The sequence below is a fragment of the Botrytis fragariae genome (genome assembly GCF_013461495.1).
Source record: "Botrytis fragariae strain BVB16 chromosome Unknown tig00000322, whole genome shotgun sequence".
Lineage (NCBI taxonomy): Eukaryota > Fungi > Ascomycota > Leotiomycetes > Helotiales > Sclerotiniaceae > Botrytis > Botrytis fragariae.
Window position 1 is genome coordinate 33490 of NW_023501008.1, and position 70491 is coordinate 103980.

Here is a 70491-nt window from a genome sequence, read left to right on the forward strand (position 1 = left end):
TGAAATATTAAATACATAGGCATAACTTATTTGAAAACCCTACTTCTGAGCCCTCACTAAAAAAAAATATATATCTATATTTTTAGTAAGGGGAAAAGTAGAAAAAAATATAAAAGCATATAATTTTTATGTTGTTTAATATATAATATGGGTGGATACCCTGATTTGAACAGGGAACAAATTGTGCCACATACAATCACTCTACCATTGAGTTATATCCACTAAAAAGTAAAATCTTTTTATTATAAACATTATTCATTTATTTATCTAATATAAATTTTGTTAATATAATAATACTTTAAAAATACGGCTTGACTTCGCTAGCTGTAATTACGTAGGAGTGATTCGAACACTCCCTAATAAATATCTTTCCCTCACTAAAAATATATATACCTTTTCCCTCATTAAAAATATATCTTTAATGAGGGAAAAGTAAAAGTGAAATTTATGACTTACCGATTATTTCCAGGAGGGCGACTCGAACACCCAAATGAGAATACCAAAAATTCTTGACTTTACCGTTTCGTCTACCCTGGATTTTTATTTATTCCGTATATATTAAAAGAGAATTAATATAAAAACAATAAAATAAAAAGAATAAAATTTTATATTTTTCCCTCCCTTATCCCCCAGCAAAGCAGGGGGAACAGTAAACATGCAGGAGGGCTACCAGAATTTAAATTCTACACCGATTATCGCTTAATTAAGTAACCCTTTTTTTTTCTTTGCTCCTTTGCTTCTTTGCTACGCACAACAACACGGGGGGCACGAAAAAAAAAAATCCGTAAGAATGACTCACTAAAAATATATATATATATTTTTAGTGAGGGAGAAAAAGCATGGTCATGTGATTTAATAGTTGCTAGGCTAGTACTGATCCATTTTTATCTTAAATACTATATAACACTACTCGTTTAGTAATCACATCGCGCGAAGATAAACCTTAAATGCTTATAGCTTCACTACCCTTTTTCCCCCTATTTTTTTTCCCTTTTTTTTATTATTATATGATACTATTCACGTAATAAGATAATATTTATAACTAAAAAAAAGGGAAAAAATAAAGCAAGCGTGAGATTTATCTTTAAAACTAAATTTATCTTTTTATCTAATCTTCTACCCCCTCCGAGTGAGGGGGCGATAAATATTGGTTTTCTGTTTCAGGTAGTAAGTTGTAACTTAACTTAAACCAATAACAGTGCTATTAGCATCTATATAATTTAGGGTACTATCACCTTTATTAACATTTATACCTAGGTTTACTTAGTTCATTAACAGAGTTAGCTTTAAAAGATAAGTAATTTAAATTTCTGTCATAAATAAATACTCTTCCCCCAGCAAAGCAGCCCCCTGGCAGGGGGGGTAGAATATTCGAAGTAACCTGGTGTTCTTTCTTAAAATCAATTAAGGCTTTTAATTGTTTTAATTCAGTGTTGGGTATTTTACGCCTTTTATGTTCTACTATTAAAAAGCGAAAAAAAAAACTAATACAATCCTCATTATATTATTTTTTCCCTTTTTTTTATTATTATATGATACTATTCACGTAATAAGATAATATTTATAACTAAAAAAAAGGGAAAAAAATAGAACAAGTGACATGTCCTCTTTGTAAGTCTATTAATTATCTAATTGATGTAGGATTAAGTCACGAATCATTTGCGCCTAATAATAATTCAGCCCCTTGATCCTTGCAAAGCAGGGGAAAAGGTAAAAGAGATATAAGAACCATATAAATATTTTTATTTAAATGATTGTTTATAACCTCGTGATTAATACCAGTGTCTGTCTTAAACACTATTTTACTAGAACTTTATAGTAAAAGACTCCTATTCGGGTTATAAATACACACTTTACCTGGATTAGCCATAAAATTTTAGAATAAGTTGAATATTTAAATTAAATCCTTTATCTTATAACATATAGTACTGTTCCTTTCCTTCACACCTTAAAATATATATATATTTTAAGGTGTCGGGACAAAAGCAGGCTATAAAATAAAGCTCGTGTTGTAAATCATAAGTATAAGTAATTTAAGGTAAATCCGACTTGAACGGATAAGATTAAAAAAATCAAATAGGCCTAAGCTATTCATGTCTGCCAATTCCATCACTACCTTTATATACTATATACATAGTACAACTGCTCGGTATAAGATTTTAATTTATATTTATATATTTTTTTTTATTTATAAACTTCTTTTTTTTTCTTTTTCATATAATCTAAACTATAAACATATAAATATAGAGATAAAGGTAAACACAAAAATAAATATATTTATGTTATATCTAATTGCTCGAGGTAAGACTTGAACTTACAACCAAAATAGCTTCAATATTTCGCTCGACCAATTGAGCTTCTCGGGCTTATTTATAAACAATAAAAATAATATGCTTATATATTACCAGTAAAAACATAGTAGTAGTAGTAGTAGTAGTAGTAGTAGTAGTAGCTATTTTGGAGACATCAGGACTCGATCCTGAAATAACGATATGCAAAATCGTAGTTTTACCAGTTAAACTATGTCCCCTTTTGCAAAAAAAAAATATTTTAGCCTTTATTTACTTTGCTTTCTGTCTCCCACGATCGCAGGAGACAGAAAGCAAAATTAGCTAGCGACTCAGAGTAGTATAACCTTTTCCTTTATAAACTTTCTGGGTTTTATCCTCCTCTTTTTTTATCAGCAAGCATACACTTAGCTAAAAAAAAAGATGCATTATAATAAACTCCTACACGCAAGATAGCTTTTCTTATAGAGAAAAATTCTTTAGTTTTACCTCTTATCTCATTTATAACTAAAGATTCTGCTATAGCACTAGTAACAGCTATGCTTAATTTAGCCCCCTTAAATCCGATTACGACTTAATTTAGCCTCTTGCATAAGTTCAAGAGTAGCTTCAATACATCTAAATATCACCCCCTTTGGCTTTGCCCCCATTCCCTACTGGAAAGAGACCCTACAACTTTTAAAATATATAGCTCTAAGCTAAAATAACCATATTTAAGCAACGCTTTATAAACCATGTTGTTATTTGTCATTTCTCTTTCTAAAAAAAAAAAAAATAAAAAAAAAAAAAAAGAAAACGACATTAGATAATATTATAGTATTTTTTTTTTTTTTCCGTATATCCGAAAAAGGACTTGAACCTTTATGACTTGCATCAGCAAAGCTTAAGTTTGCCCTGTCTACCAATTCCAGCACTCGGATTTTAATATACTAAAACATTAGATAAGGCCAGAGTGATTTGAACACTCATCTCAGCTGTCATGAGCAGCTTGCTTTACCAATTAAGCTATAGCCTTATTTACTAAAAATAGCAAATTAACTCTTATTTTTAAAGAAAATGCGGACAAAGGACTTGCACCTTCATAGATTGGTCATGAGCCAATTATGTTACTATTACATTAATCCGCTCTGAATATATATTTATATATAACTATATTAGCCTCAGAGGGATTCGAACCCTCGTATGTAATGATGAAAACATTATGTCTTAACCACTTGACTATGAGGCCTTATATTATCATATTAATTTTTCCCCTTTTTTTATTATAATATAATACTATTTACGTAATAAAAAAATATTTATAATAAAAAAAAGGGGAAAAAAAGGTAAAGCATAAGTCACGCTTTGCTTTTAATCTCTTACCCTTATCCTCTGATCCTAAGCCCCTGTAGGGTAATGGGTTAGGGGATAAGGAAATAGGGATAAAGTAAAAGCCCAATGCAAGTATCGCACTTGCTTCAGCTGGTTACAAAACAGCTACATTACTTTTATGCTAATCAGGCTAAATATTTTTTTAATAATTTAAATTTAATGTGAGATATACTACAATGTTTAGTTATATATATAATTAGTACTTTATACCTAAAAACATTTAAATCCTTTCAGCTAAAGCCTATTAATTGCACTTAATACTAATTAAAAATAATAAAATCTAAAACTAACATTAACTACAAAATCGTAGTGTTCAACTACGTATATTTAAGAATATCTTAAGGTAAGCTTCGTGCCTAGATGCATTCAGCACTTATCTCTAACTAACTTAGCGTTCCTGCCGTGCCTATGCTATGATACAAAATATTTACTTAAGTGAAAGTAACATCCCTATTCGCTCATCTATATTAGTTTATTGAGAATATATTGGGCACATAAACAACAGGTAAACCATAGGTTAATATACCCAGCTCCTTTCGTACGAGGGGGCTATCCTTATTTTATTCTAATTTCCTCTAGAAGATAGAAACCATACTGTCTCACGACGTATTTAACCCAGCTCGTGTAACTTTTTAATCGACGAACAGTCGAACCCTTCATGATTCCTGCATTCATGTGGATAAGTTAAGCCGACATCGAGGTGCCAAACTGCGCACTCAATTTGTACTCTCTGGCGCAATTAGCCTGTTCAATATTTGTTAATAAAAGAAGTTTATTTACTTCTTTATTTCCATTTTTTACAAAATGGTTCAGACTATTTCTTCATATTTATTTTCTGTATATAATGCAACGCTAAATTATAAAAACCCCACATTAAAAATAACGCTTGCTGTTTTCTTACTAGGGATAAGTATTAAAAAAAAATTTTTTTAAGGTTTAGTTATAGTCTTTACTACTTACTCAACCTTTAACTCCAAATGCTCCATTCCGATTTTTGGAATGAAGCATTGAATATTGTACATTAGATTTAATATGGCCTCTTAGTATTACTGCTGATAATCCTCTAAAGGAAGAATCTACGTTTTTTAAACCACCTTTTCATTTCATCTTAAAGACAGATCTAGAAGCAGTAAACCGTCTGGTTAATCTACCTTTAGCTTCTATTCTAATACCACGCATTTTCATGTGCTTTAAAGATCTAAGTATATAATTCCTTAATGAAACAGGACGCTCATTTCTTTCTTCGAAAACAGAAGCAAGCGATCTTCTACTTTTAATTTCTTTTTTTAAATTACCTGCTTCTGGTGTAGCCAAAATTTGCTGGTCCAGAGTGTAAGGAAAAATATTTAAGAGTAATTTATTTAAAGGATCTCTCTGGGCAAAGGCGGAGTCAAAAGTAAACAATGAATTAATTTTAAGGTTTCTCATTTTATTTAAGAGCTGTTCATTATTATTTTGGTTACCGGAGCCCTGAGCAAGAGATTTTTCTTTTATTATACTTATGTTCGGTAATTTAACTTTATTTAAGGATTTTTTTAACACTCTATATAATCTATTCTCTCTGTTCTTTAATTTTAAAGAAACAGCTTGTGTAAAAATATCACTATTTAAATGCATTTTTTTCAAATTAACGAGATTAAATACTACATTTTTATTATAAATTTGGCTAACCAAATATCTTAGTTTTAATAAAAAGGCATGCTTAAACTTAATTTGGTTAAGTGTAAGTAATTTTATACATATAGTTAATTTATTAAGATAATGTAATTTAACTTTACGCATATAATCCGTATAATCCGGATATTTAATACGAATAAGACTATTAAGTTTACGCTTAAAAATTAAAAGTTTTTCATCCTCACTTAATACTTTACTTTCAACTAAATTAGATATTAAATAAATATGTTTATTTGTTAGATCAAAATATTTACATAATTTTTCCACAAATGACTTCTTAAATAATGTAACATAATCTGTGTAATGATTAGGTATTCTCAGATATTCTTTAAGACTAAAAGGTCTGTTATAAGTTATGATCTCTTTATTATTTCTATCCATGTTAATAAACCGTTTTAAACGTTTATTGGGTCTATACAAATCAAAAATTTGTTTTTTAATCTTTCTAATTAAAAATTTTTTTTCTGTATTATAAAAGTATAAAGTAATAACAGCTTTAGAACTAGTATGTTTTAAATCTCCTTTAGCTACAAATATTTTCTTGGCAGATAGTCCTCTAGATCTACTACGTTTACGTCTAGATATATTTTGTTTACCTTTTTTACTACTTTTTTGAGCTTTTTTGTTACTTTTTTTATTTTTAAAATAAAAATTAAAATAACTTTTTACTAAGCTCATAAAATTATTATCAGCTACAGGTAATAATTTAATATAGTTTTTATTATAAGCATAAATACTATTTCTTCATTCCTGAGCTGCAGGTGTAAAATGTCTTATCTGCCCTGTATCACTTGTTTTTACCTTTAAAGGTATAACTTTAACATCCTTTTGTTTTTTCTTAAAAATAAGTGGTTTTGCGTCTTGCTTCTGGCCCCCTGTAAGGCCCACCGGATTAGGATAAGGGTAAAAGAAATCCTTTAACTTACTTCCATTTGTTTTTTTTGCTTGCTTGTGTGAAGCAAGCAGTACGGCATGGTAAGCAGAAGCGGGTTTTATTGAAGATATTTTATGGTTTTGCTTGTCCATTTTTATAAAAAAATATTTTTTTTTGCTTTATAATGTTTGCTCATGCTCAATATTTAATTGAGTCTATTTCATTAATATTAATATTAATATTAATTATTGTATAATTATTTTTCAGAGAAAATTAAAAATTATACTTAAGTACTGCAGTCCCCCAGCAAAGCAGGGGGACAGACTATGTCCTCACTCTTATTTAGGTTTAATTTAAATCAGATGTCAGGCGTGTAGTCCTTGGTCTCTGAAAATACTCTTCGTAATTTTTAATCCTTGCTATGAATAAAATAGTTTATATATACAGGATAAATAAATATGTTGGGTTTAAAAGAAGGATTATTGTTAGCATACTCACCTTCTAGTCGTTGAACGGTTTTACTTTTTTATCTCTTTTTTTCTTTTTTTTGATATAAATTAAAGATAATGCTTAAGTAAATTTCGCTTCAAGTGAACTTTAGAAGTTATTCTTGAAATTGACCCAATAATTAACCAATAGATTTATTATTTAAAATTTTTATAAATAAAACATTGGAGGACTAACATCCCTAGCGTAGCTTTTTCAAAAATCCAAGACCTTTCCTTTCTGCATCTTGTGATCATATGCCCCGCTTACGCGACTGATAGACGTGTAAGTCAAACAGTAAAGCAAGATTAAGCCATTAAACTTGACAAGTAATAAACATAATTATATAAAAAGTGTAATTTAAACTAATTATATAACTAAAAACATTAGAAAAGTGTTTTCAAATTAATGTTTTAATTACATCTATTTTCCATATAGTTAAAATCTTACTTAAATTAAAATATTAATTCTAACTTAATAGATATATAGTTGGATTAGTTATAGCTTAAGCTAAACCAATAACAAACTAAAAATAAAAACATACAATTTGTATATTTAATTGTCATAAGTACGTCATGACAATTTTACAAAATTAACTTTGGATACACCCAGGTACTTTTTATGGGATCTGTGCCCCGCATAAACTGCCTCCTAGCCATTGTTCCCATTTGATGGGTTAATTATAATACTTAATAGCGTAACAACTACGCACCTTATATTATGACGTAGACTCTATAGCCTACGAATATGATAAACAAAATAAAGGTGTTTCAATTTTGCCTGAACGAGGTTTAAAAAATTGCCTCCAACTACCTTATACACTAATATTGGTTCAATCATATTCAATAACTAGCAACAGTAAAGCTGCATAGGGTCTTCTCGTCTATCTAGAGGTAAACTGTATCTGCACAGTTATTCCAATTTCACTGAGCCAATCATTGAGACAGCTGTTGTATCGTTAAATCATTCATGCAAGACCGCATTTAACGGCCAGGGTATTCCGCTACCTTAGGACCCTCATAGGTAAGGCCGCCATTGATCGGGGTTTCCTTCAAATCCAAGCTTATATTAGTCAACCTAGAAAATCCGTTAACCAGCCGACATTGGGCAGAAATCACACTCAATACTTTGATTTATTATCTTATTGCAAAGTGCTTTGTTTTAATTAAACAGTCGTACAACACTATTCCATGCTTCCTATTCTTTACCTTATACTAATAAGTAAGAATGGCTCTCCTTATCCCGAAGTTACGGTAGTTAGTTTGCCGAGTTCCTTAATGATTGTTCACTCAAACGCCTTCGTATTCTCTACTTGCTTACTTGTGGTAGTATTTAGGTACGGTTTATTTAGCCTTATTTCGTCATTCTTCATATATTTTAATATATTTAAAATAATAAAATAAACATTACTTGTTACAAGTTTTTCCAGAACCTTCTTCACTTTTCTTACAGAGTATAAATATTATCACTCTCCCTTTGCAAAGCAGGGGGCGAGTATAAATATTATCACAGGGTAAGAAGATGTTGTTACTTTGTAGGTAAGGTTTACTCATCGTTTAATCCTTTAGGTTAGTAAACTTAGAGGCCGTTACTTTAATAAATCCATAAGCTTTAGGCGAGGGCTATGGTATCTTTTGTTAGATACCCCCCATATTATTTGCAACGTTCCTAAGAACGGATGTAAAGGACCCTTTTTCGTTACTCATGTCAGCATTCTCACTTGGGTTACCTAATAATTTAAGCATGCCTAAATTATTTATATACTCTTAAAAAGAATATGTCCAAGATTTACCCAACGTTCTGCTACCCCATAGTTAAATATTAAATCATATTTAACAATATGGACAAGGTGTCGGTATATTGTTTAGATCCGTTAAATTTTCGGTGCAACTATCAATGTAAAGTTTTGTTTACTAAACCAGTGCTCTGTTACGAGGTCTTCAAAAAATAGCCGCTTCTAAGCCTATTTCCTAGTTGTATTAGATAGAAACTTCCTTAGTTTCACTTAACAATAATTTTGGAACCTTAACTCTTGTTCTGGGCTGTTTCCCTTTAGACATACAACCTTATCGTACTATGTCCGATTATTCAATACATTTTAATCTTCATCATTGCCCTTCCGAGTGCGAATACTCACCGATAAAATCCTCACGATTCCCCGATATATGCAAAATTATTTCTTATCTAGGCAATACCTAGATAAGAAATTATAAGTTGCCTGAGATCACAGTTCTGTACCTGCTATGATGTAACTTGAATTACCTACTTATATAGGTTTCGCAGAAAACCAGCTATCCTAGTCAGTTTTGTCTTTCACTAACTTACCACAGTTCATCGGATATCTTTACAACGATAAACCGTTCGGGCTTTTATAACCCTGACCATGGTAAGATCACTAGGCTTCGGGTCTAATTTTAGATACTAATTCATTATTTCATAATTGGTTTATCTAGGCATTACTGCTCGCATCTAATATTAACTTGCTGACCCATTATGCAAAAGGTACGCTCTTACTATTTATTTAAACTTGAGCTGCTTATAAAACTACTATTTCAACCTTTCCTTCACAGTACTTTACGCTATCGCTTATGTATTATATTTAGCCTTAGAGGAAGGTTCCCCTTATATTCAAACAGGTTATTGCCCGTTTTACTTATTTAATATATCAGTGGTTAGAGCTTTGTTTTCCCTAGCTTTTTTTTTTTATCTCCAATATGGAGTAAAAAAAAAAATAAAGAAGCAAACATGTCATTATCCTAGTAATGCTAATAATTTTTTTTACAATATATAAATATATATATTCTGATATTTTATAGGCTGTTCTACTTTCATTCACACTAATCATAGAATCTCGTTTGATTTCTTTTCCTGAAGTTACTAAGATATTTCAATTCACTTCGTTTATTATTGAATTTCTCTAAGAGTACATGTGCTACAATTAATATTAATTAAATACACAAATTAAAAAAAAACTCTCTTTAATACATAGCAAGATATTCCTAATAGTTTCTTTATATACTTGCCTATACAAAAAATATTCCCTTGTATAGAAACATTGTTTGATATCTATCACATTACTAATAATAATCCATATTATTAGCAATATATTTCGGGTTATTATGATTCGAACATAACAATTCCTCAACCCAAATGAGGCGCCTAACCAACCTGGCTCTAACCCGTATTTTTTTTTTTTTTAGTACAGAGAATATCCGATTTGAACGGATGTGATTTATTAAATCTAATAAGTTTCAAGCTTACCGCCTTAAACCACTCGGCCAATTCTCTTTATAACGGCATATAGTTATATATTAGCTACTAACTAGTTAACAATAATAAGTTAAAGATTAAATTTAAGATATTATTCAGCATAATATAATTAAGCGTAATGCACTTAAAATGATTCCTCAGAGACTTGAACTCCGAACATATCCTTATCAAGAATACGCTTTACCAATTAAGCTAAGGAACCTATTACCTTAAAATTATATAAATAAGGTTAATTAACCTTATTTATATAACCTGTTATATTAAGGGCTTTAATTTATATTATATAACATCAATCTCCTCCTTATAATAGTAAGAGGTAATATTTAGAATATTTATACAACAACTAATTAAAGAATATGTTAGGATAAACAAAAACTTAAACAACCTGTTTGGCAAAGAATGAAATTAAAGATCATATATTTACAATTATAGATATTACAAGTTTTTGTCCCAAAAACTTGTTTTGGGGGCACAAACATGTTTGCACCCCTGCAAACAAGTAAAAATAAAGAGCTAATTAATAAACATATAGTTCAAATATATTAAGAATAAAACATAATAATCTTAAATTTAAAGTTAAAACTAAATATATGTAAAAATAACTTTGCAATTGGCTCATTAATTAATAAGGAAATTAATTTATATCGTAAAATATACTTGGCATTTCATTTGTAAATTGATAGTTAAAGTAAAAGAAGGCGAAATAGAAGCAGATATAGTAGAAGTAGGAAGAGTATAAGCAGCAGATGTAGTAGAAGTAGATTTAGTTTATGCAGTACAAAAAGTAGACGCAGTATAGTATCATGGTCTCTATAAGTGCTTGCTTCTGCATCCACAATTTATCCTAATCTTGCTATAAGTCTTCTTTTTATTACTTCAATACAACATAGTGAAATATTTACAACACGCATGTATCAAGAGCACTCAGATTTGAACTGAGAAGGTGAAGTTTGAAGCTTCAAATTTTACCATTAAACTATGCTCTTTATATTTTAATATTAAAGTATACTGTTTATAACTTATATTATATCGGAAAAGAGATGATTCGAACATCCAGGTGTAGAACACAATATTTAGCAAATATCTCGTTTTACCAATAACAACTTTTCCTAAATACTTTTAATTATTCTAAAGTATACGGGTTAAACCGGTCTCGATCCGATATACACTTCTATGACAAAGAAGGTTCTTACCAATTAGAATATTAACCCTTACGGCCAGCCGAAATCGAATCGACACAAATCGTTTGGAAGACGAAAGGTCTACCATTAACCTATGGCCGTTTATATTTAATTCTAAAAATAACCCAAAAAATAGTTTTTAAATTTAAGACCTATGGGATTCGAACCCATATAACAAAGATTAAAAGTCTCGTATTTTACCCTTAAATTAATATATTGTTTATTATTTTTTTTAGTATATTATCCTAAATTATCCTAAACGAAAAAAAAAAAAAAATATATTACTTAGAATAAGCTTAGTAATATATTATTCTTATCCAAGACTCGAACTTAGATCTAGATATTAGAAGTATCCTGCTCTACCATTGAGCTAATAAGAGTTAATAAACATTACACAAATGCAATGTTTATTAAAACAGTATTTAATACTTAATCAGGTTATAAGAAAAATTGACCTCAAGTAATTAAAAATAAAAATTAATATTAAATATTTTTTTAAGCTACGTATAATAATAAAAATGCCATCATAAGGGTAAATAAATTATTTTAGCTAAAGAAATGTATAATGACATATTTATCTGATGGCATTTTTATTATTTACTATATATTACTAATAAACATTAGAACTAATATTATATAAATTTAGTAATAAATTTAAAAATTAGCGCTGCTTACTATATAGGTAAGATAGAATTGAGAGTTGAAAATAAATTTAACACAGCTTCAGAATTAAACTTATAAAGTAGTCATAGCCGCGTGGCATTCTTATCAGCTCTACCGTAAAAAAACGCCCTTCCCCCCTATTTTTTTTCCCTTTTTTTATTATTATATGATACTATTCACGTAATAAGATAATATTTATAACTAAAAAAAAGGGAAAAAATAAAGCAATCTTGCTTCGCACAGGGGACAGGATAAACTACCATCAATTTTTACTGCTATGACAATATTACTGAGCAGGATTAATAAAAAAAAAAGGCGCTTAAGAAAAAAAAAAATTTTTTTTTTACAATCTTAAGTCTTCAAGGTATCCTTCAAGACCAGGGTACTTCAATCTCCCAAGTATTTATAATACTGAAGGTATTTAAATAGGTGGTATTTATATTAAGGAATTTAATATATGAGGATTATAATTATTATAAATAATTTTTATTATTGCAATATAAGATAAAAATGCCACCATAAGGACAAATAAACCAGTTGATTCGGCAAAAACAAATAATTAAATTTATTAAAATTTATAGATAACATATGTTATCTATAAACAGAGATATGGAGGAATTGAACCCCTAATTTAAGATCTGCAATCAAAACATAGAACCATCTACAGCATATCCCTTAACATGTACTTTATTATTTTGGCTGTAAAAGAAATCTTCTCCCCCATATTTTTTTTTTGTCATGATCAAATGGTAAGCTAGCGGCTAACCTCCAGTAATTATTAATTCGAAAATATATTAAAAATTATTAAAGATCTGCTTATTAATAAATATGTAGAACGTACATAGAAGAAATTATAGGTATAAAGTAGTTTAGGAGAAAAAGAAACGGAACATTATCCAATAATATAGTTAGAATAGGAATACTTAATGATACTATTAGAATAAAAACGCTTGAATAGACAATTAATTGGCCAAAAATAGGTTTTATATCTGAAACATTAAAAGGTATAAGGACATGAGGAAAAAGAAAACAAGTACCGATTAGGATCCGAAAGATTTTCAATTAATAATTATCAATATTTACGATTAATATACCTGCCCATCCCCCCTGCTTTGCTGGGGGAAGGGGAAAGGAAGTTGGTTAGAGTATCCGGAAACAGGGTAGGTCTAGTAAGTAGTCTAAATAGGTGGGCGTACAAAAATAAAAAAAAAAAAAATATCTTCCCCCTACCCCCTACCCCCTGTTCTCCCTTCGGGAGATGAGGGGGGGTTGGAGGGGGATATCCCTCTCCGGGGAAGATTTAATCTTGCTATTAAGTCTTATTCATATATATATATGAATAAGACTTAAGCCATATTAGATCATATTACTAATAAAACCACTCTTCCCCCGCGCGCGGGGTGAATAATAATATTATTCTATAATAATATTATTCTATAATATTAAAAAAGTGTATTTGTTATAAATTAATAATTATAATTATATAATAAAAGTATACTATTATTTATACTTAGACTCCTTACTAGGCAAATTGGATAAGAGATAAGCAAAAAGTATATGCTTTTTATAACCAAATAATAAAGATAAAAAGTTTATTTTTATATTAATTATTAGTATTAAATATAACATTCTTGCTTATTCAATAAAACATATATGTTTATTTTGGCGTACATATTTACTAAGCTAGCTAGTTAAAGAAGTAAGAGGGCTTTATCACAAATTAGTACCTACACGTATATAGAGCCAGTCTTAATTTATGCTTTCTCCCGGGTTTTCCTTATAGTTAGCGGGTTTAACCCCAAAATACTTCTAAGGGATAAGCTACGTAGCTATAACTAATTAGTAGTTTACTGAACTCTGGGGCTCCGCCCAAAAGAAAAAGGAATAAAGGTAAATATTATTTAAGAGAGTATCATCTTTTCTATATACCTGCTCTTTGTCTGAGTCTCCTTTTTATATAAAACATTATACACCCTCTAAGTATAAGTCTCTGGCATCTTCTCTAATTTTCTGCCATATATCTTCCTCTTCACTTGGACATATAATAAGCTAAGTAAGAACTTCGTAGAAACATACAGCTATTAAAATAATACCGTAAATATTAATGAAATAATATAAATAAGGATATTTATTTTAATATTCTTTATATACTATGAACCCCAGTAGTATATAGAAATATATAAGAAAAGTCATACTACATCCACAAAATGTCAATATAGTATACTTGCCTCCATTCCCAGATGATGGTTATCTGTGGAATGGTAAGCCAAAACACGTCATAAACCCACAGCTATGAAAGCTGTACCGATCATAACATGTACAAATGTTTCAATAACCCACGTTATTGTTTAGACTATGTATTCATATTAATTTAATTAAACTTATATATTGTCGAAGTTTAACATTTCATATGTAGAGTTTAATGCCATTCTTTCACTTTAAAATTTAAAGTAACATAATATTTGTTAGCTAGTCGTTGAACCTGTATATATTGCCTAACAATATACACTTGGCAGCAAATTATCTTAATATCTAATAAGACTTTCTTGCTATTGACTCTATTTTCAAAAATAAGTCTATATATTAACTTAAAACAAACTTATAACCTTTATATGATTCACCTGAACTTAAACATTGTTTAATTTTATTCCTTCCTATCTTTAGATTTTTAGCACAATCAGATAAACTAGAATAAATAGTATTATTACCACTAGTATCTATAACAATAAGATTTATACCTTCACTTACTAATTTATCAGTATTTCTATAATATCTAACTCCCTGTTTAATTTCATAGGGACTGTCTATTAAATAAAGTTTAGATAATAGATTTTCTATTTCATAAATGGAAATACGTTGCACATTATCAAGTAAAGAAATATTAGTTGTCATTCTATACTTGTTAATATGTAATTTAATTGCATCAAATACATGTTTACCTTCAGGTATAGTATGATAACCTTTATAATAAATATTAATTAAATTTAATCATAAGGAGAAATCTTCAGACTTTAAAGTTTTTAAAAGAATAGTATTATTATCATATATTAATGGTATTAACACTTCTTTAAGTTCTTTTATTTTATTAACTTCTAATACTATAGTAGGGTTATTATTAAATCTGTCTATTCTCTGAGAAATTAACATATTACCTACATTAAGGAACTCCTTAATTTTATTAAATAATTCTAACTCCTTAATATGATTTTCTAATTTAAATCTAGGTACAAACTTATTAGTTGAAAATGACCCTTCTCCATCAATAAAACCTGCTAATCAAAATTTAGTAATTTTAATTTTACTGTTAATAGAACTTGGTACTCATTGACCAGACATATTACTCATTTGGTTTTTACATTTAATTATTTCTAATTTACCTTTATCAGATAAATGACTTTTATCTTTTAGTAAAGTAACTGCCTTTTTAAATATTACAAAATGATGATACTTTGAACTATTAAGATTCACGAAGTCAAATATAGGTAATATTACATGTAATAAAGAATTCTGATCATTTATAAAAAAATTTATTCTATCTTTTGATTTTGAAATATGTCCACATTTTAAATTATTCATAATATAGTTTAATACTGGTTCATCATCCTTATGTAAACCTATTTGAAATGTAAATTGTACATTCTTAAAAGTACTTTCAGTTAGCCCTGTAATTTTAATATTAAAATTAGCTTCTGCATCTGTAAATCCTGCAAATCATTCTAAAAAACTAGTTTGTAAATAATATGAATTAGCTTCTTTATCTCTATAAGAAGGAATAGTGATTAATAATTTATTGGTTCTTCCAACATTAGTGTGAAACTGAGAATTTTTAAGGTTATAAATTTCTTTTGTTTTAAGTAAAACACAAACAAGTATAAATGGGGCTACACATATGATTAACCCGTGGAATCCTGTTCCGAAATAAAAACATGACCCAAATGCACCATCACTTATAGTGAATGAAGAAACAGTGTATTCTACACCTTGGACAATATTGTTATCATAAGGCGTTTAATCCTTATTTCAATAATTTTCATTATTGTTCAGACTATATAATGCATACAATAATATCGCTATGTGTACACCAAAGTTTTAAAATAAACAAAATAAAAAAAAGCATCCTGTCTAAAGGTCAGTCTCCAGAGTTAAATAAAAACCTGCGGTCCCTTGATAAAACAGAAGTGCTAAATTGTTTTATCCTATTTACGAGTCGTTGAACCTACTTCTTAAATATTATCTGTAATATTTAATAAAAGTTGGCTGCATATTGTCTTGTTATTAGATTAATTAACACTTTACGCTTAAAGTGTATTAGCAACAATTTCAGCGCTCAGAGCTAAAGGTTGCAAGATTTTCATGCAATTTACTTTGTGCATTTGCCTAACTTCGTGCATAAATTTAAGAGCTTACTAACTTATTTATGCATAACTTTAAGCAAAGGCCTATATATATGCTTTTTTCGCGCTGGCTTAGCCAAATACCTACTCATAATTAATTATATATTCTAGAGCTATTCATACCAGATTTTAAAGAATTTATCTTATTAATACCTTCGGGAGTTAAATGACCTTTAACTTCTACAATCTTAGCTACCTCAACAAAATCTAAGTAATCCATATGCTTTATTCCATGTAAGGAACAACTTTGGAAAAAAGGTATCACCTTTTCTTTAATATTACTAAATTTACTTACAGAAAAATTAACTAGATCTGGTCTGGTTGAGGCCCTCTCAATCCTACCACATCCTAAGTAGTCAATGAATTTAGTTAATAAAGCCTCATCTCTTACATGTTGAGATATAGAGAAAACCATAGTAACGTTAAAGCCTGATGAATATCTTTTATTCTTTAATGATTTAACATAAAAAAAACCCTCTCCATCTACAAAACCTGCTAATCAATCTGAATCAGGGATGCCTTGCTCACTTACTACTGGACGAGGAAGAGGCAGGATAGTAGGGAAGTTAATTTTTAATGTGTCAGATAATCCTTTATTCATAGAACCCTTAATACTTAGAATCTCGCGGATTCCCTCAACACTAGATCGTGCTTGGCCTTGTAATAATAAGTTTACAGCTTGTTTAAATAAAAGGTAATCTGCCCTCTTTTGAGTTATTAAAGGATATTTATCAAAATGAGGTATGATGACGTTAGCTAAAGCACGTGCAGATTGAACGCTATAATATGCCTGATCTCTATCTCTACGTTCGCTAACTATACCTATACCGAAAAAGTAATGTATTTTTCTCAGTAATAGCAAGTCCCTGCTATGTAATTTGATTTGAAATTCTGGTACAACGTTTCAACCAGAACGAGTGGTACTACTTTTAGATACTTTTAAACTAAAGCTAGACTCTGCATCCGCAAACCCCGTTACTCAGTAAGGGGAAAGCACCGGTTCTTTTACATCCGCTATGGTTGTATAAAGTCTTTTGGTGCAAAGCGGAAATGCCCGCTTCGTCCCGGTCCCCCCTACAAAGCTGGGGGAAGGAAAAGCTTTTAAGCTAGAGCGAACTCCTGAGCAGGTCTGTTTAGCAATTGTGGCCGAACTATAATAACTACTTAAGGATCATTTGATAAAACCAACACTGAAAAAAAGCATACAACTAATGTTTAAGCCGGTAAATACTAGAGCTAATAGTACTGTAGCTACTAAACCGTCTAAAGCTCCGCTTCTGTTTCCTTGTATTAAAGAATGATGAGCGTATGTTACTGTAACACCGGATGATAATAATATTCAATTCTAATTAACTAGAATAGGAAGGTACTAAACCTAACCTATTCAGGAGTTTTTACCACCGTGCTGTGGCTAACCCGCAATGCGTTGCATGGGTTATCCTTCCTCCTTACTAAATTCGCATTCGTTATAGAACCCGACTGTACATTTGGACAGACATTTCAGCCTAACCCCGGTGAACCAGTCTGTAGCGACATTTACAACTGCCGACGGTCTATGACTTAAATGATATTTTCATTTAATATGCCCCTCGCGAAGCATATAAGGATGTCGTTGACCGTTTTCACCTAATTTTTCTATGAATATGGAACTGTTCGGTTGTAACCTTACCTCAGTTCCTCTTTAACTTTTTTTTTAGTTGGGATAAAATACTGCTATTCTTTTGATTTTATGACCTTTATATTCTATCGGATACTCCTCTAACCTTTCAACATCCATACGTTTTTTTAAAGTATTAAAACCAATACCTATGATTTTGGCTGCTTCAGATAAATTACCCTTTATGGATAGTACACCGGAGGGCTGGATTATTTCATAAATACAGCTACTTGAACGACGATGTATTACTTTTTTTGTCACAATATCTCTTTGACGACCATCGCTAAGATGTTCAATACACGGTGTAGCATTAATAAGGAGATATCTTTCATCTTCACTAAAAGATTCTACTAATCCTGAGTATGTAGATAATCTATAATTATTCATAGTATAAGATAATTTTAAAATTAATGATTTGATTTCTTCTTTTAAATGAGCTCCATTATAGATAGCATTACATATAATTTTTAAATCAAGAAAATCTTGACCTTTTTTGGTTATAAATACTTCACTGCTAAAATAGGGAATTAAATAATTATTTAAAAGATGCACATTCTTAATCATAAGTGTTACAAGAGCTTTACTATTCCCTATAGCTTTTTCAGAGCTTATTGTAATAATCTGTGAGCACTTTAATTTATGAACAGAATAGAAATCAAAATCAAGGTTGTTAATTAAATACTCTTTTATTTTAATTAAAACAGGAAGTTGTTTTTCGGTTAATTTTATAGAAAAGACAGGTTCCATTGTGTTTCTGGCTAAACTAAATGAACCATCTCCCTCTATAAATCCTAATAATCAACTTTTGCTTATGATGATTTGGTGGTTTATGGGCATACTGTAATCTAGACGCTTAGTATTCATCGACGCTTTTAATTCTAATATCTCAGATTTTAATTCTTCCGTGAATTTCTCTCTTTCATCATAAAGAGTAAAAGCTTTTTTAAAACACAGATAATCTAAATATTTATTTGTATTAAGAGTATATTGATCAAAGATAGATATTAATTTATTAATACCATCCCGATTAGACACAATAAATGTTTGTGTATCTTTATATTCATAAACATAGCCAATATCTAAATTATTTTTAATGTAATTTAAAGCATATAGGTCATCCTTGTGTAATCCTATTTTAAATTTAAAAGAGAAACCTTCAAGATTGGCATTTTGATTATTGATAATCGGAGATATACTAAACATAGACTCAGCATCTGAGAACCCTACAAACCATTTGTAGAATTCCTCTCATCCCCCCACCCCCCCTCATCTCCCGAAGGGAGAACAGGGGGGGAGGGGGGAACAAAAGTGTTCAGGATTATTTTCCTTACTATGTGAGCAAGAGACAGCTGAATTTATTAAATTCTTTTTAGCTCCAAAAAGAATTACAGAGTTAGTAATTATATTGGAATTCAAATTATCGCTTACTTCTGTTCCCCCAGAGGGGGAAAAGAATAAGGGATAATTTATTATTGGATTTAAGGTTTCAAGGCAACTAAAATAAAAAGTTAAGTTTTGTTCATAGAGTGGGACTTTCACCCACACAGCAATTAGATCTCAAATTGAGATATTAGCACGATCTACTGTATTAAGTAAAGGTAATTCAAAAGGGTTAACAGCTTCTATACCCATAGGTGGTCATTGAGCACCTAATTCTATAGTTGGTGATAAAGCACTGTGAAAAAACGCTCAAAATATAGCTAAGAAAAATAATGCTTCTGAGACTATAAATAAAGCAACACCCATATTTAATCCTCTTTGTACTGACAGAGTGTGGTTACCTAAGTATGTCAAAAATGCAACCACTTATAAATAAACTAATTGGACTATATCTTAATTAATAGGTTAAATATATTAAGTTAACGTATTAATTTTTAACGTGTAGTCTCTGTAGATCCTACTAGGATATTTATCCATCCGTTGGTTTCCTGCTGATTGTCTAGTTATAACTAGAGTTTCCAGCAATTAGTTAAATTTTAAGAGGGCACATAAATGTAACAATACTGTCTTTATAATTTTTATATAGCTTTTATTTACAATTTTCCTATCAAAGATCTAATCTTTAGTCTACCTTGTTCAGTAAGATGTTCCTTAGAAATAATCATATTGTAGACAATCTCTCATTTATTAAAATCATTAGACTTATTACCCAATAAGGGGTATTTATTAAAATAATCAATAAGAAATTTTACACCATCTATAGATAATACACTTAGAGATAATGCTTCTGAACCTTTATTGTTAGTATAATTTTTAAGGTTACAAGACAAAAATAAAGCTAAACTTTCCATAAAAGGTTTCATAGAAGAAGATGTAGGCTTGTCATATGAACGCTGATCTAATCTAAATTTTAGACTAATATTTTCACTAACAGACCTCTTACGAGTATCTGATTTAGCTTTGCTTTCGACATATTTAATACCAAAATGTCCATCAGCTTCCGTAAAGCCTGTAAATCAACTATTGTTTGTAAAGTCGGAATTATCTAATAAACTTTCTGATATGCCTAAAGAATATTTAACGTTAAATACTTTAATTAGATCATTAAATCTTTTGTTCTTAGGTGTTCTAAGTTTACCATGTATTAAGTTAATAAAAAGCATAATTCCAGCCTTATCTCCAATAATATAACGAAGAATATTTTCACCTGTAATTTGAAAACGTCCCACATTACCTAACTCTGATTGGATAAAGGCGTACATACCTAAATTGTTAATATGTGAAGTAAAAACTATTCTAGGGTTAAGTACTCGGTTTAAAGTTGTATTACCTAAAGCAGGAATAGATATATGTCCATCTCCCTCTAACAGGCCAGCTAAATAATGACATAAATTATTCTTTGTAGCTAGTATAGAATTGTTATTATTAGCTTTATAAATATTTAAAGCTTTCTCTATATCTTTGATAGGGATAGCTTTAGCTATATTCAAATTATCAATAATTCCCCCCCTACCCCCTGTTCTCCCTTCGGGAGATGAGGGGGGGTTGGGGGGTGACAGTATAGTACTTTTGAAAAACATTTTACCCTCTGATATAACGTCTCTTCATCAAAACGACATTGAAGAAACAACAGATATAAAAGCTATAGTTAAAAAATAATTTGCATTACTAAAACCATGCATTGTTAATACTCCAGTAGTTGTTAATGTTAATAGTGCAATACATGTAAATAGAGGTCAAGGTGATGGTGATACCAAATGGAAAGGATGAGCTTGAAAATTACTTCTGGTTAAAATTGTCATTCTTTTATCTTTCTTCATTAATTATTATAATATATAATTATATTATACCATAAAAAAAAAAATTACTCATTTATATATTAAAAAAAAATATTTTTGTGTCTATGTTAAGACATAAAAAAATACACACTAGTCTAATTATAAATTTGTTTTAAATAGTTTCTTTTTTTTTTTTAGGTTCGTAGCTCACATAATATTATATATTTTTTTTTTATTTTTTTTTTATAACAAATACCCTAATTTAGTCCTAATCTTTTAATGGTAGTTAATCGCATCAAATATTAATTATAACCTACATATAGTTTACTTTAAAATTAAAAATAAAATAGGGCAAAATTTACCCCGTCCCCCACCCCCTGGGGGGGAAAAGAAACTTGCTAGAGCTTCCAATATTTTTAAGAAAAAAACATCATATCTAAGTACAGTCTAAAGTTAATACTTTTATACTTAGGCTAAAAGCATTAACTTACCCTTTACCTGGGGCCAGAAGTAAAAAAAATATATATTACAAATAGTCCTCAATAAATAGATAGGTAATACTTAATTTAATATATGTTATATTTTGCACACAATAGTGTATAATTTTAGTTGCAAATTCAACACCTTATTAATCTAACATCTAATACAATTAGTTATATTAATACGGAGTTATGATTAAGAAATGGGTGACTTGAACACCCTACTACCAGTTGTAAGGCGGTCGCTTTACCAGTTAAGCTAATTTCCTTGAGGGCACTGTAACGACAGTGCCTAGTGGCATAGTTTTAGGGTATTTAACACTCTTTTATACTAAGAGAATCTACCTTAGATACTTAATTATTATTCACCAATTTAATTGAAAAAAATGTTAATATAGCGGTTTTATCTGATCCCTGAACAGGGATCAGGAGTAAGGGCAAGATTATAGTTAAAGTTACTCTAGATTAAAAAAAAAATAGGTCTTAATTTTACTACTAATCCTTAAAAAAATTTTATTTTACTTTCACTTAAATAAAATTTTATACTAGGTATTCATACTATTTACTTCTCTTTTAACTTCTCTTTGTTTTATAGTTATAACTATGGCTCCTACCATAGAAAGAAGTAAAATAATAGATGTTAATATTAGTCATATACTATAACTAGTATACATTATATTACCTATGCTTGTTATATGACTAGTTTCTGACAAATTACCGTCTCAAATATTAGTAGTAGTAAAGCTAGTATTAGTAAAATTACTAGTAAAAGATATTATACCATTATTAATATATAATAGTATTATATCTAATATATCATTAAATGTATTACTTATATTTGAAATATAGCTAGTAAAAGGTATAATACTATAGGGTATTGTAGAATGTACAGAAGAATAAAAAGAAATAGAAATAATAATAGCTAAAGGTATACTATTGCTGGTGTCAGTTAATAACTCACTTATTCTAACATTTATTAACATTAAAATAAATAGAAACAGAATAGATACAGCCCCTACGTATACTAATAAATAAGACAGACCAATAAAATTAATACCAAGCATTATAAGATAACAAGAAATACTTAAAAATAAACCAATTAAAAATAATGCGGATACTATAGGATTTTTACTAACAATAACAAGTATTGCACAAAAAATAGCAAATAATGAAGCAACATCCAACATTTCTGCCTTAAAACTATTAGTGAAAGTTTCTCATAAAAGAATTAAATTAATCATAATAAATTATATAAAAATTATACCTCCACTAGACCAGTCCTATATAAAAAAAATCTTTTTTTTTTTACTTTATTTTAAGATTATTAAATTTTGTTTTATCATGGTTAAACTATCTAAAAATTACACCTATAACTGTTCTTTATAAAAAGGAATAAAAATTAAACTATATTAAAGGAGGATAGATTTTCCTGACCTACGGATGAGGCCGAAAAAAAAAATATGTCATACTTTTCTAACTTTTGTCTTTTTATTATTTTTTTTAGTATGACTATAGTTTAAACGCGTACAAGACTTGAACTTGCAATATTTGTGGCTGAAGGACAAGGCTTATACTTAGACTAAATGTTTTCTAATTTTATTTTATAATAAAAACATTAAGCAGATATTAAAAATATCATCTCTTAATATTGCATGATTAGTACGTGTAATTAGTCTACCTTAACAATATTTTAATTTAAAATATTAATCAGATACCTTAAAAAAAAAGATACATAAATTTAAACGCGTACAAGACTTGAACCTGTAATCTTTGTGGCCGAAACACAATGCCTTACCATTTGGCTAACGCGTATTAATACATATACTTTATACATAGCCCTTAAGATGAATCGAACATCTATCAAAATATTAACAGTATTTCGCTCTACCGTTGAGCTATAAAGGCTTGAATACATAAGTATAAAAAAAAAAAAATATCTTCTGCCTTCTAAATTTTGATTAAAAACCTAGCCAAAATAAAGCGGGATATTTTTTTAATAAAAAATTATCCAAGCTTAATATAAGTATAGATACCTCTTATATTTAGTTTAAATTATATATAATTTAATTAAAATATATAGCAAATAATTTTAGATCCTAACTACTAATTTTTTCTTACTCCTTAACTTTATATTTTTTATAAAAAAATATCTCCACAATCCTTTCTCCACGCTATAAAATATCTATATTTTAAGATGCAGGGGGAAATAATAAAGGTATTTTTATATTTAAATCTTTTATTTTTCCATACCCCCTGCTTTGCAGGGTCAGGAACAGCAAGCGTGATGCCAAGAAACGAAAATTTAAGTTGGTCTTCGTGCGTAGAGGTAGTCATTTTCAACCCCCCCCAAGATCTTTCCCTATTACGTATATATTTCAAAGCTTATAAATTTTATATTTAGCATTTAAATATATTTATTAAAATATAAATAATTCTTTATTATATAATAAAAAGTTACTATTAATAGGAAACAAGAGATTCGAACTCTTAAAAGTACAATACTATTGAGTTTACAGCTCAACCCATCTTACCAATTATGGAAGTTTCCTTTAATTAGCATAAATTAATATTTATTACTATAAATTTATACTAAAAAAAAAAATAAAAGAAAAAAAAATTAAAATGTATCCCTTACTAACTAAGAAATAAGGCTAAGTCTTAAATATAAATAAAATTAAGCCACATTTATTATACCAACTTTATACCTTGCTTATATAAGCAATAAAATAAATAATACCTTATTTATTTTATATTAAGTATGAGAATACTAGTAATCTTATTAATGAATTTTTAATAGCACAACTATTTCCCCTTTTATATATTGTTAACCTTAATCAGTTCTAGCCTCGGCTAGGTCTCCCACTTTCTATTTTAGACCAGCCTTATAGGCTTTCGTATTTTTATTATTTAATTTATCTATTACTATAAAATTACTTATGCCTAATGCATTTGCAGCTCTTCTAGCCGAAAGGTATGTAATAATAACTCCACTTATTAAATCTGTAACTATTATAGCTTAGGGTGTTTTAATCGAAGCTAATACCTTAGTATGTGTTTCCACAGTTACTTTGCTTTCACTTCCAGCCATAATTTATTTAAAATTTTTAAACAATTTAGTTATATTTGATGCCAATGCATCTAATCTTTCTTCAAGAGTATCTGATGCATATTCTCTTAATGAAACATCACTTGTATTCTTATTATACAATCTAACTAATCAAGCATTACGTAAATTTAAACGGGTTTCATTATTAGTTATACGACCTAAGCTAGAACCAGCTATAAGACAGATATTGTACTCAGGTTTAAATAAATCTAAGTAGTATTGTTCTCTTTTAATTATATCAGCACTCTCGTTAGATTCTAGAATTTCCAAGGTAAATTTAGAGTAGCCATGTTTTAATAAAGCTCTGTAGATAATGCTTTGGTTTTTAATTACTTCTTTTTCTAAGAACTTAGGAGAAAAATAATCTGGAAGTCTTCTAGTAAAATTCGTACTACTACCTATATAAGAGGCACCACTTATCTTGTTAGTTCAACCATAAACACCGGACCTATTGTTCTTACTGTAAATAGTATTTTTATCATTTAAATCCCAATAAATTTTTGGCACCTTTGCCCAGACACTTTTATTTCTCGCTATCCCCCCCAGGGGGAACAAAAAAGATACAAATTCGCTTTTAATATTTAAGTTTATTCTTTTTTTTTCATGAGCCTATCCTGGATTCGAACCAGATTTAAGAGATCTCTTCCTTACAGAAGAGATCTCTGCTCCAAACCTAGACTTGAGGCAGTATGGCGGAGCCATACTGCCTTTTTTATTGTTAATATTAATTAATCCCGTGCAATTTCCACTACACGAACCATATTTCGACTTAACACCAATTAAAGTCACGCATACGAAAACCTTCCACTATAATAACTAGACCTATTTATCTAGAATTAAATTAGAATAGTTGGCCAAACTTATTGCACATACTTCTTTCGGCGCCTGACGAGTAGTTAGTACCTATCTGAGATTAAATCCACCGTGACGTGGTGATTCACGATTACTAGTAATTCCTTATTCATGTAGTCGAATTTCAGACTACAATCCATGTTTTATCCTACTTTTTGAGATTAGCTCATACTCACGTTATCGCATCTCTTTGTATAGGAATATGTGGCACGTCTATAGCCCACAATATTTAGGCCATGATGATTTGTCTTGGTCCCTGTTATCATTTCCGATGTACTGGTGAACTACTTTATTTATAAATTTTGCAAATAAAGCAAGGGTTTCCGTTAATTTAATGGAATTAACCAATATCTCACGACATTAACTGAAGACAACCGTGCAACGCTTGTAGTATCTTTTCAGGGATACTATACAAATTGTGGTAAGGTTTTTCGCGTAACGACGAATTAAATAACATACTTCACTACTGGTTTCAGAAACGGTCTAATGGTTTCAGTTCCTGCGTTGCCACATTACTCTTGAGGTGGAATGCTTGCACTTTCATTTATAAACTAAAAATATTCTAATCTATGGCATTCATAATTTTCTGCTTGGACTACCAGGGTATCTAATCCTGTTCGCTACCCGAGCCTTCGTCCCTCAACGTCAGTTATTAGATAAAAGGTTGCTTTCGCCATTACCAGTCCTTAAGGTATGACTGAATTTCAACTCTACTCCTTAAATACTCACCTCCTTATATATAACTCTAGTAAAACCGTATCATATTTTAGACTAATTTTACCGTCTAGGTACCCTTTAAACCTATTAAAGATGAATAACACTAGTCTTCTACGTATTACCGCGACTGCTGGCACGTAATTTGGTCAAGACATATAGATAGAAAATAGTCATAATCAGTATTCTATCTAGAACTTTATTCGACAAAATCGATACTATATTTTTTCAATATATAAAATATTTACATTTTTTTAATAAAAACTAAATATAGTTAGCCGGAGCTATACATTCCCCCAAGTTGCTGGTTCAGCCGCTAGGCCATTGACCAATATTCCCCACTGCTGTACTATACGTATTGGGGTTTTTTCAGACCCAATGTGATCGATCGACCTCTCAGTCTCGACTACGGAATTTCAAGCTAGTTAAGTCATTACCTTAACTACTACCTATCCGAAATATTTATTGTCCTCTTAAAGCGGAAATTTACTTCCTTTCTTCTTCATATTTTTATAAGGTATTTTACCTTACTTTAAGGCAGCCAAAATATTAAATACTCACCTGTACACCACTTCTAATTAAATTAGTGACTTAACGCCACACTGTTAAATTAGACGTTCGATTAGCATGTGTCAAGCACTTGGACAGCGTTCATTCAGAGCCACCATCAAACTCAAAAAAAAAATTTGATGGTATATAAATTATATAAAATATATTTTATATACCATTACTAATAAAATATTCACCAATTATTAATTAAATTTAATTAATAATTATATAAATATAATTAACATAAAGTTGTTATTACTTTTTGATACATTTAAGCCGGATCCTGTCTTAGTTATTAAACTAAAATAAGGCTTAACCTAGGCTTGTGGTTTCACAACCTTCTTTTACTGCCTATAATAAAAAGATTTGTATATCTTTTTTATTAATACATATAGTTATAATTATAACTAAAAAAAAAAAAAAAATGGCCTTTATTTTCTCTTTAATACCAAAATTTTTACTTTTACTCTCTTCAATATGAGTTTTAGTTTTACAAGCTTCGGACTTTCCTATACTATACATATATATAGTACCTATACTATATGTAACAAAAAAAAAAGAATATTACTCTAAATTAACACAAACCCTCTATAGCAGATTGTACAAGTAAACTTACAAAAGTATGAGGTTTAAGTGGACTATTTAAAACGGAAAACTTTTTTTTTTTCAATTCATCATTCTATCTTAAACCGATATAGGGGATTAATATTTCAAATGTGACGTAGTGGCTATGGTCACATTCTAGAATCATATACACTTTATTCGTTTTTACCTCCACCCATAGGCAGATAGTAAAGTATATTTTTAGGGACAAAAAAAAAAAGATCCTGTATTTAAGCTTTTAAGGTCTATACAAGCATAATTATTTATTATACTAATTTATTCATCTAAAATAGGACGATTATCCAACGTTTATCTAAAACAATACTGAAATAAAAGCCATCAAACTAAAAATACACTTTTAGCTAAAATACCTCCAATAACAATAAGAGCAAGACAAAAGAAAAACAATAGCAATTTACAAGAAAATTATTTCTTACGGTTTAAATAATACCTTTATTCATAGTTTTAGCCTAATTTAAATTAAAAAGAGCTTAAACCGACATAAAAACTCGAATAGATTCTTCTGATTATTATTTTATACCTCCAACAAATTAACGACGATAGTAGAGAATTAACCCAATCTATTTGATTGGATTACTAATTTAATTTATAAAAAATAATTATAATAAAAATTATTATAATAAGAATTAATTTTTAAAAAAAGTACGCTTGGCTCTTGTACACAATTTTTATTAAATTTAATGTAATTCAAGTAAACCTTCCCTTTGCCATATTGCATTATATTGAAAATATAGACCCCCAGGTTTAGGTGTGGCTACAATATCTGGAAAAGCCTGCTTCAATTCCTCATTATTACCTAGATTTAGGCTGGCTTTAATGGCTAAAAGAGACTGTAAACCTTCGTTTACTAAATGGGCTTTTGGCTTAAATATCTAAAAACCCTTCTTAAACAGAAGGTAATCGGCTAATTTCTGAGTAATTAAACCATAGTTATCAAAATGATTTAAAAGTATAGTTAATTCCTTTTTAGACGTTACAGTGTAACTATAAGAAGATTCCCCGTGTTTGGATATTCTACCAATACCACCAAAATATGCTTTAATTCCTTCCAATAGTTGTAAATCTTTCCTATGAAGAGATATTGAAAAGATAGGTATAATCTCTCAACCTACCCATAGCTTAGAATTTTGTCTAACCTGAAATGAGAAACAACCCAATAAAAAAAGAAAAAAAAATAAATATAAAAATAAATATAAATAAAAAATACATTCTATTCTTTTTTTTTTTTTTATAGCGCGTCTACGAATCCAGTTACAAATCAAGGTTCAAGGTGAATAGCTGAACCTTCATCGTCTTTAATTTCCCCTTTGATTAAACTACCAGTACTATAATTACGACTTCCGCTTATTCCTTGATTGGATTTAGCTAAATAGCTCCTTTTATTATTACCTTAAGTTAATAAGGATGATTTCCTAAGTTTAATATTACTTCCTTGAGGAATTATTAGGGATGCTTTGCAAAGAAGTAGGCATTAATGTAAAAGGAATACTAAGTAAAGTCAATAAAACTAGGTCCATATTTAATTCTAAAAAAATAATTAACAAATATGAAACAAAACCTATTAAAACATATAACGCATAATTTGTAACTACACCTGTACTTAAAGACTCGATATTATTACTTAATATCAGCAGTCCTCTTTCAAGACCGTAAGGACCAACAAGCTCTACACTTCCTTTATCTAAAACCTTAGTTGTTAGACCACCTAGGTGTAACACTTTGTTTGTAATAAAATTATTATAGAACATTTCTACATAGAATCTTTGATTAAAGAACCCATATAAGTTGTAACCAAATCTTGTGAACTTAAATCTCACAATCAATTCCGGGTAAAATTCCGATATGATAATGGCTAATGTACTAAGACATAATGTAAAACCCAAAGGTAAAAGTTTAAAGAAGGTTGGTACAGCAAATTCCGTATCTAGCATAATTTCATGTGTTGGATGAATAAATATAGAATTATCCGTAAAGAAACCAGACCCTAAACCTATAAAAATATCTTTAGTAATATAACCGAAGAATATAGAGAATAAGGCTAAAACTACTAAGGGTAAACTCATAAATAAATTACCTTCGTGTGCATTATTATAATTAGTCACGGGACCTAAAGCCGGCCCTAAAAAAGTAATATATAATACTTTAACACTATATAAAGTCGTAAACATAGCACCAATTGTAGCTATAAAGTAAACAACTGTACCGCTAAAGTAAAACTGTCCATATGCAGATTCTAAAATAAAATCTTTACTATAGAACCCGGTCATAAATGGGAAAGCAACTAAACTAAGGCTTGCTATTAACATCACAGAATAAGTTAAAGGCAAGAAGGGTCTTAACCCACCATATTTTCTAAAATCTTGGTTATCCGCCACTGAATGAATTACAGCCCCGGCACCTAGGAATAGTAATGCTTTGTAAAAAGCGTGATTAACTAAGTGGAATAAGGCAAGGTTATATGACGATAAACCTACTGCTATTACCATCATACCTAATTGGCTCATAGTAGAATAGGCAATAACTTTTTTAATATCTTGTTGGAATAAACCAATAAGACTACTAAATACTGTAGTTATTGCACCTAATCATAAACATAGTATTAATACAGTTGAACTGTATTCGATTAAAGGACTTGTACGCATTAGTAAATATACTCCAGCAGTAACCATAGTAGCTGCGTGGATTAAAGCACTAACAGGTGTAGGACCCTCCATCGCCATCGGCAATCAAACATGTAATCCAACTTGAGAACTTTTAGCCATAGCACCAATTAATAAACAAATACCTATAATTGTAACAATGTTTTCACTAACAAAAGGAGCTAATGAAAATACTGTAGCATAATCTATATTACCAAAACTTCATAATATAGCAAACATACCTACAGTTAAAAAACAATCACCCACTCGGTTAGTTAATAGAGCAGAGATAGAACTTTGATTTGCTGCTATTCTAGTAAATCAGAAACTTACTAAAAGATAACTACAAATTCCAACACCCTCTCAACCTACGAACATTAGTAGGAAATTGTTTGCTGTTACTAGCACAATCATCATGAAAGTGAATAAACTTAAATAACTAAAGAATCGTTGATTATGCTTTTAAGTCAAATTCATCCTGCTACTGGTTTATCGGGTGTTTGACGTTAACAAAGGTTATTAATCTTAAATACTTCTACCTGTGTTCATACCAGATTTTATCTCTCTAATAGATTGTACACCTTCAACCGTAAGATGAGCACGATTAATCATTAAACTATGAATTTTACATCAGTCAAGATAATCATAGAGTTTTATACCTATGATAGGGTTTTTACTGAAGAATGGAACAATTATATTGGTAATATCTGTAAAGTCCACAATTGTAAAACTAACAGCAGACTTACCACCATATTTGTACACCTTTCCAGACCCAAAATATTCAACTAAATTTTCCATCAGTTTAAGATCTCTACTATGTTGAGATATTCTAAATCTCAACTGTACTCGATAACCTAATTTACTGTTCGTGGTTGGAATACGAACGTCAAAATTCCCCTCAGCACTGACAAAACCTGAAATCCAATCCGGGTCTAAAGATACACTACCCGAATTTATAACAGGCCTTTCAACTGGAGTATATCCAGCAAACTCTGACTTTAACATATCAGATAGACCTAAATTCATCGATGCTTTTATATTTACTATTTGATTTAAACCTTCAACAGTAAGATGAGCTTTATTATTTACAAGTTTTACCGCTTGTTTAAATAATAAAAAGTCCGCGGCTTTTTGAGTTAATAACGGATATTTATCTAAATAAAGAATAAGTTTATTCAAATCTTCAATTGAGTCTATTGAATAATTAACTATATCTCGCTTTTTAGCTAAATGAATAGAACCAATACCACCCAAATGTTGTTGTAATAGATATAATACATTAAGATCTTTCGTATGTAAACCTAATTGAAACTTTAATAGTGCACGTCAACCTAATTGACGTGTTTTACTTCTGTCTACCGTTATACCAAACGAACCCTCACCATCTATTAAACCAGATCAGACCCCAGGATTTACTGTGCGAGCATGGGCAGAATCACAGGTAGAGAATTCTTTTAAACCGAATAGTTTAGATGGGACCTTGACATAGGGGTTTCAACCTTGTTGCAGGTTGAAACCGAGCTTTACACCTCTGTTCCTTTCGGAACACCCTAGAGTACACCTTACATTGATAAAATGCGGCTTAATCAATGAACTGCCGTCTACTCTTTGCTCTTTTACAGTAATATTATTTAGTATTACTGGTTTAGATCCGCGATTGTCCATTTCGTTTTCACTCGTCTTAAGGATTATTACCATACCTGAGTAATTATTTCAGCCACTTATAACTTTTCAGTTATAGCTTGGTACCTGAAGCTTTAGGACGTCCCCGGAGTTTGACAATTTACCCCCATAGATGCGTTTTCCCCTGACGCAACCTCGAGGATCATGGCTCATATATCCTATAGAATAAATATGCACTAAAGAAGAAACGATTAAAACCGGTAAAAGCATTGACACTGTTAAACTATCAAAATGGAAACCTCATAAAACATTTAGTGATTCACTATCTATTCATCTAAAAAGGTTTATTGACACAGGTATGTTATTTAAACCTACTTCAAAAAAAGCTACGATTGCTAGTAAGGTTGTTACAATTACACTTGAACATGTAATAAATTGTGCTCCGCTAACTCCGACTTTTCTACCTAAAAATCCGGCAACTATTGATCTAATAAAGGTAAATTTTTACTTATTTTTTTTTTTTTTTTTTTTTTTTTTTTTTTTTTTTTTTTTTTTTTTTTTTTTTTTTTTTTTTTTTTTTTTTTTTTTCAATATAGTCTTAATTTACTATTTTTTTATTTTTGTTAAATTACCATATTAATGGTAATTTCTCTTCAATACATTTGTCTTGATTTCCTGGCAATTTAATATTCTAATTGTAGATTTCTTCATAAGTTTATTGAATTTCCGTATCTAAATAATTAAGTATTAGATTGTAATTACTTTTTTAATTTTGTTTCTAACCTGATTATCATTTTTTAATAATAAATTATAAACGTATCTTTAATATTAAATAGCATTTAAGGTATTGAACTCAATACCTTTTATTAATGTTTTGTCATGTCTAATATCAATGTTGTATTAATAATAAGGTTTATTAGATAAATGATCGAATTTAAGCTATCTAATGTATTTTACTGCATAATAAATTCTTTCTAAACTGCTTTATATTTTATTTAATATATCGTCTACTTCTTTTATTAATTTTAAATGAATAGTTATTAGTATAAATAATTCTTATTAATTTAATAGATTCAATTAATAATATTTAGTTTTAACTTTAAATTAGATTAATGTTTATTCTTTTTAATATATGTTTATTAATAGTTATTATGTTTATCAACTTTTGTAAAATAAAAAACTTGTAAATTATAAGTAAATATAATCTTAATTAAAACATTGTTAATTGTATCTAAATACTTTATTGTTTTTATATAATCTAAAATTACTCACTAATAAGATTGATGTTATATATTAATTAAAGCCTTAAATCTTAATATAGATTAATTAACTATTTATATAATAGTAATTTCTTAGTTTTGTAAAGCTATTCTGATAAAGATATTTATTTAAGTTAGAATATTTAATGCATTCTTAATTATATTAGCTATTATCTTAAATATCTAATTTTATTTAAAAGCTTTAGCTAATTTAATTGTATAAAGATTATGATTAGGCTAGTATATTTATTATATTTAATAATCAATCTTCAATTTAGTTTAATAAATAAAAAAAAGTATTATTATATAGTTATTAGCATCATTCTATTAATAAATTGTTATTACAATAATTTATAGATAACTATAATTATTTAATTATATAAGCATAAATATACAAACTTTCTATATCAATCTATTATGTATAAAAGTAGCAACTATTGATATTTTTTATATTTTTTTTAAGTCTTAGAATTATAAAATTAGCACGTTAACTATAAAATTTTCATTAATAAGATAATAAATTCTATTTCAACTATCAAAAAAGAAAGATAAACTATTCTATTTATTATGTAATATTTAACTATAAGCCATCATACAAATATTATATTTATTATATAATGGCTAAATAATTTATTATTTCTGTAAATGATATTATATTTTTTATAAAGCTTTCATTTTTTTTTATTAACATACTGTAAATAAGAAAATATAAATAGCAGGTAACCTCTAATCTATATATAAAAAAAAACCAAACTAGGATATGACCCACTATTGCATGTACATATAAGACAACCATGATATTTTTTATTAATCTCTTAAGAAGTATTTAAATGATTTTTATTAAGAAACAATGTTTAACATAAAATAAGATACTCTTTTGCTATTAAGGTACATACAACAGAGGAGAAGAATAATTCTCTTTATTAATCTTACTCAATGAAAAATTTAACTATATTAAAACATAAACTTAGTGATAAATAAACTATCTGTATTAATCATAATTTCTATGCTATTTATATATTAATAAAGTTAAAAACATATAATTAATATCTTTATTTAAAAAACAATTTATTATATCAATAATATACATAAGAATGATAAATCAGCACTTAAATATTATAATTGTAGATAATCTATTTAATTACTAAATTAATTTCTCTAGATATTATCACTAATAGGAATAAAATAAAAATATTTAATAATGAACTATAATATATATTTCTAAAAGACATCATAAAATTTTATTATTATTATTAATCTAATTTCTATCAATATAATAAATACTTATATTTATTAATAAGCTTAATATATTTCTATAATAAAAATTTCATTAATATTATACATTATAATTTAAATAAAATAAGTTTATATTAACATAATGTTAATTATATTAGCATAACTTTTAATTATACTTTTATAATTATCTAAAAGACATAAATATTATAAATAGATTATAAAATAAACATTATTTATTCATGTAACTTAACTAATATTTCTATACTAAAGAAACCAAGTTGCTATAAACATTTGATTTACTTAATAATCTATTTATATAAATCGTATTTATCTAAATAATAACTTTTATTACTGCTAATAAATTATACATGCTCCTTTATTTATAATAATTAAATAAGTCATTTAATTAAACATTAAAGCTTGTTAATATTTATTAAAATAATATTATAATTAAATAATTTCTATAAATATTAAACATAATATAACTAATAAAATAATTAATGTAATTAATAGACTATTTCTTATATTTAAATATTAAAACTAGGCTATACTATTATAAGACTTAATTATAATAAATAACATATATATTATATAAAATGTTTATCTTTTATAAAAAAATAATATAATATAAAGTATTCTTTAATCTTATTTTAATTTATACTAAAATATAACATATGTCAGCTATTAAATCTTAGATTCTTAATTATCTAATTATATATTTACTATAAAGATCATTTAATCTAAACTAAGGCATTCATCCTTAAATAATTAATACTTATTCTAAATAGCTTTATCTATATTATATAATTCTGGCATATATAAAATAAATAGCATATACCTTTAGAATTTAAATGCTTAATATTATACTAATAATATATTATAATTAATATCTTATATACACCATTTCTAAGTATTATAATAAAATAAATAAATTACTAGACTTATAAATACTTAAAAAATAAGTGTAGTCTTATCTTTTAAGATATACTATTTAATATAAAAACTATCTAACTTTATAAAATGTACTATATAGTACTATAGTCTATAGTTACTAAATAGATACCAATATTCTAAATAAAAAAAAATCACTAAGTAAAACTTTAATATACATAAAAGCAGAATAATAAAATTAAATCTATAACTATTTAAAAAATAATTAAAAAATACTAATAACTCTCAGTATAAAAAAAAAAAAAAAAAAAAAAAAAAAAAAAAAAAATATTAAATAAAACCTCTTTAACATTTAATGCTGTTTCTGAAAAGCTTTCAGAAACAGCAGTACCAAAAAAAGCCAGGAAGCTGTAATACAAAAGAGAGATAATATCTAGGTAATTTTTAAAAAGATCAATATCCAATAAACTATTAATAAGTATTCTTTATCGGATTTATAACTAGAATACCGTAAATACTTTTAAAAAAAAGTTTGTTTAAAGTAAATACTCCCGTTTACTTATAAATGAAATATTCTTATGTCCACTCTCGAAAATAGACTGTTGTTGTCTACTATCAATTTTTAAAGCATTTTACCTAATTCAAAGGCAAAACCTAATGTTAAGGCTAAAAAGAATATTAACATTATAACTAAACCATATAATAACTACATAAGATAAACTAAAAAAAATCAAATAAAAGAAATAATAAAGCAAAAATAAAGAAGGAGATGCTGAACTGAGTCCGATTTTGACCCAAAAATGAGTGGAACCCACACTCGAACGGTGAATCCTTTTCTTGATAAGGATTGTGTGGAGCAAATAGAAGATTAACAGCTAATAGTATAACTGCTAATATAGGTATAAATACAAAAAAAAAAGTAGTACTTGTCATTTAAGCGTTAAATAATATTAATGCTAATATATTAGCCATACTTAATCATTCTTGTGGGGTAAATATAAATAATAGTATTATTAAGGTTAATACAGAAATTGTTATAGTTAAAGAACTAGATAAAACAATATTGTCTAATTTAAATGTTAATTTTTTAATTAAAACATTATTTTTAATAATACTACCATGTAAGTTTATATTTACTATTTCCGGGTTTATTTTATATTCAGGTTTTTCAAAAAAAACTTGTTTTATTATGTTTAAATAGTATACTGCACTTATTACACTTGTTAATATTCCTACTAATGTAAGGAATACGTAACCACTATCTAAAGCAGCACTTAAAACCATCTGTTTCGCAAAGAATCCTATTAAAGGTGGTATACCCACAAAAGAAAATATTGTAATAGTAAAACTTAAGGCTAAGACTGGGTTTATGTAAAAGTAACCTTGCAGTTGACTAATTAATTGTATAGGTGAGTTATTTTTATCGGCTAATTCTTTATATTCTTCATTATCGTTAACGTAATAGTAAAGAGAAAAACCAATACTTATTAAAATTATGAAGGCATTTAAATTACTAATTGAGTATTGCATTAAGTAAAATATAAAGGCTTGAATAGACTCTATACTGTTAATACTCAATGCTAGTAATATAAAACCTACGTGACTTATAGTACTATAAGCAAATAATCTTTTTATTCTTAACTGTGTTAAACCTACAACTGTACCTATTACTAGTGAAAGTAAAGAGCTAACTAGTAAACCTGTAGTTCAATTGTATTGGAAAGAAAATAGTGAATTACTTGTATAATGTACTAATTCTAAGAAAAATATAAATATAGATATCTTAGCTACTATAGCTACAAATGTTGTAACTATTGTTGGAATAGCGTCATACACATCAGGGCTTCAGAAATGAAAGGGAGCTGCACTTACTTTAAATAAGAACCCTACGCTCATAATTAGTAAAGAAAAATTAATGTAATAAGGTTTATATCAATACAAAATATTCTCTGCGGAAGCATGACCATTGTTTCCTATATCACTTAAACTAGTAATAACGTATATACCATCTAAGATAGTTGTACCCGAATTTGCATATAGCAAGCTAGATCCTAAAAGTATAAAACAAGAGCTTAAACCACCTAATAAAAAGTAGGTCAAACCACCACTTGTGGCTAATTCTGAGTTTCTATATAATGTACTAAGTAAATATAGTCCATAACTTTGCAGCTCTATAGATAAAAAAATAGAAACTAAATCACTAGTTGACACTAAAAATATAGCCCCTGTTATAATAAATAATAATATTAACGAAGTAACTGAATTTATCATACAAATTCTAAATAATTAACTTTTAATCTATGAATACAACTATAACCTTTAAAATCTAACTAAACCAGATTAACCTTTCTATTAACACAATTACCTATTATACATTGCATCTTTAATAGCTTTTACTAATGTAACTCCTTCTGGTGTTAAGTGCATTTTATTTTCTATTAAAATAGACGCTTTTTTAAATCTCTCGAAATCTAATAGTTTTACTCCTGAAAGAGTATAATTTGTTAAGAATGGAATCAGTTTTAGGTTAATATCATCCGACCTGCTGACAATTCATTCAGCTGTTTCACGGTTACTGGCTTCACTGATTCTACCACATTTTAAGTATTTAGCGAGTCTTTCTAGTAACTCTATATCTTTAACATGTTGACTTAAACTAAAAACTAGACTTACTGCGTACCCTGCTTTTCTTTTCTCATTACTATAAAGAGAAATAAAGAAAGACCCTTCTGCAGCTATAAATCCCGATAACCAGTGAGGATTAAAGTCAGAGGATACCTTAAATTCTGGTAGAATAGCAGGGATAATATAAGGAAATTCGGTTTTTATTATACCCGGTAACCCTTTGTTTAAAATAGCCCTTAGTGAGAAGATTTTTAATAAACCTGGCAAGTAATTATGTTCTCCTTTTTCCATAAGAAGAATTATTTTCTTAAATACCAAATAATCTTTTAATTTAGCAGTAGCTAAAGGATATTTGTCAAAATGAGGTAAGATATATTTTATTAAATCTTTTGTAGAACCTACGGTATAATAAATTATCCCCCTTTTACTAGTATAAATCTTACCTACTTTAAAGAAATCTTTAATTTGGACCAAAAGATCTAGATCTTTTTGATCTAACCCTATTGTTAATATGGGTTGAATTTTTCAACCTATACCTGATTTCTTCTTAGCAATGGAAACAGCAAATGAACCATCTCCGTCTATAAACCCTGTTACGAATCAGGGGTTTAAACTAAAACTACCCTTGTCTATAGTAGATAATTTTGGTTGAAGAAGATTTTTTGAATTATTAGTTGTTGAATATAGCCGTTTACTTAGAATTTGGTTAGAAGGGATTCCAGCTCAGGAAATTCTCTCGAACCCTCTTAGAGTATACCTTAAATTCACTGGACATGATCCAATGAATCAACTGCCGTCTACTCGTTGCTCTTTTACAAACATGTAGTTTGATTTAGATCCGCGATTGTCCATTGATCTTTCGACAGAAAAAATAGTATTTTTTCAGCCCTTACGTAATAATCCTAGGTATATAACCGAAATAAATTTGATAGTTAACCTGAGAATACGAAGGGTTATCTTCTGAGTTATTTCCGTACCTGAATAATTAGTTCAGCCACCACGGTATAATTCAACCAGATTTGGAATCAGAAGCTTTAGGAGGTCCCCGGAGTTTGACAGTTTGCCCCATAATATTGACAATGTCCCAGATTGTCGCTCAGGGTATTCTATTATTTTAAATTGCTCTCCCATTTTATTTACTATTTTTGATCTATAGTAAAGAAAGTTATATAATAACAATTTACTTATTGAAGAATATTCAGCTATTCATACTTTTCTTGGATAAAAAGCTGTTAATTGTAATATTGCAGCACTAATTAAAAAGATAAAAATATGAAAAACATGTGTTGTAGTTGTAGCATGGAATAAACCACCATATAAACCTATACCACTATCTAAACAAAAGTATAAGCTATAAAAAGCAATTAAAGAAGAATAGAGTAAAACTGTGATAGCTACTCTACTAAAAAGTATAGATTTGTCTCGTCTTAAAGTAACGGCATTAGATAATAATAAAAATAATATAGAAAAAATTACCATCAAGAGCACTCAGATTTGAACTGAGAAGGTGAAGTTTGAAGCTTCAAATTTTACCATTAAACTATGCTCTTTATATTTTAATATTAAAGTATACTGTTTATAACTTATATTATATCGGAAAAGAGATGATTCGAACATCCAGGTGTAGAACACAATATTTAGCAAATATCTCGTTTTACCAATAACAACTTTTCCTAAATACTTTTAATTATTCTAAAGTATACGGGTTAAACCGGTCTCGATCCGATATACACTTCTATGACAAAGAAGGTTCTTACCAATTAGAATATTAACCCTTACGGCCAGCCGAAATCGAATCGACACAAATCGTTTGGAAGACGAAAGGTCTACCATTAACCTATGGCCGTTTATATTTAATTCTAAAAATAACCCAAAAAATAGTTTTTAAATTTAAGACCTATGGGATTCGAACCCATATAACAAAGATTAAAAGTCTCGTATTTTACCCTTAAACTAAGGTCTCTATATACTTTAAAATATGAAAACTAAACTTTCTTAAAAACCCTCTAACATAGTATATAATTAAAAAAAAGGTGCAGCAATTAAAAGACTTAAATTACTGGTATTAATCTAATTAAATATAACACCATTACTAATAAAATATTCACCCATTATTCGTTAAATTTGTAAAAATAAACCCCAATATTTAAGCTATGGACTTTAAGATGTATGCTTTAGCTTCATTATGTCTTATTCTCTCTCGACTATAACTAGCCAAACAGTATTATAACTTAAAGCAAATTTTATACAATGTTTATTGTAGTAATAAAATTTATTAAAATTTTTTTAATGCTTTTCTAAACTTTCCTTCTTATATGAAAATCAGCTTTTAATTAAATTATGATATTTGTACAGAACTATCATTATAAATAGCCTTTAACCCACTATAAGCACGAAGCATACAAAATATACTAAAACATAATTTTAAATAGTTATCCTTAGCCTCAGGATGGCTTGCTTTATCATCAAACAATCCTGTTATACATTTTTATGGAGAATACCATCGTATAAAAATTATTTAAAAACCCTTTAGTTGGAGATTTAAGTTATAAATCCACAAAAACTAGACTCTTTACTTATTAACTTTTTAACCTCTTCATAACTTCAACCATGCCAGTTTTCATAAACATATTCACATAGGTTAATCCAAATATATTGTTCAATGCTATGTTTTTATATAGTAATTATACCTCCTAAAACTATTTAAATTGACTTATACCTATGTGTTTCTAGCTCTTATTTAGCTCCTGTTTATTTCATACCCCTATACCTTAAAAATAAAATATACCTGTCCCCTTCCCATCCCCAGCTTTGCTGGGGATGGGAAGGTGTATCATAAAATAAATCCCCCTGCTTTGCCAGGATAACTTTTTTTTTTACTAATTAAATGAATTTAATATGAGCAATAACGCTAATATTAATGTTACAATATGACACAGTACAATTGGAATAGTAAACTTTCGCTTGCGTAGGGTCCGAACCGGATCCTTATATTAATCTCACATCGTTAAGGGCTATTGCAGCAATCTACTTTCACTTGACTAAGTATCAAGACTGATCACCTATATTTCTCCTGCTAAATGATCAATTTAATAAAACGGTTGAGCGCGCGTTATTTATCCTATAATAACCAGATAGATAGGGGATAATATGGGGCTATAAATTATATTAACTAAGCTAATATAATGCTTCTCCCCCCATAACTTTCATTTAGGTTTAAACCTGAAAAGACCTATTAATATTAATAGGTAAAAACCAATTTATTATAGATTAATTAACTAGAACATTACTTATCTTTTATATACTAATTTTTCGTAAATCTAGACATATAACATATATCCCTTGTGTAACTGGTATTACCCCCGTAGCAGCTTTAACACCATTTCTTCTGAGAATCTTGTATCTAGAAATACTATAATGCCAAGCAGGGTTTAAATGAATATTTCTATGTATATAACCAATTTCTTTTTTATTTAACTCACCTGCACCTACATGTGAATAAACATCAGGTATTTTATTAATAGATACATTTTTATTATAATCATATTGTATATGAAACTTATTTTCTACACTATTACGTGTGTCTTCACTACCTTCAGGAGCATTGTTTCCTGAATCAGGACCATTACCCCTGAGTTGTTACCCTCAAATCCTGGATTGTTACCATCTGACCCCGAGTTATTACCTCCAAGATTATTACTACTTGAAGACTCTGGGTTTAACATATTATTAATACTCATCATATTTAAATATCCATCTAAAAATACATTACACATTATATGTAAGTCTAAATAAAAGAACACGGAGATAAGAATATTAAATATAAAAAGAAGATTAAATATAAAAAGAATAATAGGCATTACTCAGCTATATTTAAAACAAATTATAATACAATTATATGTAAATCCAAGACATATTTTATATAGCTCGAAGACAAAATCACCAAAACCTTCTAGTGGTGCAAAGCAAGACCTATTAGTTATAAACTTCACACTATAATTATGAAACATAAAAATAAATTAAGATTAATTTATCTAAAAAGCGGGCTATATCTTTATCCTATTTTTAGTTAAATAGTATCTTACGTATAGTCTCTGAGGAGCCCTAATAAATCCCAAAATATAACTTCACATATTATAGATGTATTTAGATTTAAGAATCTCAGAACTTTAGGACTAATTTCGGTTCCCTGCTGATTGCTCCTTAAAATATCCTTAAAATTTTTACTTTGACAAGTCTTTAAGGCATTAGAGGTTTCCAGCATACCATTGCTAAATTCTTCATAAAGTTATAACAAGTAGTTTATACAAAAGAGGAATTTATTTTTTAAATAAATTATGCTTACGCCTCTCTCCTGCTTTGCATAAATACCCTTGCACTGTAAACATGCAGGTAATAAAGTTAACACTGGTGAAACAAGGGGGGCTATTCTTTATTAATAAACCTAAACCTAAACATATAAGGGCCCCTAACCCGCCCTATAACATAGTTATCTCCCTTCAAAATAGCTATCTATCTTTACTCTATAACTCCTGGTTTTAATAGTATTTATTAAAACATGTTTATTTTTTAATTATTTAAATTAAAAATAATTTAAAACATAACTAATAGCTAATTTTAATTTAATGTAAATCTAAAGCATCTTTGATATATGATGAAGATAAAACCACAAATACCTGTGCTTGTATAAAAGCTATTCCCAGCTCAAGACCTGAAAAGGCTATAATGAAAGCTAAAGGTATTAAACCTAAAAAGAAAAAGATTATACCGCTTGTCATTATATTGTATGTGAAACCGGATAAGATATTTAATAACATGTGACCTGATAATATGTTAGCTGCTAATCTTAAACCTAATGAAATATTTCTAGCTAAATATGAAATAAATTCTATTAAAACCAGTAAAGGTAATAATGCTAAAGGACAACCAGCAGGTACTAATAAAGAAAAAAATTCTAAACCATGTTTTTGGAACCCTAATATAGTTGCTCCTAAAACTATAGTAAAACTTAAGGCAAAAGTCAATACAAAGTGACTTGTTGAAGCAAAACTGTATGGACTACCTGATAAGACATATAGACTTAACAAGTTGGACTATATCTTTACTGCTATATCTAAAGATATGAGCAGCATTTCACAGCTAGTCTCTGAGGACCCCTCTTATAATCTAAAAGATTATTTTGGTTTCCTGCTGATTATTCATTGTATCATCTTTAGAATTTTTACGTGTTTTATTTAAATATCGTATCCAAAGCGTTAGAAAGTACCAGCATATAGTGAAATTTAACGTATTATTATTGTATTTATATTACCTAGTCAGGCGAGTATAATTTAGGTTAAGACATAATATAAATTACCCAAGGTTTAACCTACTTATGAAAATAGTACTTTAGTAATTTAATGTATTCTTTTACTATTCATATTACTTTGAATAATTTTTATCTTTTCTACACCCTCCTTACTTAAATGTTCTTTAGATACTATTAAGGAAGCTACCTTTAAAAAATCCAAGTAGTCTTCTTGCTTAGTACCTAATAAAGGATATTTCTTAAATAAAGGTATAATTTTATTATTTATATCCGAAAAAGTTGAAACAATAAATGTTACTTCATTACGACTTGAGTAACATCTACCACAACCTAAATAATTTAAGAAACTATCTATTAATACTGAATCTCTAACATGCTGAGTTATTGTAAACCTTAAACTTATATTATGTGTTGTTTTGTTTTTGGATTCTTGGGCAATAACCATAAAGCATCCCTCACCTTCAACAAACCCTATTAGCCATCAAATATTTTTTATTTGAGTTGGTTTAATCTCAGGTCTTACTGCAGGTATTATGTTAGGAAATGACTCTTTAAATTTTTCGGATAAACCACAATTTAAGACATCTTTTATCCCAACTAATTTAAGTAAACCCCCCTCAGTTAAATGTTCTTTTCTTTCGATTAAAGATATAGATTGTTTAAATAAAAGGAAATCAGCTAATTTATGAGTTATTAAAGGATATTTATCAAAATGATTTAAAATTACTGTTAAATTTTTTAAAGAACTAACACGATAAACGACTGAATCTTTACCGTGTTTGTATATTTTACCTACACCTCATGTTCTTTGTATTGCTTCTAGTATTTTTATATCCTTATTATGCAAAGAAATACTAAAGATAGCTTTAACTTGCCATTTTGTTGACATTCTACTATCTTTAAATATAGAAGTAGTAAAACATCCCTCTGCATCTACAAACCCTGTAATATAATAAGGATTAAGATAGTAAGAATTATTACCCTTTAGATTATAACTAGGCAATACAGGTGTAGTCGTAGAATACACTCTAACGTTGTTATTTTCGCCAGTTTTGTAGGCAAAAAGAAACTCAGGATAAAAAAATTTATTAATAATAATACGTAGGCTCCTGTTAACCATTCCAATTAAGTTATTTACTAAAATAAATATAAATAAAGTGTAAATAAAAGGGAAATAAACTTGTCCTTTTGTAGGATTTATTTGATTTGTTACTATGCTATGTACAGTAGCATATATAGATTCTTGGCTTATTGATCAGTTATTACTTACTATTTTATTGTAGTTAGTTGTTAATACACTTAAAGTTAATATTAATAAACCACCTATTGTTAAATATAATCCTATATTTGTTAAGGATATATGTAAGTTACCTAATATAGGTGCATCTAAACTTAAAAGATTTCTTATTTCAAACTGATCTAAAGGACTAGGTATTTGAGTATAATTTAAATTAAACATTTTTTTTTTTTTTTTTATTAATATTCGAACAAAAGATAAAAAAAAGGATTAAGTATATTGCTTTATCTAATAATACTGCTTTATCTAATAATATTCTTAATAATACAAATGCAAGTACTAATACTATTAATAATATTATGGTTAGAATTAATCTATTTTTAGTGTTAGTATAATTTGCTGTATTATTAGAGTCATTATGAGTACTAGCTGTATTATTGTTATATGATCCGTCTTTATTATTATTACTAGATCCCACATTAGTGTGCGGAGCAAAGAAAAAAAAAATAAGATAGCATTGTTTTAGTAAGATAATAATATTTTCCTTCGCTACTAATCTACACACCACTAGATAATTAAGAAATATAAACATTATAAGTCTTGGCATATACATAAATCTATAATTGGTGGTGAAACAGTTTAGAATTAGATATTATTATTTAAACAAATAGGAGCAGAATATGGAGAGGATGGGGAGGATTAAATATATTGTTTTATCTAATAATATTATGATAGTTTATTAGATATTTTTTTTTAAGATAGCTAACCTAATTTTCCTAATGAAAAAGGAGATAAAGCTTATATTAAGAAAAAGGGATAATAGCATCCTTAAGGTGTAATACTACAAACAAAAAATAACTTATAATTTGCTTATAAAAACACGCGAAATAAATAATCTAACAAATCTAGGTAAAATATATTTTGAAAAGACATATATCATCACTATTAATAAGATAAAGGCAAATGTTACTTGATTTATAAAATAAAAGGGTACTAGTTGTGGCATTTAATTTTTTTTTTACTTTATGGATTATTATTTAAACGAAGACATTAAAAAAAGGAAGAATTGTAGTAGTGAAGCTTGTAAAGGTAGAGTTACAAACCCTTGAGATTTAGATGGACCTGTATAAAATATAATTAAACGAAAGTATTACAAAACAAGTAAGATTAAAAAATACCACAAGGATATTCACATTTCGGATTAGATTAACTAGACATTATTAATAATCTTTCATAATATTTTTTTTTTATGTAATATACTTTTAGTGCTATTACTTAAATTAATGAACTAGAATAATGAGATATTACAAGGAATGATTTAAAAACTATATAATATACAATAAACTAATATAACAAACAAGGCAAAAAGAAAAGCCAAAAATAAAAAGACGAAAATAACCTTTCCCCCCCTATTTTTTTTCCCTTTTTTTTATTATTATATGATATTATTCACGTAATAAGATAATATTTATAACTAAAAAAAAGGGAAAAAAAAAGCAGGGGGGGGGATAGCGTGTTCTGTTATAAAACCACTAACAAGTTCCGATTCAGCCTCGGCTAAATCAAAAGGAATATGCGTTAGTGTTATAAATCCAGCGTGTTATCACTATTATAACTCTTGTTCATTCTACTCTTAAGGTTATTTACCTTTTCTAGCCCTGACGGCGTACGGTGATCACCGTTCAGAAGTAAAACACAGGCTTCACGGAAAAGATCAAAATCTAAGGACTTAACACTTTGCAGCTTATGTTCTAGAAAAAAAGGTATAATCTTAGAAGAAACTGTGTCCAAATTATATACCCTAAAATCTGGGGCTTCGCCCAAAGCAGGTGTAGAATTTCTGTTGTAAACCTTACCACAACCCAAGTACTTTACTATGCTTTCCATTAGTAAAGTATCTCGAGAATGCTGAGTTATTTGAAAAGCAAGCCAAACTTTAGAGCTAGACTCCGTTTTCTGAGTAACTATATGGAAACAACCGTCACCGTCTACGAAACCTACTAATCAATTAGGATCTACAATTTCCCCTGGGGCAAATATGGGTCTAGCTATTCGTTCAATACCTGGGAAAGAATTAATCAAGGACTCGGAAAGTCCTAAGTTTATGGCAGATTTTATACCTATAATTTTAATAACACCCTCTAGGCTAGAGTGTTCTTTAGCTTCCAACATTAAAACAACTTGCTTAAATAATAAAAAATCCCCCAACTTTTGAGTTAATAAGGGGTAAGACTCAAAATGTGGTAATACAACCAAAACTAAATCTTTAACGGATGTTACAGTAAAAACAGCGTCATTTTTGTAGATATTAAGAGCACCGACTCCGAAAAATACAGGTATACGCTTTAAAATGCTTATGTCTCTACCATTCAATTTTATTTGAAATATGGCTTGAATTTTCCAACCTCACTTATTTACACTGGATTTCCTAACCTTAACCGTGAAACATCCCACCTTCGGAGGCATCAGTAAAACCTGTAACTCAATGGGGGTTAAGAGATATACCCGTGTCTACCTTAGATATTCCGTAGATTTAGTTTCTAGTGTAAGTCCCTTGGGTACTAATAAAGGTAAGGCAAATAAAGAAATATTCGTAGGAATAATTTCGAAACTATACAGAATACAAGGAACTAATATCACAAATGCAATAACGATAGGTAGTAAAACAGTTCAACAGAAAGACATTAACTGGTCAAACCGTATTCGTGGGAAGGATGCCCGAACTCAAATAAAAGTAAATATAAGAGCACAAGATTTAAACCCTAAAGAAAGACCATAAAGTAACCCTTCAACTACAGGATTAAGTACTACAGAAGTATCCCTACCGTTATTCGTTAAATTCAATCAAAAGTCGAAATCGAAAAATTGTATTATATAAACTAGAGGCATAATATTGAATAAGTAACCACCTAAAAATAACATACTTGCAACTGTACAAATAAGTACTATACTGGCATACTCAGCTAAGAAAAAAAATACAAAAATTACTGCAGCATGTTCCGTCATAAACCCACTAACTAACTCCGACTCAGCCTCTGCCAGGTCGAAGGGAGGTCTGTTAGTTTCTGCTATAGATCCAATAAAAAATATGATAAATATAGGTAATAAGGGTACTACGAATCATATAGCTCTTTGAGCTTCTATGTTAACCGTAAGATTTAAACTACCTGTTAACATTATTACAAGTAATATAGCAGAACTTAAAATTAATTCATAACTTATTAATTGTGCTGTACTTCTAAGTGAACCCAGGAAAGCATATTTACTATTAGCACTTCCAAAATTATTAACGTAAAAGGTTTTTATCTTTTACTTCTATCTTTAACAAGATAGTTTAGACTATGTCTTAACCTTGTGGTATCTACCTCTTTTTTTTTTTTTTTGTTTTACTCTCCCCTCACCCTAGGAGTCTAATGAAACATAATACCAAAAAGAGTAAATTGAAACCCATAACATAAATGGAACTGTGACTTTTTATTTATTTATTTGATGGACCCTCTAGAGTATAAACACCAAAACCCGTTACTTCACTGCTAAATATAAAGAGATCTTTGTACATTTTTTCTGAATCCAGATATTTGTTAAAGATAGATACCTGAACACCTAAAACTTTAAGAGCTTCCCGCTTAGTTTTGAAAGGTTGGTTAGGTATTAAAGTTAATATATTATTAACACCAACTTTATAAACTCAAAATTCTTGACGAGAGTATGCAGCTTTAGCTGGAGCATTGAGAAGTTCACTTCTTAAATCTGAAGATAATTCTTGACTAAAAATATATATATCTTTTTTGTCTTGTGTTGTAGCTAATTTGGTGTTTAAGTGTCTACTAATTGTACGATAGTTAACCTTAAAATATGCAGCGGCAAGCTGCATACTTGCAAAAGGGGAATGATTAATCAACTCTAGTCTTTGAGCATCATAAGCAAAAATAGCTTGTTTGTTCCCCAATTTAACCGTTTCACTTAATACTTGTAGTTTGGTTATTTCTGGCTCAAGGAGTGGTCTACTAAATAAGTATGTACCTTTTATACCCTCAGCTTTTCATGTGTCTATGAAATAACTAATAACATTACGACTAATACCTATAGAAGCAGACGCCTGCGATTTAGAAAAAAATGGGCTACCCTTTACCAAATCTAAGGTTTTGGCATCATAAACTCAAACTTCTTTAGCTATATTGCTATCAAGATTTAGTACACTTGATGAAGTTTTAACTTGACCAAAGGTCAAGTCTAAGTCTATAATAGGTTTTGAGTAGTACAGTTTTTTTCTAAAGGGTACATTAGTATTTATAAATATAGCTAAAGTACCACCTGCGACTTTTTCTAAATGACTAGCTTTTGTAATACTATCATATTTAACATAGTTTATATCTATACATTTATCATTAATATCATACACATAAACAGGTACAGCTTTACCCTTAATATGAGGATCTGATTTTAATTTAAGTGTAGCTAATTTACTAGTTAAATTTGCGTAAATAGCAGACTCAGAAAAAGCTGAAGAAAAAGTAGTATTCAATAAAGGTAAATACTTTTGTAAGTAATAGTTCTCTCTTGCACCTTGTTCTTCAGGAGTACATACTTCTACAATAGAAAAATTAAAATGTTCCAGACCAACTAAGCTTAAGAATACATGTAGTTTACTACCTGTATCCGCTTTTAGGTGATTATTGAATCTTCTTTTTAATAGAGTAGTTCTACCTATATAATAGATAAGGGGGTTATATTTATATTGTATAATATAAATACAACTTTTTGATCCTCATTCTTTTAAAAAATCAGACTTTTTATCTTTATCTAAACAATGATAACAAGTGGTTATTAAAGTACGATCGAATGGTTTGACGGGAGCATTTCTATCTGTGAAAAGTACCTTTACATAGACAGAATGCAAATTTTTCAAGTCATCTCCTACTATTTTACTAGTATCAAACTCTACTCGATTGTCCAACATAGCCTCGCCAAGATTCTTACAACTTAAGGATTTATCTTTTGTTCTGTAAACCGAACTAGTAGAAAACAGTCGTTTTCTATTACCTAATACCAATGACAGCTTCGTCTTCTTAATAAAAGAATGGCTTACAGGATAGTTTTGAGGTTCTTTTTCCAACCCCCCCTCATCTCCCGAAGGGAGAACAGTGGGTAGGCAGAGACCGGGTATATTTTCTATGTATACAGTAAAAGACAGTACTGTCGTAGAATCTATGAAAAATAAAATAACAAACAAATAAATGTTATTTAAAGATAGGCTAATAATACCTATATGTATAAAAAGTCAGGCCATAGATAATAATACTATACCTAGTAGGTAAAGTACTATGTTTTTATTATTGTTATTGGGATACCCAACAAAGCTTTGGGCTCTCAGGGCTAAATATCTAACTCAAAAGCTCTTTATCCCATAAAAACGGAATATTAGAGTTTGGAGAAGTCATCAGCTAGTCGTTGAACGCACATTATAAAAATGTTTCGCTTCAAGTTGACTTACTTTTATAAGTTTTTCTTGAAATTCACCCAATGTTGACTCAAATTGATATGATTTGAGGGAACTAAATGTATAGTAAAATCCCGCTAATAGTATTCCATAGGTAGATAAAGAAGAAACGGCTAACATGTAAAGTATACCCAGATTAATATCACTTAAAGCTAAACCAGGACCATACAAAAAAAAAACTTTTCATAATATAAATTTACTAACTTCTCCCCCTATTCATTCCCCTTGGAATCTCTCTTATTTTAATAGCACCTTCTTCTAACTTATGTTCTTCTTTCTTTACCATTTCCGAAACTAAACATCAATCTTTGAAATCTAAAGATTTAACACCTAATATAGGACTATTAATAAAGAAAGGTATAATTATTTTATTAAGATCAGAAAATTTTGTAACTTTAAAATCTATTGTATTCTCTTGTTTTCTTAAATAACAATATCCACAATTAAAATATTCTTTAATTGCAGTTAATAACACTTCATCTCTTTCATGCTGAGTTATTTTAAACAATAGAGATTTAAAGATACCTTTGTCTAAGGAAACAGAGAAATTACCTTCACCACTTGTAAATCCTGCTACTCAATCTGAATGAGGGATTACACAGGTTTCTCTTCCTTTTTTTTTATTTTTTTTTTTATGAAAATAAAATATATATATATAAAATATATTATAATAATAAAAAAAAATAAAAAAGAAGGAGGACGGGGAACTGGAATAGTTTCAGGGAACATTAACTGTAATTCTTTGGATAAACCCAAATTTAAGGTTGCTCTTATGTTTATAATCTTTTGTAAACCTTCTAAAGTGTTGTGTTCTTTCAATTGCATAATAGATACAATTTGCTTAAATAATCACCTCTTTTTAGAGAAATTAAAGGATATTTATAAAAAAATTTAACTAATTCTATTAGCTCCTTAAGTTTTCTTACTCTAAAGGCACAAGAAGATTGGTGGCTATTTATAGTCCCTCTTCCACCTAAACTACGTTGAATTGCTAATAAAAGTGCAAAATCTTTAACATGTAGTTTGATTTGAAAATTTAGTTGAACTTCTCAACCTAATTTGTCAGAGGAACTTTTTATAACACTACAAGAAAAACAACCCAATAAAAAAAGAAAAAAAAAAAAATAAATATAAAAATAAAAATAAATATAAATAAAAAAATACATTCTATTCTTTTTTTATAGGGCATCGCTAAACCCTGTGATAAATCAAGGACCAAGATGTAAATCGTCAATTTTATGCTTATTATCATATAATGTAACATAATAACGACGAGTATTAACATTTAAAGAATTAGAACCATTTAATGGTGAATCGTAGAAATTTTTATGCAAATTTTTTTTACCTTAGCTTATTTCTAAGCTCATTAGAATACATCTTAAATATATTACAAAAGTTATGTATATATCTATAGCCATTTACTCGTTGCTCTTTTACAGTTGCAGGGTAAGATCTAACAACTAGTTTAGATCCGCGATCATCCATTACTCTAAAAAGTATCTTATTTCTTGTTACCATACATGAGTAATTAATTCATCCACTTTTAACCTTTCGGCTAAAGCTTGGTAAAATAAGCTTTAGGACCTTCCCGGAGTTTGACTATATTACCCTATAATCCTAAGGTACAATTAGATAACCTAGTAATGAAAATATCAGAGTTATTATAGGACCAAGAAAAAATAAAGCCAAATTAGCTTGTGTAGGTGAAACATATTCTTTTAAAAGAAGTTTTAAGGCATCCGCAAATGCTTGAAGAAGACCCAAGTACCCAACAGCATTAGGACCTAATCTTCTTTGCATACTAGCCATGGTTTTCCTTTCGGCTACTGTAACATAAGCTACAGTTAATAAAACAGGTACAGTGACTAATAGAACTTCAATTACTGAGATTAAAGTAGGTAAATATAACATTTATTTATATAATATGTAAATTTATTAAAGATAAAATATTATTTTTATAATATAATTTTTATTTTTAATAATATTTATATAAAATAGCTTAAGTGAGAATATATTTAAACACATTAGATTTAAACTAAAGATATCTAAACAACACTATCTAAAAACTACCTATTATTTAAGAGTATTTATATATATAAAGATTGTCAAGCGTGAAAAAATATACCCCATATTGCTATGGATATATTATTCTTATCCAAGACTCGAACTTAGGTCTAGATATTAGAAATATCCTGCTCTACCATTGAGCTAATAAGAGTTAAGGGGCACTGCACAAGTGCAGTGCTTTTTGCCATCTTGGCTATGCCTCAGAAAAAACAAAGACATAATAAGTAGAAGAAGGCTGAAAATTTTAAGTAATAAGTAGAAAAAGGCTGAAAATTTAAAAGATATTGTGACTTCGATATAAAACACTAGCTTAAATTACTCATCCCCACCTGTGAAATCGTATGGTTCTGTATCACTCCTAATGTCACTGGAATCTTGTTGGAATTTTTTTGAAGGTTGGCCACTATATTCTTCTTCTGTTTCGTCATTTTTCCTTTTATTACTTGAATAAAAGGAAGAAAGAGAGGAAGTGCCTACATTATTAGTACCTCCGCCTGAAGAAGTCTCAGTACCTACTTTATTTTCGGCACTACCACCAGAAGAAGTCTCTGGACCACCACTTTCTGAAGAAATATTTACTTGTCCTACATTAGGTCTAGGCATAATACCTGCTTCTATACGCGAATCCATTTCTGTTTTTAAGGCTTGGTAACGATTCGCATGCAATTGCCCTATATCAGGGTCGCCCTCTGATTCCCGAGCAACTAACTCCATCGTGCTAACAAACCGAGGAAGCACATCCTCAGGCACATCCTGAGTAGGCATATGATTAAGAGCATAGTCGTCTCGGGATTCCGATACTGCTGAGCGATTAGAATCTGAACTATATCCACTTTCGTTGTCACTTACTTCTCTATTTTCGTTATCGCTTACTCCCTCGTTTTCGTGTGCACTTGCTTCCTGACTAGATGAAGAATTAGATGAAGAACTAGATAAAGAATTAGATGAAGAACTAGATAAAGAATTAGATAAAGGATTAGTATTAAAGCTATTAGAGACTGAAAACTCTCTAATTTTTCGATCACGTGCTGCTATAATATTTGCGATACGAGATAGAGACTTAGAAGTCAAAAAAAACGAAATGTTATGACGAGAATAATGATAAATTTTGTTGTGGTGTCTTTTATTATACATGATTAAATATTTTTTTATTATTTTTTCTATTATTTTTATTTTCTTTTTTAAGCTACGTACAATAATAAAAAAGCCATCATAAGGGCAAATAAACCAGTTGCTTCAGCAAAAGCAAAACCTAATATAGCGTAAGAAAATAATTGACCTCTTAACGAAGGATTTCTAGCTACTCCTAATATTAATGCCGCAAAAACAACCCCAATTCCTACACCTGCACCAATTAAACCAGTAGTAGCTAAACCTGTCCCTATAATTTTAGCTGCTTGTATCATTTTTATCTACATTTAATTATAATTTAAGAAAAATTCTTATGGCATATTACAGGGCTAAAACATATTTAGCCTTTGTTTTAGTTGTTAGTTCATCTATATATTTATAATTATTAAAATACATGGAACTATTAAACTTATTCAATTTTATTTATAGTATATATGTTGTATATAATAGATATAGCATATATACAGAGATATGGGGGAATTGAACCCCTAATTTAAGATCTCAGATCCAAATATAGAACCATCTACAGCATATTCCTTAATAGGGGTTTTATTATTTTAGTGCTAAAATAATAAAGCCCATATTTTTTGCCGTCTTGGCTATGCCTCAGAAAAGATCTCTTTATATATAATAAATATATAATAAATAGAAAAAGCTAACAATAGCTATTATAAGTATTTTATAACAAGTATTCTAATTCGGCAACACTAGATATTGACGTAGTGTATTGACAATTTAAAACAGCTCAATACACATTAATTAAAACTTTGTCAGTCATGTAATAGTGTATAATTGACTTGATTAGCATGGCCTGAAATATCTAATCTGAGCGTGTTATCTGGTATAATTAGTATGGTATTAATTTTATCCTCTAGATTTAACCGATAACATTAAGTATATTAAGATTAAAAAAAAAAAAGAAATATAGGAAAATTATACTTTATCCGTAATACACGCACTAATGCAACAATTTGACATAATCTAATCAATAATAGATCAAACATAGATAACGATATTTCCTTTTCCCCCCTACCCCCTGTTCTCCCTTCGGGAGATGAGGGGGGTTGGGGGATAGGCTTATTATACAGACATGTACTCAAAGATCCTGTAAACGATTAAACTACCTAGATAAACTCTTAATTGTTCTAATATGTTAATAATATTAGTAAGGTTAGAATTTATGTGCCCCGTAATACTTGGTTCTATTACTAATAAATCCTACAATCTTAATAGTGCATATAACATCTGAAGGTACAAGTAAGCTTAAAGGATTTAAGCTTACTAAGATACGGTCAACATACCAACCAATTCTCTCGACATCAAGACCTATAATGTTAATAATGCTAATTAAAGAACTATTTACTTCGACCCCGACCCCCAATCTCCGGAGGAGACACGGGGATTAGGGGTCGGGGTAGGTAAACACTGTAATTACTCTTACAACTACAGCAGGTGTAATATTTATACCATCTTTTATTAAATTAGCTATAATACTAAAAAATCAAGATTTAAATCCGAGATAGATATACCAGTAGCGTTTATAGTTATTAAAACTATAGGAAGACCGATTAAAATAAATATAATTTATCTATTTAACTTCCTTAGCAACCAGTTAAAAATAAATATAATTTATCTATTTTATCTACTTGGCTTTTCTTTAGTTAATACTGCTAATTCTACTAAACTATTTTCTAGTAAACTAATAAAAGGCACTATAATTAAGAAATGGGCAAAATAAATAACTGTACTTATTTGTCCAAATTCTATATATGGAGACTCAACGTGTTTAGCTCCTAATACCATTAATATTAAGAAGTTAGCAATAAAGATATAGAAAGCTATTTTACTTAAAGGTCTAAATTGTATACCTCTACTTCTACTTAAATCAGTAAAAGGCATAGCTAATAGTATTAAAATAGCACTTAACATAGCAATAACACCTAATAGTTTATTAGGTATAGATCTTAGTATAGCATAGAATGGAAGTAGGTATCATTCCGGAACTATAGCTGGTGGTGTTTGCATTGGATTAGCCATTATATAATTATCACTATCTCCTAATACGTTAGGCATAAAGAATACAAATATACTTAATATTATTATAAATAAAAATATAGTTATTAAATCTTTAAATAAGAAATAAGGAGCAAAAGCTAACCTATCATAGTTACCTGATATACCTAAAGGGTTACCAGAACCTGCACTATCGTGAAGTGCAATTAAATGCATTAAGGCTAAAGCCGCTAAAACGAAAGGTAATACAAAGTGTAAAGCAAAGAATCTGTTTAAAGTTGCGTTATTAACAGAGAAACCTCCTCATAAAAACTCAACAATATCTTGTCCAATTCATGGTACAGCACTCATAAGATTTGTAATAACTGTAGCACCTCACAGTGACATTTGCCCATAGGGCAGAACATACAAAATACAAACTTATCCGTACAAACAACTTTAATTATAAATTAATCTGTAGAATAAGCTAGAATAACTTTAAATTCGTTTATTCTATTAGTTAAATTAAATTAATTTAACTAAAAGTTCCGCCTGTACATTAAGCATCATTTCAGACACCCATTAGTGACCCAGTCTGTCGCGACCTTTTATATGGCCGACGATCTTTAAGCTTATAAAACTTCTTTGATCGTTTACACTAATATCGCCAAATAATCTGAAAGACTATTCTATAACCCCGTCGGGTTATACCACTTTAATCTTTTTTTTTCTATAAAAATTACAAAAAGATTGTTACTCATGGGACTATGATTTATATATAATAAAGATAAAGTAAATTTTTCTGGGGTTACACCTAGCAAAGCAAAGCAAAGCACAAGTAATCTAGTCTAGAAACAACTATTAACAAGAAGTTTATACCAACCTATTTATCAGATAAATCTTCTACTATCCATTGTCTTTTAACTAATTTTTTTTCTGTTTGTAGTGCCCTTCTAATAGTTTTTTCACTACAGTTTATGGCCTTAGCTGCTTCTAAAATAGTCGAATATTTTCCGTAAACAGTTCTATTTAAGTTATACAACACAACAGGTCTTGTATTAGTTATACACTTACTTTTAGTTTCTTCAGACATGGCTGGTCTAATTAAAGCTTTTTCCCTGATTCTTTCTATTGTTTCAGGTGAAAGCTTTTTACCCTTATTTAGATTACCAATTCTCTCCCGTCTGGCGTCACTATAAATATCTTTCATCTTATTTCGATCTACTTCAGTGTGTTTGTAACCAAAACTAGAACCTGCTTCGGTTAAAATATTGTAATTAGGCACTAATAATTTTAAATATTTATCTTCTAAATCCATTAATTCCTTATTATTACCTTGGGTAACAACATTAGGATATAAATCTAGTATAAGGAAAGCAAAATTTTTTAAATCATACTTTTTAACGGCTAATTTAACTATTTTGCTACCTCTAAAATAGATAAGATGGTTACAAAATCTAGCATAAAATCTATTAGTTGATGCAGAACCTATATAATAATCTTTAGTTGTTTTATTAACTATCATATATATTCCACTTAAATCTCTTGTGTCTTTTAATACTTGTTTTCTAGTATTTTCTAAGTTTAAATTTTCATATAAATATATAGGGTTTAAACCTAATTCACTAATTACTGTGCTTAAACTTTCTGAAACTTTAGTACTATTTGAATCACAACTTGTACAATATCCCCTTTTGACTCTACTTTTGTTAAACAGTTTATTACTATTTACTTTGTTATACTTTATTGTATTTCCTTTATTATTTATATTAAACCATTTGGGGCTATGTTTATAACCCAAGAAAGCTGTAACTATCATTAATATGAATATAACTACACCTATTGTTCAAACTAATGTTCTAGGAGCTCTGTATGATCCATAATATAAACCTCTTCCTATGTGTAAATATACTATAAAAAAAAAAGCTGAAGCTGTGTTACTGTGTAAGTAACGTATTAATCATCCATTGTTAACATCACGCATAATATGCTCTACAGAGTTAAAGGCTTCTAATACACTAGGGTTGTAGTGCATTGCTAAAGTTACACCTGTGATTATTTGTATAACTAAACAAACAGCTAATAAAGAACCAAAATTTCATAAATAACTTAGGTTACTTGGTTGTGGTGAATCGATCATATAAGAGTTAACCAATTTTAATAAGGGATGACTTTTAAAAATTCTCATTTTATAATTAAAATTTTATTAATATTTTTTTTTCTAGAAGTTAAAGGGTAAAATTATTTAATATATAAGTTCTCTAGTAGTTTAAACTATATTTCTTGTGCAAGCGTGAAAGTCTTAAACATTAATTCGTTTATATAAACGGGCTTTAAGTTATATTAGCTTAATTAAGCTAATATAACGCTTCTCCCTTAATTTTTAGGTATTGCCCTTTCCCTTATTTTTTCCCTTTTTTTTATAAGTAATTTTATTATTACATATAAAGATTTATTATAATAATAAAAAAAAGGGAAAAAATTAAAAGCAGGGAAAGGGCACAGAAAAGATCTATTAATAGATCTTTTATAAGCATCTAATAGGTAGAAAACAAATTTAGAATATTGATCCCACCATTCGGTCAATTATTTTATAACAACTAAGTTAACTTAACCACATACAGGATAATAAACAAAGATAACTCTTGCTGCCTAGCAGCACAAAAAAGCTAAGCTACCTGAAGTAACTTAGGCTAGAAAGAGAAATAAAAAAAAAGGACGAATTTACCTACCGATCTTTTTTTTATAATATATTTAATATTTACTTATAAGCAATATTTAATATTTACTTGTAAGTAATATATATCTGTGATATGCTTCTATGTCTTAGAACAAAACAATTAATAATAATAACTTTAAATTAACTAAAATTACTATATATTAAAGATGAAACTGAATAGTGTAAACCATCTAATAATGAAGAAGGATATATACCAAATAGAACAGTAAAGATTACTAAAGTAACTAAGATATAAAACTCTCTTATGTTTAAATCTGGTATAGATTTCTCGATATATTTCGAAAGAGACCCTCCAAACGCTATTCTATTAAACATGAAGATAGTATATGCAGCACTAAGCACAATTGAAGAAGAAGCAATAGCCCCTAGAAGAGGTAGTCTTTCAAATGCACCGTATAGAGACATGAATTCACCTACAAAATTCATAGTTAAAGGTGTACCTGCGTTGGCTAGACATAGTATGAAGAACAGTATAGAGAAAAGAGGCATTATTTGAGCTATTCCTCTATAATATGTGATTAAACGAGTATGCGTTCTGTCATAAAGAACACCCCCAGCACAAATAAATAAACCACTTGAAACTAAACCATGAGCTAAACCTAAGAAGATTCCACCTTCAATACCTTGTATAGTATTACTAAACACACCTAAAACGTAAACAGCTGCGTGACAAACAGAAGAGTAAGCAACCAATTCCTTTACATCTGTAGTACGTAAAGTACTAAAACTTGCGTATAAAATAGTTATAACTAGAACTAAATAAACTCAAGGAGTACATACTAGGGAAGCTTTAGGTAATAAAGGTAGCATAATTCTTAGTATACCATATAAACTTAATTTTAATACAATGGCAGCCAATAATATACTTCCACCTAAAGGAGACTCAACGTGCGCTTTAAGCAATCAACCGTTAACAAAAATAACGGGTGTTTTAACAGCAAATGCGATACAAACACCATAAAATAAAAACAACTGTGTAGAATAATAAAAATTGGTTTTGTATAATGCATCAAAATCTGTAGTTCCCATTATTGAAGATATTGTTAATATGGATAATAATAAAAATAATGATCCAAATAATGTATATAAAAATAAATAAAAGCTAGCTCTTACTTTGTTATTTGATCCAAATAGACCTATTAATATAAATAACGGTGGTAAGATACTTTCAAAAAAAATATAAAATAATAAGATATCTAAAACTAAAAATACTGCTAGTAACAAGCTCTCTAATAATAGTATAATTATAACATAAGATCTGACATTATCTTGAATAGATTTTCAATTACTTAATAGTGCTATAGGAGTTATCATAGTTGTTAATAATACAAAGTATATAGAAAGTCCATCTAACCCTAAGTAAAAATCGAAAGAGCTTATTTCATGATATTCTTGTACAAATTGGAATTGATTACTACTAGCGTCGAATAGTATAAAAATTAAAAAAGAAAGAAAAAGGTTTATAATAGATGCAGTTAAAGCAATTTTTTTTATACGTTTAATATTTAAATCGCTTAAGTTATAAGATATACCCGTAGAAATAGTAAATACACCTAATAAAGGTATTATTAATAAAAGTAAAAGTAACATGGATAATTAAAAAAAAAAAGGACGAATTTACCTACCGATCTTTTTTTTTATAAAATTTATAATATGTATGATCTTTACTAACACCACACACAACTGTATAGTTCACATATTTTTTTTTATTATTTTAATTCATTCACATATTATTTTATTTTTATTCTTTTATATATAAAATATAAATGGTTCATAATACTACTATTAACAACACAACTTTCAAGTTTGATTATAATAAAAATTTTCTCAAGAATAAAATTCAATAATAGCATAAGTCTAAAAATACTATATAAACTTAATTTTAAAACAATAGCAGCTAAAATTATGCTTAAAGGCGATTCTACATGAGGTTTTAATAACCATGTGTTTAATAGTAGGGGTTTTTATAGCAAATACTATAAATATTCATTAAAATAAAACCCGCTATAATAAAGGATCCCAATCTGGAATCTGATCCATTACTAATAAAATTTTATTAATATTATATTAATAAAATTTTTTATTAAAATAATATTTTTAATATCCTTCGTATAATCACACCCTTTCCCCCTATTTTTTTTCCCTTTTTTTTATTATTATATGATACTATTCACGTAATAAGATAATATTTATAACTAAAAAAAAGGGAAAAAATAAAGCAATCTTGCTTCGCACAGGGGGACAGAAATACAACTTAAATATGCTAGAAGAACCAATATAACTATTATACTATCTTCTATTTATCAATAGACCTGGATGCTCAGTCGTACTAATAGTGAAAACCATAAAAAGAGAAAAAAGGACAAAATAATTAAATTTATTAAAATTTATAGATAACATATGTTATCTATAAACAGAGATATGGAGGAATTGAACCCCTAATTTAAGATCTGCAATCAAAACATAGAACCATCTACAGCATATCCCTTAACATGTACTTTATTATTTTGGCTACATAAAATGCCAAGCTTCTTACTCATTCAACCTAGCTTGTGAGTCATTCACCCTGCATAATATTCAACTGCAAGCTTTCTTACTCACGGCAGCCTTGCAGCCGCTATGCAAACTTTTCAGTTGCCAAGTCTTATAATCCAGGTTAGCAACCTAAAACGCCAAAAGATATGAAAGATGCAATCTTAGTAAACAAGATTGCTGCCTGCGCAAGCGCCCCTAGATTGTATGACTCTACTCTGCAACAAGGCACGACTATCACTCTTTAGTGGATTGCTGATCAAACAACCCTGCATAACACTATGCTTAGCTTGTACAAGGTATACTCACCGCCTTGCACAACACGTCAGCTTAGTATGGCTTACTTCTCCTGCGGTCAGTAAACATGCAAGTACACGTCAACTTCTTGTACATATAAAAATAACACGTCATCATGTAACTTATCTTGTGCCGAAGGCAAAAAGACACGTCAACTTACAGTGTGGGGAAAAAGCAGTAAAAAGGACACGTCAGCTTATTGTGCTTTATTATCCTCCGAGCACCCTTGGCGAGCGGGTAAAAAATATCAGTAAAAGGACACGTCAGCTTGTTGTGGCGGCGAAGGTAAACGACACCTCCTCCACCTATAGGTTCTCCACCACCTTGTTGACTATTAGGACGGGGATTAGTCATGGTATTAACGAAAAAACCTTCCAAGATTTGAATTATTATACTGGTAAAATAGGCCAAACACTTATGAGAATAAAAACAAAAAGAAAAACCCAATAATAATAAACCTAAACTAGACAAAACCAAGAAAAGGTTATAAACTAACGGATATTTAAATTTAAACTTATGTTTATAAACTATAAAAGATACTATATCAACACACAATATAAATCCTAAATATGAAATTAAAACATTACATATATAGGAATTTATCTCCAGACTTAAAGTAAATAGTTCACCTTCAAGTCAGATTCCATTCTTACTTAAATATGCTAGAAAGATTAGACCTAAAAAATATAATTTACTAGGGCTTATAATCACTTGTAAACTAAAAAAAAAAAAATTCTCTAATGCATTGATTAATCCTACATTTGTTACATTAGATATAAAATCTCTTAAAATAATGCGATATTTTTCTTTAAATTCATTAATAAATATTTTTTTTAATTTATCATGATAATAAATTAAATATCTATTTAATTCTTTATTAAAAACCCATATTAAAATATGAATAGGCTTTATAATAGATGCGGTTAAAACTATTTTAATTAATACCCCTTTTAACCTTAATAAACTATCACAACCTATGGTCATAAATGTACATGGACTATATTTTTATCCTTTTTATAGGACATCTTACGTCTAGTCTCTGAAGATCCTACAGTATAAAAGTATACATTAGGTTTCCTGCTGATTGTCTAGTTATAACTAGAGTTTCCAGCAATTAGTAAGATTTAAGTTTTTTTTTGTAAGAGTCAGAGGCAGCATGATCTTACGGACAGGTTTAACCACATAATTTGTTTTTGAATTTAAGTTTATAAGGAGTAATTGTGTTTTAACTAAAATAGCTATCTACCTTTTGCCAATAGCTTATGAATTTTATGAACACTATAATAACTAAACAATATAGCTTAGAGAATTTAGCATCTAAAAGGGCTTTAAACTGTAAACAATGCTTCTCCCTTTAGATGTCTAACAGTAAGCCTTCTAGTCGGTATCACCGCTAGGATTTATATTAAAAATTATTTAAATATAAGTTTAAGGCTTTACTTCATTACCGGTACTTTCATATACCTAAATGCTCATTCTATTAAGTATGATACAAAATAATAAAAATAAAATATATGTAAGGTTAAATATCTATTATAATTATTTAAATTAACTTATTAATTAATATAAAATAATATTAAAACAAAATATTAAGTTAAGTAAATTATATATAATTTTAGAGCCTTCATTATATTATTAAAATAAACAATATAGGATAACTATTTTTTTTTTTTAATGTTTTAATTAAAGTTTCATCTATTAAACGAGGTATTAGAATCAAATAGCCTGCTTAATTACGAAGAATATGGCATGCGTACCATACCCCACGCAAGAAACTCCGTATACTGAATCACTTATTGCTAATACTTTATAACCAATACCTCATGACGCAAAACCCCCTTTTCCCCCCCTTCGGGGGGACAGTAGCAGCAACCCCTGCTTTTGCTTTAACAGCTGCCGCGCCTGCAACAGTTGCACAAGAGTACTTAGATAAGAATTCAGATTGAAGACTTTCTAATTGTTGGAGATTATATAATATATCATGTAAAGGTACTGATATGCTAGCTTCAGCGGTTACATTGTAAATGCTACCCGATTGGGTCAGAAGGTATTGACCTATTTGTACAGCTTGACCACCCCAGCCTGAACAGCGTCTCATAGGTGAGGATTGCTTGGGTTTTTAAGGCGGCCGCTACTATAGCAAATTTACATGCAACACCAAAACCAGTAAATATAGAATGAATACTAAAGGCGGCTTTGTAAGGGTAAGCTTACAAAAGCATGTGGTTTAGGTGGACTAGTTAAGGCTCATTCTAATGAGTTATAACTTCTATTTAATAGTGTTTGTAAACTATCACTATAGAACTGTGGTGTTAATCAAGGATATCTTGTAGTAGCTTTACCTTCAACTAATTGAACATAAACTATATGTAAGAATAATACAGTAGCCACTACACTTATAATAGATCCGAAACTACTTATTAAATTTCATCCCGCAAATGCATCGGGGTAATCACTTATTCGACGTGGCATTCCTTGCAGACCTAAGAAATGTTGCTTTTTATAGCAACGTACGCATTGTAAAATTATAATTTATCTTTATAACTGTATATTTTACCATCATAAGAATTTCCACTCTCGATCAAACTTTTTAATGTATAATAATTAACTTTAGCATATTTCAAAGCTTTAGTTACACTTTTTAATTCATTTATTAATTCATGTGAATTATTATCAAATACATAAATGGGTTTACGGTTGGACACTTCTCTAGATATTAGTAAAAAGTCTTGGTACTCACCTTGGGCTATGGCAGCTCTTGCTACTTTACCATCGATTTTGAAATAATTAGCCATTTCTCTACCAGATTTAAATTCTATTATTACCTCATTGTTTTGATTATAAACAACAATGTGTTTTCTAAGTTGGTTGTCTCCTGCAGGTTTTTCTTTATATTCCAAAAGATTATCTACAAGTAAAGGTTCAAAAGATAATACAAGACTTGAATTATAAAGGTATTTATTGTTAATATGATTTAATAGCGCACTATGACTTATTTGTAATCCTTTCAAAGCCCTGTTTATTGAAGAATAAATGATAGGATCTTTATCTGGTGAATTAACAAGATACGCAAAAACTAAAAAACAATAATATTTATTATCTGTGTCTTCAGATGTGTATTTTAAATGATTAGCTGTTTTAAATGTTTGAAGAAAGACAACTAATCTATTATAACCTTCAGAACCTTTAGAGAATAATAATAGTAACTTTTCAGTGGTTAAAATAGCATTATCTAAACTACCTCACTGAGGGTTTACCCTTGGAATAACTTTATAATGACTATTAATAGTTGGTTTAAACTTAATAATAGCATATTGTTCAAAAACTAGGGAAGTTTGTGGAGTAGTAATATATATAAATTCTAAACTTCAATCTAAAGCTGAAATTTTGGATATTTCCAGTTCAGAAGCTGAATGAGGATTACGTAAACCTTTAGTTAATTTATTATACTCCTCCATTCTTCTAGCTAAGTTAATAGAACTACCTATATAAAAACGACAAGGGTCATTTTTAGATGTTAGTTTATAAACACCTGAAACTCCTAAGTATTTGAATTTAATTTGTTCACATGCTTGTTCAAGAGAACCAAACTCAATTGATTCATTATTATCTATATTACTAACTTCAGATAAGGTATTAAAAACAGAACTAGTAGAGTAAGAGCGTTTTGGTATCATAGTTGCCAAATTTTGTAACCGAAGACTCAAGTTATAAGAACTAGATCTAAAAATTTTAGGTGAATCTAGAAGAGATAAATTATCAGTGCTTATTTGTCGCCAATAATTTGTAGATCATATAATTACCATACCTAAATAAGACATTAATTATAAAGGTATCAGGTACTTGGCGTATGATCGTTGAAGCCTCTTTACTTAGTGTAGCTAAGAAAGATTGCCTGCTGATTAGTCGTAATAACTAGGTCTAAGATTAGACGTCTTTCCAGCAATTTGCCAAGTTTTCAGGGAGTTTATTATATCTACCCTTTTACGCTACAAAATTTCTATTGTAGGCCCCCAACCTAAGAGGGAAGAATGTTACATTACAAAAATATGATAAATTTATTATCATATAAGTGTGGACTATATCTTAAATTATACCGGGGTATAACTTTCCTTTCGTGTAGTCTCTAAGGATCCTGCCAAGATAGTTTAATATTATCTGTACGTTTCCTGCTGATTGTCTAGATATACTTAAAATTGTTACTTATTAATTATGAAATAATTAATAAGTATTTAAGCCTTGTGAGATTTTCCAGCTTATTGAAAGGTTAAGAGGGCTAATGTGGCATATTTTAACATGCTGGACGAGGTAAGGATTGTATAATTCACGGTTCCCCGTTTAAAGATATTGACTGGCCGGTGTCTATACTTTTTTTTATAAGTGTTCATCTAACATGGAAATGTTGTTTAGCTCCATTAATGGATGGGAATATTAATTCTTCACCCTTTTGGTTATAGCAAAAAACAGATTTACCACCTATACCATACTGGGGAGAAAGTTTACCTTTTAATCCCTTAGAGGGATGACTACGAGTAAGGTAAAATTCTTTAATACCCTGGGCAATGGCATTTATTGTTTCCTTCCCCTCCCCCCCGCAGGGGGGTGGGGATGGAACTAACAGTACCGTATTTTGGGTGACTTTCTTTTTGAATTGCTCTTTTAGTTTATTTATAGTATCAATAGAGTGATGAAAACCTGATGAACTACCTGCAACTTTTAATACATTATATTTAGGTTTATAATAATCCATTCATTTTTGTTCTAACTCCGAACAGACTATAGTATCTGAAGCACAAATTTCTAATATACCCAAAGAGAAATTTTTTAATTCATGCTTTCTCATTGCTCTAGCTAATACTATATTTGTAGCCTTATCGGAGTTTGCAAGGTAAAAGTGAGAAGTCATTCTTTTAGATAAAGCAATACTACTCCCCACATATAAATCCTTAGTTATATTATTTATAAATAAATATACTCCAGATTTCCTTTTAAAGTTTATAAATAGCTCTTTTACTTTCTTGAACATTATAAAAAAAACATCACAAAATTATTGTTAGGTGAACCACCAGGACCAGCTAAATCATGATTAAATCTTTTACCTGACATCTTGCTTGCATCAAAAAAATACATTCTTCCAATTGCCTTAACCCCTATAAATAAAATTCAGAAATGCGCTTACCCAACATTTTATTATAATCTAAACCTAGTATTTTAGGTATTCAGAAGTATCATGCACTATATAATGCAAATACTGCTCCCATACTTAAAACGTAGTGGAAATGCAACTTATACATACAGTATAAATTGTGGACTGTATCTTTACCAGTAATAAATATACTATTTATCCTTATATAACAAATATTTGTTAACAAAAGGAACTTTATATCATGAAGGATTATCATATTTAATTCAATCTATCATAAAGTCTGAGTATATTTTATGCTCTACACTATTTATTGGAGATGTTTTATATTTTCTAATTTCTAGAAAAGGCTTAATTTAGTTACTCTATAAAATTTCATATCACAATATAGTCTATTATGCATAAAATAATCATATATAAATAGCATATTATTAACACTTTGAAATTTAAATGCGATAGACGCCAAGTCTTTAGAGCCGGTTAGACCTGAAGATCTTTTACGTTTAATAATAGTTGGTTTACAATTTAATATAGTATTATCGAAATTTAATTTAGACGTATATTCATTATTTTGGAATTCTAAATTACATTCTATTCTATTTCCAGCATAATTAAAAACTATACTACCATCAGTATCTACTAAACCTGCAAAATACGGTCGTATAAACCTAGCTATAATTGGCTTCAATATAATCTAGATTATATAAATTACAAGCTTCTTTAAACCCAGTACTTTAAGTCTAATTAAGCCATTAATATTTTTAAGTATATACATCATAGTTTCTTTAGTAGATACTATATAAATTGAATAAGGCTTATTTTTATCTGTTATAATTCTACCCATATGTAGATAATCCTGTATACGCTTTAATATTCTAATATCTCTATTATGTAACTTAATTCTAATTTGTTTAAGAACTCTTTTGTTACCAGTAGAATTTAATCTAATATCAAAATTACCATCACCATTAGGTCACTACCTTCCATCAAACTAACTATTATTAGCCAACTCTTCCTCTATTTATTCCAGATTTGATTTGGCGAATTTGGTCTAGCCCTTCTTGAGTTAAATGTTTCTTTTCTTTCATTAATTCGACTACTCGAGATCAATCATAAAAATCCTTGGATTTTCACCAATAATAGGATATTTAGTAAAGAAAGGAAGAATTTTATTTTCAATATTTGAAAACTTAAATACTCTGTACTCTACTGCTTGGCCTTGTTTTTTAAATAAACATTACCGCAATCGAAGTATTTAATTAATTTACTTATTAACTGCTCATCGCGAACATGTTGAATAACAGAAAATTCTAATTGAACTCGCACTTTGAATTTAGAATTAGCTGAAGAACTAACGGATATTTGGAAACATCCCTCACCACTAGTAAACCCTGCACCCATTGAGGATCAGGTATTACTTGGTGGTTAATTAAAGGTCTAGGTACTGGATAATTAGAGGAAAAGCTACCTTTAGTTCTTCTGATAAACCTCTATTTAGGGTTGCTTTGATTGCCACTATTTTTTTAATCCCTCCAGAGTTAAATGTTCTTTACTTTGAATTATTTCAAACACACGTTTCATAATTCATAATCGGCCCTCTTTGAGTTATCAAGGGTATTTATCAAAATGCTTGATGACAAATACCAAATCTTTTACTGACTGAACTTTATAGTCCAGAACAGCATTAGAACCTTGTTATAAATTTGACCTACCCCAAAATAATTACGAATCTGTTCCAAGACCGCTCTTTCCTTGGTATGCAAACCTATAACAAAAAATGGTTCAATCTTTCAACCTAAATGAGTTGAGTTTTTCTTATATTAATACCAAATAACCCTTCAGCATCTACGAACCCTGTAATAAACCATGGTTTAATACTACCTGCATTTAAATTCTAATTGGTAATCTTCGTTACCTGGTAACTGACGTCCAGTCTCTGGGATCCTACTAGGGTAAAAGTATTACCTTTTGGTTTCCTGCTGGTTGTATATTCATAAGCTCTAAACTTAGCGAAGTATTATTTTTTATATTCAAAACCTATAATCCCCTATATCTGGTAACTGACGCGCAGTCTCTGAGAATCCTTTACAGTTTTCTGCTGATTGTATATTCATAAACTTAGAGCTTATTGTTGTATCATTATTTTGACTGTTTAAAAGAAAATTAATCCTACTAACATCTAATTTATAAAGATAAAACGTATTAATAAACAGTAAACAATACACAAAGAATATAGTTTCCAGCATATAGTCAGTTGCAAAATAATTCTTAATAGAAGATAAATTATTCTGGCCCATTTGAGCAACCACATAGTAAGTATCGTGGAATGCAATATCAAGAGATGCGTTCGCTAAAACAACACCACTTACTTGTAAAATATATTCATTAATCTTTTATTATGTTAATCTCTTAATCTCTCATAACTAAATATATACCCTTTATATACACCACCTACCCTAGCATAATTTTTAATAGTACTATGAGATATTTTTAAAGCTCTTTGAGCAACCATTACACCATCATATTTCCCTATGAAATTTCTGTTAAGATCATATACAAATACTGCTTTTAAAATATGGCTATTATTATTAATATTTAATAATAATTCTTGACATTCTTTTGAACTCCAGTCAGCTATTTTAGGTGTATCACTTATATTGTAAGGTATATTATTTAAATACCATTCACCTCTAAGTATTGTTTGTTCTTTGATAAATTTAACTAATGTAGGGTGATTAGATTTAATTAATTTAGCTAAAGTTCTAACCGAAGGAAAAATAACTAATAACTCTTTAAAGAATTATAGATATAGACAGGGTAAGCAGAGTTAGCTTCAATCATCCTTAACTTACTTTCCATAGAATGGTTTCTGTTATAAAAAGGGTTGTTTCACCTGTTACAGCCCTTGCTATTAAACCTTTGTCTTATCAGAATGCACTCTATTACTAGCTAATTTAGATAGTAACTTCTTAACTCCTCTGTGTGTTTATAACCTAAAGAAGAATAACTTGTTCAAAACATTGTAATAAGGTATGATATGTGTAATATAAAAAGTTTCTCTAGCAGTTAAAGATGCAGATTCAACATATTCTAGAATTAAAAGAGAAAAATTTGATTGATCGTACTTAAGTAAAGCTCTTGTAATTGGCATATTAATATTTTGCTTACTTTTAAATAAGCATTATTAAGATAATTTCTCATTCTAGAAGCTAAATTAATAGAACTTCCTACGTAAGCGTGCCATCTACCTTGTTAATTAAACAGTAAACACCTGACCTACCTAATTCTTCCTTCGTTATCTTAACCCTATCTTCCTTAAATTCCCATAAACTTTTACAGGCCTTAAATTTTGGGTATTATCTTGGGTGCTACCCCAAGTATGCCCCATATTAAGGTTAGAATAAGATCGAGTTATGACTGCCCTATTATTTAAGATTAATGAATAAAATTTACGTGGACTATATTTTCTCATAATTTATTATGATGACTATGTCTAGTCTCTGAGGAGCCCACGTCTGGCCAGCCGACCGCCAACTTGAATATTCTATTGTAGGGTAGAAGCCGTAGTTTCTGTGATCGTTCAAAACTATGGATTATTACTAAAACTAAATAAGACTCTAGTACCATAATTATTAGAGCTTCCCAGCATATGATCGTCGTATCTGAAAGCAGAGGGAGAGCTAAGTAGTTGTTTAATAACCCTCCGATTGTAAACATGAAAACAAAACCTAAAGCAAATAACATTGAAGGAGTTAATTGTAAAGATCCTCCGTAACATGTAGCCAATCAAGAGAAAATTTAATTCCCGTAGGTACACAATTATTAAAGTAGCCGCTGTAAAATATGCTCTTGTATCTACATCTAAACCAACTGTGTACATGTGATGCAAATTGTTAACAATATTCCTCACATCTGCCGCTTACTATTTAACTATGCGCTCCTTTCACAAAGAAAATCGGACTATATCTTCATCTTTTAATAATAACATTAAGGATGCGCAGATCCTGTTTTTTTGTCATACCATTCTCAATATTAATCTGTTTCTGTAATACTCTTACTCGGGCTAATCCTTCTTGAGTGAGATGTAATTTATTAGAAACGATAGTGTGGATTCTTAATCATTCTCGAAGATTGGGCCTTCTTTGTAAGTAATGGAAATGCTTTAAAGTAAATATCCATCGTTCATTGATTGAACCCTGTAACTGTGTAACTAAACACCGTCCGTTTTGGATCTAAGGGTTACTTTACCAAATCCAAAAAGGTTTTGTATGGTCGTAAGAATAGCATTATCCTTCTGATCAAGTATATAACGCATTTTTATAACATTACCTAATGCATATCTTGCATTGGATGTTATGGATACATTAAAACATCCTTCAGCTTTCCCCCCGGGGGGGGACAGGTGAAACCTGATAATCAAGCATCTTGTAATGTAACTGAAACAGCTTTATTAACCAGTAGAATTGTATCTGCCCCAAAACGATTGTTTAAAGCTTGAACTCACAAAGATAATTGCTGTATTCTGTTAGTAAGAGCTAAATTACCATTAAATAAAAAGGCTAGTAGAAGAATATGTGATGGATTATCTACAATTAACCTATAGAAGTCATTTTTGTTACCACTTTTCCCTTGTGGAAAATGCTTAACTTGACCTACTCCTAAGTTTTTCTGAATATAGAAAAGAATAGCACTTTCCTTCTGAGTAAGAACAAAACGCACTCTTGTACCGATAAACACCGTTCGTATTTGATCTAAGAGTTCGAATGGGCTAGCTTTATGCTAGCTAATATATGACCTAGAATCTAAGCTCCTGTTCTGTTTTTATTAAAGATGTTTGCGTATAGTCTCTGAGGCACTCCAATATCCTT

The 70491-nt window shown here is 28.9% G+C and overlaps 17 protein-coding genes across 17 annotated transcripts; all 17 read right to left on the bottom strand.

Moving 5' to 3' along the window:
* Positions 1 to 14086: 14086 nt before the first annotated feature.
* Positions 14087 to 21026, bottom strand: Bfra_012445 (putative cytochrome c oxidase subunit; the record flags this gene model as incomplete). Its single annotated transcript, XM_037342760.1, has 4 exons — positions 14087 to 14100; positions 17411 to 17518; positions 20900 to 20943; positions 20971 to 21026. The coding sequence occupies 4 exons, from the start codon at positions 21024 to 21026 to the stop codon at positions 14087 to 14089; spliced, it is 222 nt and encodes a 73-aa protein (XP_037187342.1).
* A 7249-nt stretch (positions 21027 to 28275) lies between these two features.
* Positions 28276 to 30123, bottom strand: Bfra_012446 (putative nadh-ubiquinone oxidoreductase chain; the record flags this gene model as incomplete). The annotated part of the gene is made up of 3 exons (XM_037342761.1): positions 28276 to 28471; positions 28946 to 29984; positions 30018 to 30123. 3 exons carry the CDS (start codon positions 30121 to 30123, stop codon positions 28276 to 28278), a joined length of 1341 nt encoding a protein of 446 aa, XP_037187343.1.
* A 6-nt stretch (positions 30124 to 30129) lies between these two features.
* Bfra_012447 (putative intron-encoded endonuclease) lies at positions 30130 to 30654 on the bottom strand (the record flags this gene model as incomplete). The annotated part of the gene is made up of 3 exons (XM_037342762.1): positions 30130 to 30188; positions 30285 to 30350; positions 30594 to 30654. 3 exons carry the CDS (start codon positions 30652 to 30654, stop codon positions 30130 to 30132), a joined length of 186 nt encoding a protein of 61 aa, XP_037187344.1.
* Positions 30655 to 30672: 18 nt separating this feature from the next.
* Bfra_012448 (putative intron-encoded endonuclease) lies at positions 30673 to 31740 on the bottom strand (the record flags this gene model as incomplete). The annotated part of the gene is made up of 3 exons (XM_037342763.1): positions 30673 to 31353; positions 31447 to 31521; positions 31609 to 31740. 3 exons carry the CDS (start codon positions 31738 to 31740, stop codon positions 30673 to 30675), a joined length of 888 nt encoding a protein of 295 aa, XP_037187345.1.
* A 4275-nt stretch (positions 31741 to 36015) lies between these two features.
* Bfra_012449 (putative nadh-ubiquinone oxidoreductase chain) lies at positions 36016 to 36947 on the bottom strand (the record flags this gene model as incomplete). The annotated part of the gene is made up of 3 exons (XM_037342764.1): positions 36016 to 36099; positions 36189 to 36692; positions 36924 to 36947. The coding sequence occupies 3 exons, from the start codon at positions 36945 to 36947 to the stop codon at positions 36016 to 36018; spliced, it is 612 nt and encodes a 203-aa protein (XP_037187346.1).
* Positions 36948 to 36983: 36 nt separating this feature from the next.
* Bfra_012450 (putative nadh-ubiquinone oxidoreductase chain) lies at positions 36984 to 37478 on the bottom strand (the record flags this gene model as incomplete). The annotated part of the gene is made up of 2 exons (XM_037342765.1): positions 36984 to 37179; positions 37426 to 37478. The coding sequence occupies 2 exons, from the start codon at positions 37476 to 37478 to the stop codon at positions 36984 to 36986; spliced, it is 249 nt and encodes an 82-aa protein (XP_037187347.1).
* A 126-nt stretch (positions 37479 to 37604) lies between these two features.
* Bfra_012451 (putative uncharacterized 49.1 kda protein in nd3) lies at positions 37605 to 38451 on the bottom strand (the record flags this gene model as incomplete). Its single annotated transcript, XM_037342766.1, has 5 exons — positions 37605 to 37707; positions 37732 to 38074; positions 38120 to 38176; positions 38213 to 38266; positions 38445 to 38451. The coding sequence occupies 5 exons, from the start codon at positions 38449 to 38451 to the stop codon at positions 37605 to 37607; spliced, it is 564 nt and encodes a 187-aa protein (XP_037187348.1).
* Positions 38452 to 38462: 11 nt separating this feature from the next.
* Positions 38463 to 39155, bottom strand: Bfra_012452 (putative nadh-ubiquinone oxidoreductase chain; the record flags this gene model as incomplete). Its single annotated transcript, XM_037342767.1, has 3 exons — positions 38463 to 38532; positions 38570 to 38613; positions 38889 to 39155. The coding sequence occupies 3 exons, from the start codon at positions 39153 to 39155 to the stop codon at positions 38463 to 38465; spliced, it is 381 nt and encodes a 126-aa protein (XP_037187349.1).
* Positions 39156 to 42298: 3143 nt separating this feature from the next.
* Bfra_012453 (putative atp synthase subunit) lies at positions 42299 to 43429 on the bottom strand (the record flags this gene model as incomplete). Its single annotated transcript, XM_037342768.1, has 2 exons — positions 42299 to 42738; positions 43090 to 43429. The coding sequence occupies 2 exons, from the start codon at positions 43427 to 43429 to the stop codon at positions 42299 to 42301; spliced, it is 780 nt and encodes a 259-aa protein (XP_037187350.1).
* A 1887-nt stretch (positions 43430 to 45316) lies between these two features.
* Positions 45317 to 46687, bottom strand: Bfra_012455 (putative uncharacterized 49.1 kda protein in nd3; the record flags this gene model as incomplete). The annotated part of the gene is made up of 7 exons (XM_037342769.1): positions 45317 to 45343; positions 45400 to 45431; positions 45482 to 45509; positions 45759 to 45778; positions 45829 to 46218; positions 46285 to 46583; positions 46632 to 46687. 7 exons carry the CDS (start codon positions 46685 to 46687, stop codon positions 45317 to 45319), a joined length of 852 nt encoding a protein of 283 aa, XP_037187351.1.
* A 218-nt stretch (positions 46688 to 46905) lies between these two features.
* Bfra_012456 (putative nadh-ubiquinone oxidoreductase chain) lies at positions 46906 to 47398 on the bottom strand (the record flags this gene model as incomplete). Its single annotated transcript, XM_037342770.1, has 3 exons — positions 46906 to 46983; positions 47102 to 47334; positions 47389 to 47398. The coding sequence occupies 3 exons, from the start codon at positions 47396 to 47398 to the stop codon at positions 46906 to 46908; spliced, it is 321 nt and encodes a 106-aa protein (XP_037187352.1).
* A 2624-nt stretch (positions 47399 to 50022) lies between these two features.
* Bfra_012457 (putative uncharacterized 49.1 kda protein in nd3) lies at positions 50023 to 50546 on the bottom strand (the record flags this gene model as incomplete). The annotated part of the gene is made up of 2 exons (XM_037342771.1): positions 50023 to 50291; positions 50423 to 50546. The coding sequence occupies 2 exons, from the start codon at positions 50544 to 50546 to the stop codon at positions 50023 to 50025; spliced, it is 393 nt and encodes a 130-aa protein (XP_037187353.1).
* Positions 50547 to 51254: 708 nt separating this feature from the next.
* On the bottom strand, positions 51255 to 51632 carry Bfra_012458 (putative nadh-ubiquinone oxidoreductase chain; the record flags this gene model as incomplete). Its single annotated transcript, XM_037342772.1, has 2 exons — positions 51255 to 51320; positions 51348 to 51632. 2 exons carry the CDS (start codon positions 51630 to 51632, stop codon positions 51255 to 51257), a joined length of 351 nt encoding a protein of 116 aa, XP_037187354.1.
* Positions 51633 to 52103: 471 nt separating this feature from the next.
* On the bottom strand, positions 52104 to 53194 carry Bfra_012459 (putative giy endonuclease protein; the record flags this gene model as incomplete). The annotated part of the gene is made up of 2 exons (XM_037342773.1): positions 52104 to 52740; positions 52983 to 53194. 2 exons carry the CDS (start codon positions 53192 to 53194, stop codon positions 52104 to 52106), a joined length of 849 nt encoding a protein of 282 aa, XP_037187355.1.
* Positions 53195 to 54557: 1363 nt separating this feature from the next.
* On the bottom strand, positions 54558 to 56730 carry Bfra_012460 (putative intron-encoded endonuclease; the record flags this gene model as incomplete). Its single annotated transcript, XM_037342774.1, has 3 exons — positions 54558 to 54859; positions 54971 to 55234; positions 55881 to 56730. 3 exons carry the CDS (start codon positions 56728 to 56730, stop codon positions 54558 to 54560), a joined length of 1416 nt encoding a protein of 471 aa, XP_037187356.1.
* Positions 56731 to 57771: 1041 nt separating this feature from the next.
* On the bottom strand, positions 57772 to 58680 carry Bfra_012461 (putative nadh-ubiquinone oxidoreductase chain; the record flags this gene model as incomplete). The annotated part of the gene is given in 3 exon segments (XM_037342775.1): positions 57772 to 58347; positions 58432 to 58544; positions 58560 to 58680. The coding sequence occupies 3 exon segments, from the start codon at positions 58678 to 58680 to the stop codon at positions 57772 to 57774; spliced, it is 810 nt and encodes a 269-aa protein (XP_037187357.1).
* An 8039-nt stretch (positions 58681 to 66719) lies between these two features.
* Bfra_012462 (putative uncharacterized 49.1 kda protein in nd3) lies at positions 66720 to 67024 on the bottom strand (the record flags this gene model as incomplete). Its single annotated transcript, XM_037342776.1, has 2 exons — positions 66720 to 66841; positions 66892 to 67024. The coding sequence occupies 2 exons, from the start codon at positions 67022 to 67024 to the stop codon at positions 66720 to 66722; spliced, it is 255 nt and encodes an 84-aa protein (XP_037187358.1).
* Positions 67025 to 70491: the final 3467 nt, after the last annotated feature.